This window comes from Pezoporus wallicus, unplaced genomic scaffold (assembly GCF_028554395.1).
Source record: "Pezoporus wallicus isolate ANWC-B61680 ecotype Strahan unplaced genomic scaffold, APGP_CSIRO_Pwel_v1 contig_2012, whole genome shotgun sequence".
Classification (NCBI taxonomy): domain Eukaryota; kingdom Metazoa; phylum Chordata; class Aves; order Psittaciformes; family Psittacidae; genus Pezoporus; species Pezoporus wallicus.
In genome coordinates this window covers 3,794,052-3,866,140 of record NW_026639840.1, presented here as the reverse complement: position 1 = coordinate 3,866,140, position 72,089 = coordinate 3,794,052, and the positions used below count along the sequence as shown (strand labels likewise).

Sequence of the window (72,089 nt, the reverse complement as noted above, 5' to 3'; positions counted from 1 at the left end):
TTTGGGCTTCAGACTCTAAGTGAAAAACTATGCAGCAGCTAGTATCAGGGACAACTGGACAATAGGGAAAGAAGCAAATAGAGCAGGATATACTAACTATTGCATAGTGGTGGCGCAAGCCTAAATAAATTCTGGAAAAATGACTATATTGGTAGTAAATTGCATTTAGGAGTATATAAAAAGATTTCATTGTTACTGTACTAACGAGAAGGTCTATGTAAAATAAAGTATTTAAAGAATGTTTGTATTACCAGGCTTGCTCTCTATTATTATAACACCTGTAGAGAATAATGCATTTAATTGTGTATAAACATTCTTTTGCAGGTATACCTTAAAGAATCTGCTGATTGAAGTTGTAAAAGATTAACCAATGTGTAAATATTCCAACACTGGTTAATTAAATTTCAGGTGATCATGAAACAAAGTACATGTTTAACAGAGATCACAATAGAAGAGTTGATTAATAAAAAAAACACAACTCTGAAAAAGCAAGTGTCAAATGGCTTCATCAGAGATCATGTTTATGTGGAACAAAACATAGTTTCAAGTACAGCGGTTATAATGAGCCAATAAGCTCTGCTGAAAAACTATACATACATCAAAATAAGTCTTCCTGTGAAAACACATCTATGTTATCAGATGGCATATTTTGTACTTTTTCAGAACAAAACTTTTTCAGAATCTGCAGCCTAAAGTACTAGAATAAGTGCATTAAACAGTTACTTCAGTGAAAATAATCTATAGCTCCCCATGTGAAAGAAATAAATTTAAATCATAATTAGGAAATCCATCCTAGAAAATGATAATAAACTGAGAAACAGAAACTTAATCACTGAATAGTTTTACTTCAAAAAAACGTAACTTTAAAAAGACACGCTAGCAGTAGTGATTTGTAAAATGCATGGCTTTTTAAATAATTACAAACAATGAATTCTTACATTAATGTGATTATCTATATTGAGGGCACAACTTGCCAATTTATTAACTAATGTATTTAACAATGACTTTTGTATCAAAAGGGAATTACTATGCCCTTTTAACACAGACAACAATCTCTACGTCCTGGCAAGACTGAGATCATTGCCAAAAGTTCCCGTTTTATTTTTTTAAATAAAACAACAAAAAAGCCTTGTTTATCAATATGATGATCCTTGTAACATGCTTGCATATGTAGACATTTTTCCAAGAGGGCAAGGTGATAGCTGTCATTCCTGCATTACACAAGGGGAGATTCACCATGACTTCAATGTAATTTAAACAACTCCTTTAAAGTTTACAGTAGAACAGAAGCAGCAGTCTGCCACATTTCACATATATTTTACATATTATTTGCACCTGCTAATCTAAGGTAATAAACAGCCTCTTGTGTTCCAAACAGGAGTTCGCAGATTGCAGCATGAGAACAGAGAGCTCCACTAGGTGACTGAGCATAGCGGGTACAACAGCAACTATTACTGCAATTAGGCTCCACAGCAGCTCTCAAAAATTGTTAGGAGCTACTGTCCTGGGAACCATTATCTAAAGTTACCCTGAAGCCTTCTTAGCATGCCAAATGAATATATAAACACATACACACACTCAGCTTAAACATTTTCAAGATGAAGAAAGAAAATGGCTCCCCAGTGCTCATGTTTTATATATACGTTACTCTGTTAATGACAACTTCATTCCTGCAATCAGGATACGATAAGAAATACAGCAGTACCTGGAAATTCGGAGAAACGTGCCTTTCAAATGCTTTTTAGATATAACACATGTTAATACTGGGATAATTTAAAATGGCAAAGCTGAATTAACAATAAAAGATAATTCTAGCTGCTTTTACTTCAACTTTTACAATCAGCCTGATCAGGTAGCAGGTAAGCACACTCGTTAAAGCAACATACTTCTTCATTTCAAGAAGAAATTGCCAGCATATTCTCTTCATCCATCAACTAAAGCTCTTCTTTTTTTCAGACTCAGTCACTGCAGTGAAATAGCACACAGGTGACAGCATTCAATTAAGTTCAGAATTAATGTACATGAAAGTACAGTCTTACTAAGAAGGCCAAGTGAAACTGAACAGGAGGATTGCAGGTATTTTCACCATATTTTACTACAAACAATCACTCATGTTTCCTACCACAGAACAGGTCAGTAGGGCAATAGTCAAAACAGAGTACCCTTGGATAACAAGTGGTTGCCTCAAACTCTTCAACATATTAATTCAGCTCTAATTCTTATATTCACCAATAACAGAGTTAATCTGTATACCTGTGGTGTTGTCAGGTTTTTCCTTCATTTTTCAACCAGCTCTGTGGGTTACTGCGTAGTACTCCAACTTGCTATGTAGGAATAGTTTCCATAAATTCAGCTATGTGGAATTAATCTCTTTCATTGCATGATGAGGTCTACTAGTAACTTACTGCGCATGTATACATACATATGAGCATGTTTATGGTATATGCATACTTGTGATTTTTTGGTTGGTTGGGTTTTTTTTTGTGGACCAGCTATCCAAGATGGCTTTGGACACTGATCTTACCAAATAACTAAAACATTGGGTCATAGGATTGGCTGAAAATTACACTTCCTGTCTCATGCAAACTGGAAGTGGGGGAGAGTATGCCTATGATCAACTCAGAACAGTTAAATTTTGAGAAATTGGAACTGAAAGGAAAGAAATTAAAACTGTTCTGGATCTTTTAGATTCAATCTGTCTAAACATATGTAGGAATAACTTATGTTTTGAAATAATTCAATATGAACCACCAAATATATGAATACATTTTATGAATACAGTTTTATAAAATGAGACACATTTAAAAGTACTTGAATATGAGAAAAATATTTCGCCTATTAGAAGTGTTTTGAAAAATCTGAATTTTGAAACAATCCTTTTCTTGTTAGAAGTTTTGTGTCTACCTATTCTTCCTCCCCTCCAAGCTCTCCAGCCCCACTTCAAAGAAAAACAAAAACAAAAAAGGCTTCATTCTTTCATTTTCAGTCAGCAAACGTGTCTAACAATGATCTGGCAACTCTGCAACCACACCAGACTTGATAGTCATTATTCCCCTACACACAGTTAAGTAGTAATTAGAATAACTAGAATTTCAATTAAAATTACACCCAATCCCCCTTGCTTTGAATGCACATATGAAAATTACAGAATTTGTTGACTAGCATGCTAGCGTCTCCAAAACCCATGAAAAACCTCTCCTTTTAGCCCATGGTGCGCTCTGCACAGTCAGTGTACCACTTGTGATTCAAAAGCACAGACCTTTCTCAGGCTTCTCAAACTCATAAGGAAAAGGCTAAAATCTTCTGAGGACCCTCTTAACACAGTGTTTTCAACCTTGTTTTCTTTAGCACCCTCTAGTTTTCTTAAAATATAGGGATGTTTGACATCCTATATCAGCTCTGTCATCTTCCAGAGGGCATTTATTTGAATTTCCAGTGGACCTGGAAACTTCTCTTGTTGAAATCTTTGCACCATCCCCTGCTTTTGTCTCCAGGGATATAAGGAAAAATCAGTGGTACCAAAAGCGAGTGCAATATTTAGAAGCCTTATTCTAATTTTTCAGACAGAAGCTTGTTTATCTTTACTAAAATTTCAGAGAGGGAAGGTAATTTGAAGTTCAGTGTGGTGAATCAGGGGCTGAGAGTTTAAAATAATTGAAAAGGAGCTCAAGTTTTCTTGTTAATTGCATGCTGCAGGAGAAATCCCATGCTGCAGCCTCATATCAAATCAGCACACAGAGACCCAATATTTACTATCAATCAACATTACAAGCATTTAATAAGTTTTCATAATGGAAAGGTTGATGGAGCTGAGACAGATAATTTCCATTAACCACCTCCTCTCCACAAATTGCAATTCCATCACCAGAAGCAGCAGTCCCTTGCTCTTTTAAAGTTCAGTTTTCTCCTAGAAAAAAACAGCATCTGCTGCATGTATGGAAAACAAACAAACAAAAAGGCAACTCCTTCTTACATAATCATTAAGGTACAAGAGGTGAATTTGGGACAAAAAAAAAAGGTTAGGGCTTTTTTTTTTTTGGTCTAACAGGGGAGCCCTGCAGAAGAACTGGAGAGGTACAAGGAAAAGGATGAAATGAAGCCCTTGACTCAGTCAAGCCAGTGTTACTGACAACAGGTTTTAAATTAACCCAAGTAGAACTACAGAACATAGAACTTATGTTCCTGTAAAAATCATTTGCTTGGCAGAAGAGCTTAACACTGGATTGTGTGCCTGGCAAAGACAGCAATAACAGATTCATCACTATATACTTGCTTGTTTTCTGAGTTAGGGATATCTTAAATTTGCAAATTTGCAAATGAAAAAAAAAGAGTGAGCCATACAACTGAATTCACCTCTTGGTAGAAACCCTTTAAACTCAAATGAGGATGTGCAGGAAAAGAGGAAACCTCCAAAGAAATCTAATGCACATCACAGTCTGGAACTATCAAGTACCTACTAACTTCAGCATTCAAAACAGTCTTTTAACATGAGGGTGAGTCTGCACTGTCCTATGTTCATATATATGAATCAGATATAGCCATATCTGGAAATTATCCATACCCACATGCTATGGATAACCTACACCCATGGTACGTATGTACACATCCATTGTACAGATCTCTTCTCCAGAAACTCACATTTTCCTACTCACATTCTCTGTTTATTCACAGATGTACTATATAAAAAAAGGATTAGTGAGTGTAAAGCAAGTGAAGATTGCTGGAAGGCAAGAACATAGTCTGGACTGGAGAAGAGTAAGGAGAAGGAAGGACGTATGTAAGCACTTACAGAAAGCCAAAACACAAGCAACAGCTCATGCCCCCAGACAAGATTAACTGTGCATTGGCTAGCCTGTCTGCATTACAAATTAAATGTGGGTCTTAGCTATCCAGATCACAGAAGTTTTTGAATTATTGTCATCATATATTTTCCAAATTTTTTGGCAGGAGACAAGAAACCTTTGAAGGACTCAGACTTGACTCAAGAGGCTGATACTGTCTGTTCTTGGCTACAGCTTAAGCAATAACATTAGAAAGGACTTTTAGAAACGTGTCTGGCATTAAGATGAATAATCAAGTGGTTAAGTAGACACATAAGATATTAGTCTGTATTTAATAATTATAATTTTACTAATACAGATATTTGAAACAAAACTAATGAAGGCTTATAGAGAATATATTAGCTAAAATCTCAACACTTAACTTGCATGTAGATTTTTAGGGACATCATCATCCCTGGAGTAATGTCAATGAAGCAAGGGAGCTACAAATTTATGAATGTGGGTCAGTCTTAACCAGGTATTTACTTTTCTTCTTTTATTACAGAAGGAAACACAAGTAGTTTCATCATGTCTATGATTGGTTTAGAAGAAAATAGAGAAAATGATTTTTCAAAATATAAATGCTTAGGCTATATTGTCTTTTCCATTAAATGCATTACTAGGGGAGTGAAAAGCAAGACAAATAAGCATTGTAGTAGTCCAGGAGTATCAAAGTGAAATAGACTATTAAGTGAAGGAAAATTATAATTTTAATCACTAGTCCAGTAAGTCTAAAAGTAGAACAATTAGTTAATTACCATCACTTTTTTAACAAAGCATTATTAATAATGCAGAAAGACAGCTAAATTCTATTTTATAAATTTTACTGGTATATTTATCTTCACTGTGTACAAATGTCAAGTATTAGAAATCGTTGCTTTTGTTAATTGCATCAAATACCTAATGAAAGTTAACATACTGAAAGAAGGGGGTAGGGAGGAAGGGAGAACACGACAGGGGGAAGACAAGCAAATCATGCCAGACATCTTTAGGAATCTGGATACCTGCTTGCAACTCTTGAGCAATCAATTTTGCTTATATCGCAGCTGTTCTGTGAGGATCCTGGGCATGCTGATGGGGCACATCACCTTACCTTCAGCCCTTCATTTCACTTGTTGGTAAAATTACTCTGATTAAAATACCATTATTTCACACACAGACCGAGTCTAACTTAGGCAACGATCTAACTCTTGTTCTGATGGAGCACCGCCTTTAGAACCAGAAAAAATACAACACGAAGATAGCAAGAACAATACAAAAATAAACACTAGGTGTCATTTGCATTGCTCTTCTGTCCTTTGAAGTCAAGATGACCAGGCAGATCCGACATAACCCTTCTGGGTGGGGGTTTCCCCTCTAATAGCCTCCACAGTGCATTTTCTACAGCAGCTTAATGAGTGCAGTAGATGACCTCAGTCTCAGGACAGTTACCACTTTTTCTGTAACAGCTGTAGCAGTTAGCAGCCAGCAGGCAGCTGCTGGAACAAAGTAAGTCTGTCTGAAGCTGCTTCTAGCTCTCTAGCGGTAGATGTGAAACACTGTAATACCTCTCTGTATATTTCTGGTTATTATTTTTTACTGGACTAATTATAGCTATGTCCCAAGAAAAACAGGGCTCATCCTCAGCCAGGTAAAAGCAATAACCATTTAAAGGTATCCCTGAGCATTAATCTTGACATTAATCAAGGTTTCATACTGAACTGGTACTTTTCCTTTAAGACAAGCATAGCAACATTTGTGAACATGAACACGCTCACACATGAACTGTGACTTTCCAAAGGAGATAATTCATATTGAAAGATGAAGAGGAGTGGCAATAACGAAAATAAGTATTCAAAAATCGTGGCTCCTTTGAAACACATTTGTTTTAAATACTTGGGGGGGGGGGGGGGGGGAGGAGTGAGATGGGGGCACAACTTTATCATGATTCTCCCTGGACGTGTTCCAGATCCAGTGTTATTATGTGCAGCCAGTCACAACACCTCTTAGAAACAAACAAAACCAAAAGATTCTACAATTTCCTCAGCTTTGCTTTGTTACAAAGCACATCTATTCCAGGTCAGGCATAGGCCACTCTGTTCCCAAGTACTGTGTGTCCTCAGCTTTAAAATGTGGTACTTTCTTAGGTTTCTATTAAAAAAAAAAAAAAAGTCTTTGGCAGCCAGGAATCCCTGAAGATTGTTTAAAAAAAAAAAAAAAGTGTACTTCTCTACACTAGGGAAGAAGGTTCCACAATTTATCCATCTTTATCACCATATGGTCAATTTCTCCAATGCATTCTAATTAAGACTACATCCTAATTAGATCTGTATCTTTAGCAGTGACTATTGTGCAGTGGGTCTGTTCACCGAGACAGCTCTTCCTAGTTTATTTCCAGAGGAAGCTCAAAATGCCAATGCCAAGAGGTATGTATTCCATCATCTGAAGATTTTCACCATTTTTCTACTCAATAGCCTGAAGAGAAGCCAGATGCAAATCAGGGTAAGATGATACTTGGCTTTCTGAGGGCTTAACACACTGCAGGGTGTGATTAGAAGTAATGCAGTAGAAACCAAGTTGTGTCTAGAGATTTCTTCTGAAGACATTGTCCTGTTCACATGAAGATTTGAGTTTTCACAGAAAAGTCTAAAATGAAGTCCAGACCTGACCTAAGGAAGCATACCCTTTCTGCTGGCTCATTGCTCCAAGTCTTGAACACATCCATGAGGCTGCTGGTTGGGAAGAGATGGAAATCAGGTGCAAAGAGAAAAAGCAAGCAAGAACAGATACACAGGAGAATTACAACACTTAAATATACTTTTCACTTCTGCCTAGCTGTGTTTATAATGTTAGTGTGACTGGAGTTAACAAATTCATGCAGAAAGACTATCTGCATAGCTGCTGAAGAAAAATTCAGACAATATGTGCTGGGAAACATCTTTGGCTATTCATACCAGGTTTTCTAGGAAGAATGCAATGCTCCTGCAACAACCCAGCAGTCTTAACCTAGTTCTGGAGTGCCACCAATACACAACAGAGCACATCAGTAAAGCCACAGTGCAGACATGCTGCTCAGTTTTCCATGGGTGGCTTCCAATACTGTAATAAGCCCAGAGTTGTCTCGCCATACACTCTTATATCGGCAGCAGCACAAGGAAATCATCAGTAAAGGAAATGAAATTACTAGGTGTTGTCAGAGATAAGAGAAGCAGGCTAGTGCTACCTTTACAAGCATCCTGAACTGCAGCCCAGCAGACTTTGTGAGTGACATTAGCTTGCCAAGGAAAACACTTCCTGTGGCTGTGCCTGGTTTTCTTTCGAGAGAGATATGGAAAATAGGTAAAAATACACGTGTATTTTTTGGCAGAACACTGTATAGAAGTACAATATTTGTAGCCCTACTAAATTTATTAGCATTATTAATTACTAGTATCATTACTGTTAGATTTCATTGGCAAACATACTTATCTAAAACTATGTTATAAATTATGGCATGTAGTACGATGCCCCATAAAACACACACACAAGTTTATTTCCTGGGGTTTTTCATTTTGTGCGAGTCTTACAACCAACCTTAAAATATTCATATTTTTGGGGTGGGAGGGAGGTTGGGTTTTTTGGTTGGAGTTTGGGGTTTTTCATGGTTTGGGTTTGTGGGGTTTTTTGTGTGCGTGTGTCCCAGTCTGCAATGTTTCTTTTATTTCCCACTCCCTGGATCTTTGCCTAAAGCTCTTAAGTGTTATAAAGAATATTTACATGCCTTTAAATGAACTACACACTGCAATATTTAATATCTCATGATATTGAGAAGATACACTCTTTGAAGGTAGCAGTACATCTTACATGTTATTACTAGAAAAGGTCATGAAAAGATCAATATATGCCTTGTGCTTACATATCTTACTATAGGAAATTGCCCTTGAGAAGCAATATAAGAACACTCCTTTGAAGGAAGCAAAATCATAAGGAATAAAAATGCTAATTAATAGATAGAAGATAGAATGCCTTGAACTTTCAAGGTTTGATCCTGTGTAGCCTAAGAGGAGGTAACATCCATAACAGACTCTTAACACCAAGCACACATATAAGCAGAGCTAACTAACTAGAAAAAGGGGTTGGAGGAAAAGGAGGCACTGCATGTTTACTTACTGAGAAGTGGATGAGAATATAATCAGTATGGTAATCAAAAATGCTTCCTCATGATGCCCCACACGTGCACTTTTTGTAACAATGGTGTAATTCCTTGCTCTTTTTAAGCACTGACTGCATCTCAGAGCCAGAAAATACTTAATTCAATAACTAATTCAGAGGAACCAGGTTACAAATATGATTTAAAGTTGTGGTGCAAGTCATGAATTGGCCCAAACTCCTTTTTTATATGTGGTTACTACTGCTGTTCTCTCACTTCATTTTCTGGTTTGGGGTAGGTGGGCATATCAGACAGTCAATCTTTCCCTATTGTATCAAAGGCCTTGCAAAGACTTGCTGTTACAGATTACAGTTTAAATCTGCTCCCTCCCATCCTTTAAGCATGAACAATTTGGCTGAAGAGCTTTATCACAGCTTCCTTCTTGCATGGCTGTGGCTATCAGCAAGTCTGCATACTAAATCATTCATGTCCTTTGTGGACACAGAAAAATGAGGTACAAAACACACCTAGTCCAAGATCCAAGGGGGATATATGAATTGAAACTTGGAGTTACTGGAATGTAGGAACCTAAACCAAAATTATGATCTTCAAAAACCATGTTCACTTACTGCCTAAATTCCTTTGGTATGTTAGTTTTCAACATTTCAAATTCCCCATCTGCCTAAAGCTTGGATTTTGCACATCCAAATCCGTCAGGTGAGGAAGGGTGAGAAATTCAGAACTTTGCATCTGTATCTTGTTACACACATAAAGCAAAATACTTCAGCATTTTAGCCGAGAGGTTGGTCTAGCAGGCATTCCCACAGTACACTGAACAATTTTAGCTCCATAATGAAAGTAAGGTTTAACTATCAACTTCAGACCCAGTGACATGCTTCATTCATTCTTTTTTATACTCTAGTGATGAAAGCACTCCTCCAGGAAAGTGAAAAACACCCTCTTGTTCTGAATACTTTATATTTAGAAGTGATTTTGCAAGAATCATACCACAAGAACAGATTTCCTCCTACTGCACATTACATTCCCCCATTCCTTTTCCATTTTCTCTATTTGAATCCCAAGAGTCCCATTTGAATCCCTAGGAAACAGACATAACTTCAGCTGGAGACATGGATAATAACTTCACACAAACCAGCCTCCAGTCAGACAACGCACAGCTCCAGTGAGGATGGAGGCCGAGCCATCACCAAACAGAAGGAAGGAGAATAACAGTGGTAACCCACTTACTGTGGACCATCTTGAGTCACTCCTGTTTCTCAAAAGAAAACTATTAAATAATTTATTGCTTTGTTTTAAAATAATAATAATAATAAGAGCAGTATCAGCAAAAGAATTCCCAGTTACAGAATCCAAACGGATTGGTCAGCTTCTGGGATGGAAATCGGGTTTTGTGTACACTTGTGCAGCTTATCTGGTTTACTAACTCCCTTCATAGAGTAGCTCAGTAGGCACCCATCTCCATCTGCTGGATATTGTGCATCCTGATGAGAAACCAAGTTCTCTAAATTTACACAGAAGGAAATACAGATGAGTTTTCCAAGTAGGAAAAGCAGGGCCAGGGCCAAAGCGATGTGCTATTGAATCCCCATCTCTTATTTGGTCTAGGTAACTTGTGTATCTCCACTCACAAAGGCACTGGGGCTGTGACCTGTATACCCACACCCAAGACAGAGACAACTTTTCAAAATGGATACTTGAACTCGCATACTGGCTTTTAGACATTTCCTCAGAGTACTATTATTCTGCTCCTTCTTCAGTAGACTCTTGTACATTTTGTCCCAATTAAGTGTATCCAGCTGGGCTGTCCAGGCAAGAGTCGCATAATACTTTGGGAACAAGTTAGTCATACCCAGCTGTGACAGTCCTACTTCTGCTCCTGATCCAGACACTTGTCCAAACAGACAGCATTAAAACAACTGCCTCCACCTGGAAGGATTTTCAGCATCTGGTTGCAGATCTGCAGTACTGCAGAAGAGCAGTAGAAGAGCCCAAAGTTAGGCTCATAAAGGTGGTAAATGCCCCTGATCAATGCTCTGTACCTTTCAGGAGTAAAGAGGACTTTTATCCTCTAATTGTTTCCAAAAGAAGGTCACTCCCCGTGCACTGTCTACAATAGATTGCTCTGCTTTTATTTTTCACGGCTCACAACATTTAACTAGGTGACTAATAGGGCATTTTTCCACAGGGTATTGTTCATATCCTATTACTACCAAGTAACCAATTGCCAGAATGTGGCCATTTTTACTTAAGTTGTAACCCAGAAACTACTATGTTTTTCCATTTGGAGCTCAGCTATATTGCAACATAGACAAACAATGAGATATAAAGCATGTCAGCAAATAAGCAGCAGCCTGCCTTTAGTATTTGCACCTATTATTTCATGTCCCTTAACAAGTGATTTTTATTATTGAAATAATTTTGGCCCAAGACATTCTGTAACACGACTAAAAAAATTAATAAAAATAAATAAATCTCCTTTTTTTTTTCCACAACTCTTGGAAAGCATTATATAACTTCTTTTGTCCCTTCTCTTGGAACCCATAATCCTGAACCATTTTGTTACAGGCTTGAAGTTCTGTTGTTCAAGTTTAAACCTAGAGACACTTGAACCAAGACTGTTTTTAAGATCAGTTACATCTGACAGTAGTGAGAATGGCAACAGAGTCAATTCTCATTTTCTGTTGTCCCTTTACTCTGGAAAAAATTCAAATGCCTCAAAATACAGGTTACATATTAACCTTTTTCTAATAATTAATTACACACATCAAATCATAAATTAATACCTATGGCATTACTAAATAGGCCTATTGTAACTCCTGCCCTTCACCTAAGGCTACCTAAAGCAAGCACCCAGCAAAAAGACTGATGGGAAAATTTAAAGTGAACAACCACTCCTGGTGAAGGATCAGTCCATTCACTTCAGTGGTACAGAGGAAGTTGGGGAATTTAAATTGAGCAAAATATTGATTTTTAACTTCCATTATTTCTTAATCTTGGTAGCAACTCAATGCACCTTAAATGCAGATTTTCTTAGGCACTGGACATGCACAAACAACAGCCTTTTTTGTGTTCCTCACAGCAGCATATCAGGCGCTGAAAACAATAGAGAAATCAGTAACAACTGCTGAACACAGGCAACCCTCCCACATGTGCCTGGGCTGAAAGTTCCATCTGATCCAAGTGTCAGGCTGAGACTTCCAGCTATGTAGAGATATGCAACTCCCCACCACTTGGAAAAGCAATTTTCCTACTAAATAGTAACGACAAAGAAGCCCAACAATTATGCCCAAGGCTTGGTTTACTTAGACTAACCTAGGTAGTCTCTGCTTTATTATGTATAGATATGGGTAGATAAAACTAGGCAATTTACTACTAAGCCTGATTAAACACATTATATTAAGGTTCCCTTGTCTTTCCTGGATGACAGACAGTAATCCAGAAAACACACAGTCTGGACTTCACACGCAATTTCAGGCTGCTAGTAGAGAAGATTCAGCAGCTTCAGCAGAGGTGAACGTTCCTTGAATCTGCATTCGGCCTCTCCAGTCACCCAGCAATTTTTCCATTTGCTTTCTTTACATAACCACTCCTGAAATAACATATGGATTTACTATAGAAATATAGTTGCTCACACTGACTGTGCCTGAAAGTGAGCACAACCATTGAACTTGAATTATCTCAACAATTCTATCCAATTCTCCAAGAGAGGAAAATAAATATTCCATCAAGAACTCAGATACCCAAGCATACATCTTTGCCAAGAGTTACGCTGCACGCCAACTTTACTTATGGTTTACATTGAAGACTTGTGCCTAAAATTAGTTCCTACTTATTATCACACTTTATACAGGTGCCTTAATCTATGTGAAAGTGACTTCTAGTGTGTAAATGAATTTGTCTTGTTCTCAGAGCAAGTTTATACTGTTAAACAAGCACATCTGGTCAAGATTTAACATAGAGCAGACAACAAAGCAGAGCAGACTGATTATTTCCCCAGTAGTTGTAGGCAAATTACATACAAGAGAGCACAGCATGAGGACAGTGAGAAATAAAAACATGAATATCAGCTCTTTAAAAATATATAGTTAAATTTCTTGCTCATCTAAGTTAACAAAAAAAAAAAATCAATAAATGCTAAGAAAAATGAGCAAATTGTGACATATCTCCATTCCTTGCTAAACATGTCTCCAGACATGCTAACTTGTATTACATCCAATTTGAAGTGTGTGGAGATCAAAATATTCTCTGTGAAAATATCATCTGAACAACTTCAGTTAAGGTACACAGAAGATATAGAATATTACTGAGCTAGTTTGGGGCTTGGGGGAGGTGAGGTGGTTTTTTGATTTTGTTTTTTCCGAAATAAATTCCAATTCTGTATATACCTGGGGAGGGTGGGAAAAAAAGTAATGGAGAAAAAAGATAAATTCATGTTGAATGTTCCTAGTATTCCATATGGATTAGTGAACAAGGCTAAGAATTAGCTGAAGTGCAGCATGATCGTGGCACTTTGAGGTAAAGTGCAACAAACATTAGCCAGTGTTTTAGCAATAATTTTACTAATGTCCAGGAAAACATGGCTTTTGAAATGTTGCATTGATATTCCTTGTAAACATGGAGCCAACCAAAGGTTTACCCATGAGCGTTCCTCTCTCATGCATACATGGTATTTACCCCCCTTGTTGTATGCTCATTCATTTTTCCCTCCAGGATAGTCTCCCTAATTTCTATTCATGTACATTCTTTCCCAGACATGCTTGCTCTCTCCATTGTCTGAGACATGAAAAGTAGCCTTCATATTGCCCAGGGATTATTATCTTACAGCTAATAAATTCTGACTGGTATAAAAGATTTCAATGTAAACCATTCTGTAGAGCAGGAGAGAGTATGATGATTAGTTCAAGGTTAAAAATACTTAAAGTTGGCCCACCAAAGAGATACAGAATAACAAAAATCCAGATTTTTCAACTTGCAAGGATTCTTCATCCTCCCATTGTCTTCCATTACACATTTTACAATCAAAACTTGTCAAGTTTAACATGCTCACCCCATCCCCAGCACGAGGCAACTTTACTCAAGAATCCAATTTGTCTGCCATTCATCAATGCCCTCCACATGAACCTCATGGCATCACAGAGAAATTTCTATCTCCTGCATTCACAGTGCTGGAGTCTCTTGAGCCAACAAACTGTCAAATTAGTGCCAACTCATGACAGCTTTATGATATGTAATCTTGTTCACCAGCAAATGGTCTGAGACCCCCTGCTTGCTACTGCTGTCAAACGAAAAGCGCTTTTTTGTGTCTCTCTGATAAATTTATATTTTGAAAGCGGATCCCAGCTGGAAAGTAGTGGGTCTGCCTCACAAAAATCTTGCATAAGCACACTTAACTGCTTTCTCCATGTGTTAAAGAAGCTTTTAGGTTTTTGCTTGAAAATAATAAGGAACAGTAAACTGGCTTAGATTGATTCAAAATGGACACTGTCCTGCTGATTCAAAATACTTATTCACCTAACAAGCAACAAATCCTTATTCCTTCAACATTCAATCACAATTGACTCAGTACTAAAAATATCTTGCCTGGTCTATGTGGGCTGTAAAGCATATGTGTCAAAAGACGAGGGCCAGATAAACCCAGTTTACTCAAACATATTCAGAAAGAGGCAAAGTTGAATTCACAAAGAAACACTTCTGAAGATTAAGACTGTAAACACTGGACAACAGAACAATGGGGAGAAGTCAGGAAAGTAACACACATACACACCCTTACATAAAGAGGTCTTTGAGGCAGGAAATTAGTCTTTCCTTCACATATCTTTATAATAACTTTGTTCTAGTCATTGCAATATAAAACAACAAGAGCATACTAGCTGAATTGTTATATGTATCCTGAAATAATCCGTTTTTACATGCCTCTTTGTATAAGTGATCTGATAGCAGCTGTCCGCATTTATTTTTTAATTGGTGGCAGATTAACCACAGGTAGCCAAAGGGAAAATTAGTGTGTGAGAAATGCTTAAAAGCAAGAATGCTATTTTCAATTTCCTTCATTTATAATTCAACAGATACAAAGGGTGCAATTCTGCAAAGTTCCCATGCAGATACCCTAGTGAAGTCAGTGGAAACACAAAGATTTACAGGAACAATCCCTGTAAACAGGGTAAAAAAAATCCCCAAACAACCCAAGGGGAGGGTGGGGGAAGGGAGGGAGTGGCTGGGAAAAATGTGACATTAGGAAACATCAGTGGTGACTTTCACTGTGAAAGATCAGTTATACAGTCTCCCCTTCAAAACCATCAAGCGTAACACAATTGTTCTAGAAAACAGCCTCTGTTTTTTTCCTACTGCTTGTTCCTCTGCTCTACAGAACACCAGAAAACATTTGGGCTTTCGCATAAGAAGATCTATTCATGGGTGCAATACACATATCTAGACCTGAGCCAATAGGTTTTAACTAATAGAGCACTCATAAATACCTCCATATAAAGTCAATCAAGTAATATCCCCAAAAAACTCACCTAAGCAGCAATGTGGACAATTAACAGACAAACCTTCCTCACCATCCCATTAATCTAGCAATGTTAGAAATTGAAGACTAAAAAGCCATGTGAAACAACATATTAAATGTGCTGGATCCCTGGCTGCATGGCCACTTGATGCTGAATTTGTGACTGGGTAGATCAGAGATACTACTCCAGGATTGTGAAGTGATCCAGATCTTAGGAACAAAGAGCTGCTGGAAGGGAGAGCATCCTCAGAGTCAAAAGCATTGCTACAGACAAGCAAATGGTGTTTCTGAGCATAGATGGCTTAGTATGAAGATAAAAGTCTACTCCTAATCAAAACCCCTGAAACTCATGCACAGTTCTTGGGGGAGGTTTAGCACACATGTACACCAACTAAGAGAAGAGGGGGTTGTTTTCTTGGAATCAATTCCCAAAAACCCATTTATGAACTTCTGAGTGAGGCTCATGAAAAGCCTAACTCTGGACCTCCAGCACCAGGGTAACCTGAGCAACACACCCTGCTACAAGACAGCCAATGACTATGAAAATCTGTAAGAAATCCATTCCTGCCACAAAGTCCTTTACCCTCCATAGCCTGGAGAGGAAAGCCCAGTCCCCCGGGAACTGTCCACCTCAGAAATACACTTCGGAAACCCGAGGAGTCAGGTGCTTTTCCCACCACAGCTACCCGGCTCCCGCCCAAGCGCTTCCCAGAGGAGGATGGTGGCCCCTGCTGGCGCACGCCACACCAGAAAGCCCAGCAGCAGCAGCTGGCGGGTCCTGTCTGAGATTACTCCAAAGCTATTCAATTTCCCGTCAGAAATTACTACAGATTGTCTCATGGACGAGGATTCTGTGCCCTTCAGAGAGAAAAAAAAAAGAAAAAAGTCATTGTACATATTCCAGTATTTTTTATAATTTTTTATAATTGAAGCTCAGAAACTTTCAGGGGGAGGGGGGAAAGTACTTTCTAACATGATGGTATTAAAGCCAAATAATTAATGGAGGAGAAGAATCTGCAGCTCGTGCCATTTCAGCGCCAGTTTATTTGGAAATGCTGCGCATCCCTGTACTCTGGCCACCTAGCGCTATGTTACTTAGACTGAAATAGGTTATCAGCAGAAAATTTGACAGCACAGGTAAGCATGTTTCCATGCAACATCTAGCCACGCAAACTAACAGATTCAAATGGACGAAGCCCAAAGTTCTTCCATCATTTACCTGTTTGGAAATGAAAATGTAAATGGCGATAGATTTTTTACAAAATAATTGATCCACTAGAGTTCCAAATAACAGAATAATTGCCAGATACTAGTTGGAATTAAGCACTGGAGAGATAGAACCTTAGAAGCTGCTGACAATCTTTTAAATTTGGTCCTTTAGGCTAGCATTTTTGTATTCAGATAACAATTTTCAGACTGTGAATGCAGTTATTATTTATGGCTTAAATTTATTTGCATGAATTTTCAGTAAAATCTCAAATTCACTTAGGTTCATATAGCCAGGGGCTTCAATGTAACTAAGAATTTACTGTGTTGCAAGTATCAGAAGCAATACACCTAAACCCAGGCAATCTAGCCAGTAGCTCTGTATATACAGCTGCCTGCCTACAAACAGCTATGATGTTCTGCTTGGTCTCCCCTGTCACACATCAACAGTCCATCTTTCCCACTTACCTGACATCTAATCAGAAACAGAGAGGTTACTTTTCCACTTGCAAGTTAACAAGTTAGAACTGCTGCTCACTTCACAGATGGACAGCCGGAAACTTGAGCAAAATGCATGCTCTACAAATGCATTTCAGTAACGCAAGGCATAAAGTCAAGCAGGAAGGTGCTTTTTCATTAGAATCATAGAATAGTTAGGGTTGGAAAGGACTTTAAGATCATCTAGTTCCAACCCCCCTGCCATGGGCAGGAACACCCCACACTAAACCATCTCACCCAAGGCTTTGTCCAACCTGGCCTTGAACAATGCCAGGGATGGAGCATTCACAACCTCCCTGGGCAACCCATTCCAGTGCCTCACCACCCTCACAGTAACAAATTTCTTCCTTACATCCAATCTAAATTAATTAAATTAAATTACATTTAATTAATTAAATTAATCAAATCTTCATTAGTTGTCTTTTTAGCAAAGACTTCTTATGTTGTAAGCCAGATAAATCCCTGCTTCTTCTTCCTTTGTATTAGTACACAGAAAGGTAGCTTTCCTCCTCAGTGCCAGTTTACAGTCTAAACAGAGCTGAGGAAGGGAGGCACAAAAGTTTCTTGACACAATAAGAGACGGAAGCTAGTCTGTAGCGTACACTGAGATGTACCCTTTCTCCCTCACTGCATGTCCAAAACAGATACAAATGCTAGAGGTGCTGCAATGTATTCAATACATTTATAAATAACACACATACTCAAGTATACTTATAAAATATGCTTAATCATTGTGGTCTATGATCCTTCCATGAAAGCTGCTGTTATAAAGTTGCATAAAGTACCATCTGCATACAGGCTGTAACAACTAACATCGCTGCAGTGAAGAGCTGAGCTTGAACCTTTCTGTGCATGATCTGTGCTGATAAACTTGTGTTTACAGCAGAGGGAAAACTACACAGACCTCAGTATAAAATGTACTCAACCTTTAGTGTTATAAACAGCAACATTCACAGCTGTCACTGTCAACTGTCAAGTAAGTCCTAACAAAAAAGAGGAATGGATTGTTACTGCAGATTTTGAAAGAAAGTATTCTAAATCCTTCAAATCCCAGTCTGCTACAGAAAAGCAGTAGTAACCAAAAAAAAAAAAAATTAAATTTTAGGGGGAGAGAAAAGTGGAGAGAGAGAGAGGCAGCACACACAGGAGATTATGGCGCATTTATTCTTTGGTGCCACCTGAGAAAGACTCCTGAGAACAATCTGTAGTTATCACAATTGCCAGACTCAATGAAACTTCAGAGTATATGCCTTTGGTCCTGAGAGCAGGTAGATTGCTTTCATGGAGAAATCAGTTCTGCAGGGAAATCAGATCAATAAAGCCCTCAGATGTGCCACAGTTTATGCTAATTTTCCATTGCTTACCACTCTGTAGATGAGCATTAGCCAGCCTGCCTTGCCTTGATCAAGCTTGCAGTTCAACTCCCGCTAAGAGAGGTGATCGGCTATGCCGCACCAGGCATGCTTTCCTCTAGGGGATCAGAAAGAGCCAGCATTCCAGGCATCGCTTCTCCACTGTGAACTGAATTTGTGTTCAGACTTCAGATAAAGCAAGAAATGACAACATTACTTCTAAATAAAGGAAACCATGACTCTTACACTCTTTTTCACAAAAAAGCATTAATTCTCACTACCACGCTAATGCTTCACATTTGTTTTCAAAAAGCACTGTTCAGTATTAATAACAGATGCTCCATCCAACTAATTCTTCACATATCCTGTCATTTGTCCTGGCTCTCAAGCTTGCTGCTCTTAATGGATTCTTCTTCCAAACAATGCACATTATCCTAGATGCTGTATCATTGCAATAGATGGATATGCCTATCCTCTCCTCTCCTCACCCACATTCTCTGACGCACCACTCCCAACCTATATACCAATGTTAAAAACCATGCACAAGATCTTACTTGAGCAACAATAAATTGTATCTGTAGGTGAACAATGAGTTAAAATAAGCATAGATTCATTGTTAAGACATTAGCACAGGACACACAAAACCTGCACTTAGTTCCAGACTCAGCCAAGATTCATAATCCTTCAGCTACAGCTTTCTTACCTATAAAATGAGAATAATTACATTGTCCATATAGTCATTTTTGAGCAATTTCAAAGTTTAGAGTATTCTGTATTTCCTGATATTCAGTATTTTACAACTCCAAATTCAGATTGATAGGGGCCTCTAAATATTTCAAGGAAGAAGAATAAGAAAAAAAAGAATCCCTGTAAGTCAACCCGTTTCTTTTTTTAATATGCATTTATAGAAAAGCTAATAGTTTGCATTTTTTCATTGACAGAAATTAAATAGGATACCAACTCTGACACAACAAGACAGGAGGAATCAAAGAGTGACTGACAGTTCTTTCATAAGATGATCAGAGCCATGGTTGGAGGCAGGATCATCTCACTTGCTCCTTTTCACTAACAATACTGTGCTACACTGCTATATAAATTTGTCTCTCTGCAACTAATTATATAGGTATTGTTTGATATATATCTGTATCTAAGTAGATATAGAGGTATACAAAAAAAAAAAATCGCACATAAGCAAAACACAGCAGCAGTATATATCTTGGCAGCCTACGTGAAGATGACCTTTAAAAAGAATATTATTTTGCAAAATAAAATGCCAAATCTCTGCTTTATGAGACAAATTTTAAAGGAAAAATAATGAAGCAGTTACTATAAAAATAACAGTTAATGTAGAAATGAAAACATATATATAAAATGTTCTGATACATATACCCATATTCTCATACACAGAGTATATATACACATACGTAGAGAAAAATGCATGTTTAGAAGTCCAGAGCAGGACATCTCAGGACTCCCATTCACTAGGTACTATCATTACTAAATTTGATCACTGACATCTTAAAACAAATTAGTACAATGGATGCACAAGAAAAGGAAATCTGTCCATCATCAGAAATTATAGTCAGTGCAACAATATAACAAGCATCCTACATGTATATCCCTCCCCTTATCGATTCCTTTGACTAACATTGTTCCAGGAAGGCAACATACGATCTTCATGTTACATTGCAATCAGTGAACTGACAGTTTTGTATATATTTATACATGCGTGTGCTCATAAGAAATTAGCATCATTCTTGTATGATTCCAGTTCAACATAAGCACAAAGCACATACTTTATTTAAATCCTATGCTTTGAAGTTAAACAGGGGTTTGTGCCCTTCATCTAGGCAGTTTAAGTAACTACTGAGGAGAAATAAGAGTTTTGCTTGATCCTGATTTGGCCTGCATTTCTGCAGGTTCTATACAGAGCCCATCACACACTGTGAACTCTGATACCCCCTTAAAAATTGGGTACAAGACATGAAGTTATAATTAGAAAAAAAAACAAACAACAAAACAAAACTAGCAAGGGCACACAGCAGGAAAGGGGGAAAAGGAGAGATAAAAGACACGAGTATCACTGGCAACTTGTGTACCATTTTCTACGCATCTCAGTGTCCAAGTTAAAGGCACCCAGATAAGACAGGCTTTAAGCTTTTGATCATTACCTTTAGCTGGTCTTTTACATCATTAACCATTGGCATTTTACATCATATAATAGGGAATGCCTTAAGGAAGAGAAGCAGCAGCAAGTGCACAAATACACATTGGGTAACCTAGAAATTGGATTGTTAGAGCAGAGTCCCTCAGTTCTGAGAAAGGCCTCCATTCTGCTGCTCTCTGAGGTAGATGAGACAAAGTTTAAGAGACACAGCACACTAATGAAGAGAGACATCTGTGACTGCCAAGTTCCCTGTTCCTGTGAGCATTGGCATTGCTCCTGGAACAGAGGGGAAGAACAGTCTGTTAAAGTACTATTGTCTCCATAGCTCAAACATCTGCAGGAATGAGGCGATTTACTCTTCTTTCCTCTTTCCTTTCTCCCACTTCTTGGCCACTTTCAACTACAAGCACTTGTGACATTTTATATATGCCCTACTGCAATACTGATTAAAACTTGACAGCAGAAAGCCTGTTATTACTTTAGTTTTAGCTCATAACACTTAAGTTTCTGCAGCAGTTTTTCAAAGCATTGCACTGATAACTCATAGAAAACAAAACATTTAAATACTTTAAAAAACAAACAAAACCCTCCACAAGCCAAAAAAAAAAAAACAAACAAAAAAAAACCACCACCACCAAAACAAAACACCACAACCAATTTAAACTATTTGACAACAAGGAACAAAGAAAGCATCCACATAAGACTGGCCTTTCTTCAGAGCTGAAATTAAAGCTTTGGAGAAGGCTACAGAATATAAAGCCTAAGCCATGGTTCCAAAGTGGTTTAAGATGAACCAGAGTCAGGCTAAATATGTGAATATATTCAACACCAATTTCCATTTTAAGTTTTGTTCTGTATAATTAAAAACACTAACAGAGTCTTTTCTGGAGTTGCATAGCTAATATGTTACACCAGGAAGAGGTCTGAAACCACTTTTTTTAAAACATGTAGGGCTTCATCAAGAAACATACAGGATTAATATTTTGCGACTGACAACGCACACTGAAACACCTCCTTAGTAGCCCCAACCCTCCCCCAAACTGACTTTTGAACCATTGCAAGCATAGAATTAAATTAACATCATGAAACTCAAATAGTTCTGAAGTGAGAAGTACGTATAATCCAGTTTGTTACCAAATGGCATGTTAGCTCACATTCTGAGCATCCTGGTTGTAGTGAAGCATGTCTGCTCTCTTCTGAAGGTATGTACATCTCCATTTCTTAGTCATTAGCATTAAAACTAAGCATGTGAAAAGGCTAGTCCTCATATGGGTCTAATTTAAACAGATTAAGAATGGATATGTACCCAAAAAGTACACTCAACCACACATTATAGGCTCAATGAAGAAATCACAGTATGAAATTCTGTATCACTGACTGCTGCAACAGATTAGACTACGGTGGTCTCTGCTGACTACAAAATCTATTAAATGGAAAAAATACAACACCAATACCACCACAAAAAACACACCAGCAGCACCCCAACCCCACCTGACTCATTTTCCCATTCTGTAGTTCCATTTAAGAGTTTGGTTGGCTTAGGAGATGACTGGGCATCTCCCTTGTTATGATAAATCAAGTTCTCATCTCCAAGAACTTTTAAAACACATCTGCAGCATTCAGACATGAAAAATGTCTAGCACACTGTATTGGGCACGCTTTCCAAGCTTAGATATAAGAGTTCAGTTCCCCTCTCATTTCTCAGGTCAGAAAGAGCTAACAGTACTTCAAAAGGTAGCACATAGTCTCAGCTGGGTAAGTTCTTTTACTGGGGGAGAATTACAGTCCCAAAGGAAGCTCCTTTCTTCTATTAAAAGGAGAATTTTTGGCTGCTGAGGAAGGCAGAGCTGTAGGAAAAGATTTTTAATGAACTCAAGTAGAAATTGAGTGAATTAACAGCTGTGTCACTGGACCAGGAGTCAAGACAGATGTGCTCCATTTCTGATTTCGCAACCTCAGGCAGATCAGTTTTACTTAATAATTACTGCATTAGAAGTAATTGGTGGCCAAAGGTCTCGTAATGCAATACACACATAGTACTGTTACTCATTTTATGTTGCTTTCATAAAATTGGTAAACAAGCAAACAAGACAGAACATGTCTCAGCCCTTCTGAAAGATAGAAAGGGAAGACAACATACAGGACCTGGTTCACTGGGCGCAACATGTGCATAGCAACGAGCAGAAAGCAAACAAACAAGCAAGAAAGAAATCCAAGAAGCAGAATTGCCCTGTCATACTGACCAAGCAAGGAATAGCATCCAGATCATCTTATTTTGAGGCATTTCCCCTTTCATTTGGCTCCAAAGACTTCTTCACCATGAGGCAGTCCCACTGGCCTCATGGTTGATGCCTGAGGTTGCTTGCTTTGTTAAATCCTTTACAAAGAGCAATGACAAGCAACAACTACCATCATCTTCTACTTAGTCTTTTCAAAAGACCCGAGATGCCTCTTTGCAACCCTGTTAAGATCGAAGCAACACAAAACACCCAATGGTCAGAACTGCAGAAGAAACTTAAAGTGTCTTTTTAAAAAAAAAATTTAAAATTTTAAAAGAACCTAGAAGTCATCAAGCATTTTAACACAAGTCCAATAAGTAAAGTCACAGAATTGTCTAGGACTTTGCTAGACACAACGTCAAGCATATGTAAAGAAACTAGTGAAGTACAGCAAATTGTACATGCAACAGGTCATATCTTGCCTTCCGAAAGCAACATGGATTGCTTCAAGTTTACAAGGGGAAAGGTTAATTAATCCTCTAGATTACTTTCTCACTATCAGACTATCAATCACTTTGTTATACATTATAAATGAGAGATTAAATCCCTAAAGCCTAATAAAATTCAGAAAAATATTCTGCATCCTCTTCCCTTCTGGTTTTGCAGTCTTTCCCCAGCCAGGTATTAACCCAGACAACTCGTCTCTTTGCATTAGCGTCAAGCTGCCTGTAAGCTCTCAGTGCACCCTAGGTGAGAGATTTCTGTTCTCATCCTGCACATTAACCAGTAAAGTTTATAGTTCTAATGTCAATATTTTCTCTAGGTCAGGTCAATATTTGATACCTTAGCTTTCATCATAAATTAAATTAATACTGCAGCAAGAAAAAGCCCTCTGAGTTTTATCGGTTTTGAAACATAAACTCAAAAAGGGAATCTCAGGCGTCTTTTGAAAATGGGAGGAAAATATCCTACCTGTGAACTTTAGACAATGACTAAAAGTTTTAGTATCTACCTATAATTACAATTCAAAAATTATTGTATCTAATATTTTTCAGAAAGCTGTCCCCAAGCATTAGATTATATTAGCTTCATTTTCTGCAAAGGGAGGGGTGTGAGGGGTTGGGGGTGGAAATCAGGAGAAACCAATGACCAGGTACTTCCTGTGCTGCACCATGGAACCAGAATCAGAGTAAGAACTGTAGGATATCTGCAATAATCTCCGTCATGGAGAATTCAACTGACTAGAAGTTTTTCTTTCCAATGAGTTTGCAAGTTGGCAGGCTAGATATCTCTGCTATCTTCTTCCTCCTTCTACGTATATTTATGGGGTTAAGAACTCAATAATCAAAAAGTCTGTTGCAGCATAAATTCTTCATCAAAACTACCTGATGCCAGCATCCTGTGTTGTGCCTGACATATAGATGAATTAGCCTGTGCTTACCATGTCTGCAGTGTCCATCCAGTTCACTATAGTGAAAATAAAAAGACAAAAAAAAAAAACCCCACACAGCATTCTTCAGCTATAACTTTGCTATGGACAAAAAGGTGAAATGTCCTGTTGTGGGGTAACAGAGGCATATAGCACATTCTCAGTGGACAGGAGTAGCCTGAGACAGTGATAAGCTGTGATGACATGGCAAGTACAACTCAAAGCAGGATGTCTCAGCACTGTGACAACACGCACACTCAGTATAGATTAGCTCTGTGCACCCTAAGATCAAAGGCAAAAAATTTGTGGTCTGAAGCCCTTTTCCCTAGAAATACATCATCAGCTTCAGCACCTACAAATCATTTATTTAAATCCAGCAGCATCTGAAGAGTACCTTTGTAAAAGGCTTTTCAGCTTCAGCCTGGTAAAACCGGACTGCTCAACTAAATAACAAGCCTTTTTCTTTTTCTTACCATTGAGGAACAATGATGTCTATCATGTATTCAAAATATGGATTTGTAGGAACCTTATATTTAGTTGACAGTATAAAACACATCTTTCTTCCATCCCTTTTATAACATTCATCACCAACATACAACTATGCTCCATGCAAAACTACTGAAAAACAATGAGAACAAAGAACACATTTAGAAGATACACTTGCTACTCGATTGCAGAAATAAAAATACAATGGAGTTTCTAGAGAATGAAATACTACATTTTTTTTCTTTTGTGGAAATGAGTTTCTAGTGTTTTATACTTTTCCTGCCCTTCCTGCCTATGGTTGCATGAACTTTGTTGAAAGAAATCAGTCTCTGCTTTTCTGACAAACCGGAAAGGTTATTTTATTGATCTCCTGTCTCAATAACGAAAGAAACAAATTAAGGGCCATGTGTGCTTTCTACTATCTTCAGTGTAAGCACATGTAAGCCGTGTAAGCATATTTCTGACAACGTAAATTCTCCAGTCTTATTTTACTTCAGTAGTATTTGCAAGAATTAAGTCAACCTCTGCCACTTCACCAGTAACATGATAAATATGAATCACGCCCCATAATCAGTAAAAAACATAGCACCCTGGTACAGAGATGGAAGCTAGCAGGAGCAAATGTCACAAGGTGGAAGCCAGGCACAGCCAGGAGAACCCCGCACCAGAGGGGCTTGCTCAGCTGCAATTCCTGCCTTTGGCCATTCTTCACATCTACCACATGTTCTTCTGTACCACAAGTTTCCTTCCCCAAGCACAGAATGAAAAGATTACTTCAGTCAGCCACCTTTGCACTTCAATTCAGCTGACCAGGGACACATGTCAGCAGGTAGATGCTCTGGTTTCACACTTCAGAAGTAAGCAAAACCAAGAGCATCAACAAGATCAATGTGTAAAGTTGCACATCACAGAATAAAAACACTCGGTTCACGTATCTGCTTAAGAAAACCCAGTATTAGCCCAAATATAAATTACTAGTATATATACCCCCTGCAAAGAGCATTTCTAGATCTATTTCTCAGTGCCCAGCAGGTCACAGGGCACTTTCATCTCACAGAAAGAGCTCACACACGCTGTGGACTGCAGAGCAGAAGGTAAGCTCTCTTGGAACTGCCTCATGTGCAGCAGAGTTCGAGGAGTCTCCAGGCATCCTGGGCTGCCAGTAGCTCCTGCTGTAGGATGGGCAGCAACTGCCAGACACCCACAAGCACCAGAGAGGGGAATGTCACACAACAACAGCATCTGGGGGAAAAAAGCCTGTTTAAGTGTGTATGAACCCAATTTTCTTCCTGATGTCCTCTCCTTTCAATAAGGCACCTCTTTACTGTTACTTGGCAAAGAGCAGCTTGTTCAACACAAAAGGAATTAGCTTAAATTTTTCTGGGTATGATCTTAAACCAGCATTTGTTATTGACTTCTAAAATTGAACCTGTGCTGACAGTATATTAGAGGTTGGGTGCAGTAACAAACAAAACACTGCTCCAGTAACCAGCCAGCCTACTGCTCCCACTTGCAGGGTAGCAGGCATTCGGGACTTCAGCTACCAATTCAAGACAAAGTCAAAAAATTGAAATACATCAACATAATTTCCCCTTTTCTTAACACAGAAGGGAGGAAGTGACTTAACTGAAGTAGCACACTTGCCTTCTCATAGCACTCCTCTGTCCTCAGAGGACAGTTTAAGAAAGCAGCCTGGGATTACAGTAGGACTGTAGCAATTACTTAACCACTGCTCTGAAAAATACAAGGCCTTTGCCTCTTGTGGCCCTTTTCCTGTGCTTCCAATAGGAGACTTCCTAACAGGACAGGAGACCTAACATCTTCAGTTGTTTTCATTAATTAAATACTGCTAAGGGTAAACACCTTTAACAGAAATTACGTGTTATCACCAGCATGACTATCAGATACAATGCCTAATAACGTCTTTTGTAAAAAGGAATGAATTTTAGCTGCATGACATTTATTTGTAATGAATACTTGTAATGGAAATAATTTAGGAAGATGGAGACTATTTGAAAGAGTTCACATAAAAATCTAGCAAAACAATGAACTTAATAAACCAGCTGCAATCCAGCATTCAAGCTGTTTTTAAGGAATGTGCAAAACTGATCAAGCCTTTCAGCCTGTTATGCAGAAAATAGCCTTCACAGGCAAGCCCAGCAGGCACCTTCCCAGAGCTTTGCTCAAAAGCTAGAGGGCAGAACAGGAGTTCACCAAAGCCTGGGACAAATGGAAGCAGACTGCTTCAATGTCCAAATTAGAAAGTAGCAATAGAGGCAGTGAAGGATGCTGAGGTTATAACAATGCTTTTTAACAGAGATATGTTAAAGAATTTTTTTAGCAAACCTGTATTGCCCAAGTGAATACATAAAGATATTCCTTCAAGCAGGGATAGCATGACTGGGCTCAGCAACATCAACCCACTCAGCCAAAACCCATCACTGAAGTCAGAGCTATTTCTCAAGCTATTTGGCAAACACATCTCTCTTCCACTCCATTGAGCGGGCAGCTCACTTTATAGAGTCCCTGACCTGATTTCATTTGTGGCTCTGTTCTCATGCTTCTTAACCCGCTCTGGAGCTGTTTGGTTGCAGACCCTGGTCACAGTGAGACATGTATATGTACATACATGGAAAGAAGGCGTGCTTCTTGCCAGTTAGGATGTGCAGCTTTGTAAGTACTACACCTTCTCTCACTGAATAGGGCTGAACTTCAACAAAATGCCAGATGAGTATACTTGTCTAAAACCGGGAAATGTAGCCATTACAATTAACCTTAAACTTCTCTTGAAGGAGAGGTTTGGGCTGATGGGGGGAGTCTCCAGGCCAGCCATCGCTCTGCAAACACCGTTTCCCCAGCAGCAACAGATGAGCGTACACTGGCTTGTTTCCACTTCAGATTTATTACTCTCTAGGGAGTATAAATCTTAATATCTAAAAAAAAAAAAAAATAAAATAAAAATAATCAATGTAAACTTCTTACAAATGCATGATTTATGAACTTATTTTAGAAGTTGTCAAAGTACCAGGGTTTTTTTCTTGGTTAACTTTTGTTTCCTTTTTTTCATGCCAAATAAGCTAGTGATTTGACTAACAGGAAATCAGAGAAGACAGTAAAAACTTAGTTGAAAGAGTACCTCCTTCCTGACGTAAAAGCTGTAGTAAAATAAAGTATTTCCTGAATATTAAAAAAAAAAAAACCCAAACAAACAAACAACCAAAACCCAACCACCCAAACACAAAAAAAAAAAAAAAAAAACCACAAGAGTTACATGTGCCTGCTATTTACTACTTATAATATTTAGAGACGCCAGCCACCCTGTGCTGTTGCTCAGAAATCACTACATATTTGGTTTGGGGAAGAGGACCTTAACCAGAGAAAGAAGAAAGGAGAAGAACATGGAGGTCTGAGGTCTGCCGGCCTGCTCTCCCATCTCCAAGTCTGCCAAGACACCTCATTTTTCCCATCTCTGAGCAGTCACTGCCCCTGCAACCATATTTCTAGATCTTCCTCCTAAAAGGCATCCATTTGCCATCCATTCATCTAAGATAAACGTAGCAACTTCTGCACCAGAAATTGCTTCAGAGCCACATCATATTTGTAAAACAAACATTCAGGAGGAACAAAAAAATACAAAAATACTCATTCTTGACTCTTACAGTTTATCTTACACTGTATTATTCCAAAACAACAGGCTTAGAAAGTGATGGGCAGAGGAGGGGGGAAGGTGCCATTCTTTTTGTACAGTTAATTTTATGCACTGCATAGCATTTTCTGCAGTTGCAGCACCATATTCTGCAGTAAAAAATGCAGTACAAGTATTCTTAACCTCTAAGGAAACTTAGGTTAAACAGTCCTCTACAAAGCCATGTGTTTTCTCACAAATCTGCTATACTTTATAACTTTTCCTCCTCTCCACATCTTAGTTGCACTGATTGTTCAAGCCATAATATCATAACCTCCCTCCATTGCTAATACTGTCACACAGTCAAATCCTAGAGATATTCACTGGTTTTATTAAAAATGGTTTCTCTTTCTGCTTGCAGTAACAGTATTTAGCAAGCCTGAACTCTTAATCACCCAATATAATCAGAGAACAATCTCCAAGGCCTACATTTAATTAACTAAACTTGCAAATCTGCATGCACCCAGGTATTCTTCAGACAAAACCAACCACTATACAGTTCCTCCTCCAAAGTTTTTCAATACATATCATTCCAATCAGTTCACTTAGGAGGAAAAAAAAAAAAAAGTTATGGAGTAGAAGAGTGTGGATGGTTCCAAATTTTACAGATTATTAACCCAAATGCTTTTCAGCACAAAACTGAATGTAGAAAAAGAGAAATACGAGACACAAAAAGGAAATTACATGTGAACTTTTCGCTCGTAGCCACTGAAGAATACAAGACAGTTATCTCACACAGAGAGGGTTAAGAGGACAAAAGAATGAATTGGGTGGACATGAAAAATTGAAGGAAAGACAAATTCGGAACTGATGTCAGGCTACACATTTTAATTGCGGAACTGCATGCCAGACATTAACACAGAGCTGGGGTCATTCAGAGAACAATCAAAGGGCACTTGGGGGACATTGGGCACTGGGGTGCAGCAACTTTCTACAGAAAACCGTACTAGTCTTTACTTACTTGTACTACTGCTGTGTTACTTGAAATACCTAGCATGAAATGTGGTGCTCTTTTAGGGAGTGAGGGGTAAAAAACAATAAGCACACAAAAACAGAATGAAAGAAAGAAAATATTCATATCATTGAGGTTATCAATCATAAGCAAGAAAAACTACAGGCATTCAAAACAAACTGCCCCTTCAGAGCTAAGGTCACCTTGTCAATATCAATCTTCTCATTTTGACGCACATTAAGAGCTACTGGAGTGTCTCCTTTCATCCTATGACTGTGAATTGACCTTACTGACACTACTGAATACAATATGGTCATTTAAGGATGTGGTAATTATTGGTAACTACACTAACTAAGTTAGTAGCACACAGGGCAACATTGCTCTGTCTTATATTGCCACCTGGCCTTTATTTTAAGGGATTTATTATAATTTCATATGCCTCAAACTATATTCACATCAGTTCCTTATTTTCCACTGGACTTCCATGAGAATTTACAGTAAAAAGTAGCACTTTTTGCCTGGGGAAAAAAAAAAAAAAAAAAAAAGAAGCTGTTGCTTTATAAGTTTTAATTAATCCTATAAAAACTCATACTACACAAACACCTTTAAACTTCCAACCTTATCAAGGCACCACAGCATAGTCTCGAAACATTGTATCAAGACACTGACGGAAAAATTGCCGCACTAGCATCATTTGCCTTATATTCTTTTATATAAAGAGCTTATTGGAGAGAAAGCATTATTGGCAGTGTAATCCACATGCCATTATGCCATGATGCAATGTGCTTGCTAAATTTCAGTCCTTTAGAAGAAACTTTGAGATCACCTGCATGTATGGTAGCACCAGTTTAATGACCTTAATGTCGTTAAAACAGCATGTGTAGGACCCGGTTTTTAGTGGAAATAAATTAATTCTATTCAACAACAACTTAAGATATGATCCAAGCACAAAACTATGACTTGAGTAAGACAGGCTTAAATGTGATTAAAAACCAACAAAACACTGTGACTGTGTGTTCCTTTGTATGGACGTTTTTTAGTATGAATGGCAGTTGTCAAAAGGGAATACTTTATGCGCACTACTACCTTCAGCATAGTATTAAAATGCTCTTTGTCATCTCACATTTACTCCTGCTGACAAAATCACTTGCAAATGAGTCAAACGAGACTTCTGTCAAAACAGAACAGAGGAACGACCACAGCTAGGCCAAGAATGAGACCTCCTGTGTGTATGTCACAGCCTGTCACTACACAGGTGACAACACACCCCAGTGCCTCCGATACGCACCATCAGAAGCAAAACCCACTTGAACTGCAGTGCCCTTTCTCCAGGACTGTACTTGCTTCCAAAGTGCATCAAGAAGTAATCCAGCCTGTCTCCAAAACTCAAGACCAGGAAGGGCACATGCCCAAGATACATGCTCCCTTCTGTATGACTTCCAAGCAGTTGCAGCCTTGTAAGCCCAAGATGTGGCCTTGCCGGGAGGACACCTGTGAACGTGGGCACACGCTGGTTGCTGCACTGCTGCCAAACACAAGACGCAGCACTTCCTCATGCGGCAGCTTCCTTCAGTCTCAAAAGGACTTTACTGATTTCCTGAAGAAGATATATAATGTGATCACCATAGAGATGACTTTTTGTTAAAAGGAAGAGAAATAATCAATAGTAGCTTAGGCTGGAAAGGGACCCTGGAATTGATTTGGAGATGACATGTTGGGCTGAGGCCCAAAGCAGAAATCATGGCCAAACAGAGTTTAATGCTTTTAGAGTTCATTTAAAGATGACCCCAAATTAAATTTCCAATTGTAGGGCCCTAATTCACCCCAGATTATTTAGAAACACTGCTAAGAAGAAAAAATAAAAAAAATAAAAAAAATAAAAAAAATCACAACACAAATATCCTTCTGAGGCTTCCGAGTTCAACTTAATACATTTTTAATCAGACCCTTTATAGTCTTCGATGTTTGTTCACTTCTGTTGCTATAGGTTGTCACATTCTGCTAACCCAGAAGATCAATAAGGAGGCAAGCATCTCCGACAGCTTGCAAACACCACTGTTTGCTTCACACTGTTTCTATTCAGCACTACTTCTGCCACAGATACACCCACATTTTTAAAGCTAGTTATTTTCAAAAAAAAATACATACAAAATGCTGTAGCAAGGAGAAGGCAAAATACTCCACCTATTTAAACTAAATACTCAAAAATATCTCACCTTGTTTTGCCATATCGCAAGCCAGACTTGAGAAGTCACCCTGCTTTAGAGACTGCCATACATTCATCCCTCCAGACTGCAGCAGTCCCATCACATCAGATTAATCTGCAGTGTAGTCTTACCTGCAAACTGTGCCAGCAGCTTTTCCTTCACAACTGTGTAAGAAGTGAGAATAAACCACACACTGATGACCCATCAAAAGGTTGCTGAACCTGTCCCTGCTGCAAAATACCACTACATACACCCAGGAAAAGATACAGAGCCCCAGAAATGCAGTGGTGATACACAAACCTGTCATCTGCTACTCAAGAGTATTTCAGCAGCTCTAGCACCTGAAACAGTACCTTTGCACAGTTCTCAAGGCCAAAGTCCTAGCGCTTACCTAAAGCATCATTCTACAGAGATAAGGGTGATGGAGTGAGCAGGAAAGGAGGAGAAGGAGAAATAAAGGTGAAAAATACTTCTTCTGTGAGTCATACTCACTTTTGACTGTGGCTTCTACTGTGTCTTGACAAACAATTAATGCTAGATTTTCACACTACCACTCATTTGGCAGAACATATTTAAGCCAATACAAAACATAGATTGGATTTCAAATTAGCAAGATCACCAATGAATTATATGACGAGAATGATAGCAAGTCTGTGCTGGCACCAGGCTTCAGCATGCCACCTGGTACTCCAGATTGCACTGATCCCAGCCTGTGCTGATCCCCACCACCTGGTGCATTGCAAAAGTGCCTCTTCTGCAATACTGCAAGGCTTTCTGAGCAGCCCTCTTGGAAGGACAGCCCTTCTGTCCCCAAGGTCACCCACGCTCCCAAGAAACAGCCTTGTAGAAAGGCTGCATGGCTGGATCAGACCTTTATTTGCATCTCAGCACTGCAAGAGCTGTACCCCATTCTAGCTTGCTGAATGACCAGTGCTACTGACAACAAACTCGTTCTCATGCCCATCCTGCTTGTTGAGAGCAGCTATACTCTTCTTGGAGACAATCCACATCAAACACCCCCATATCAAAACAGCATGCATGCTCCTGCCCAAATCGGCTTCTCCTTGCTGCTTCAGTGCTACCATAACTTCACTGCATACAGTATCAAGCATCAGTTGTCCACAAGAGAAGCAAAAGTGGCTGCTGTGCCTGCACAGCTCAATAGACCACTTTACAGACCATCTCCTTTTCTTGCCAGTTCACACAGCTTGTCCCTGTTCCCTGGTCACACCTGGAGCCAGGCTGGGAACTAAAGCATGCCCAGACATGCCCAGCACACACCTTAGGAAGCCCTGCTGTTTGCCAAGTTAAGGGTGACACTGAATTAAATTAATATTTCACTGTATAACTGATATCAAATTAAATTAGTATTTCACTGAATATAGAGACTTAGATAGGCTACAAGGATTCTTAAACTAGAATTTTACTGTGTACAGAAGGCAGAAATAAGGAATGCATGCAACAAGAGAAGGAGATGTCTTCTCTCAAATCAGTGCAGGCCTTCTTCCTGTTGATAAGGCCTGAGAAATAGGTAAACAGCTGCTGAAGAAAACAGCTTGAGGAACCTCTCAGGGTCATAAATGAGCCCAAACAAGACCACGTAGTTAATCGGAAAGACTAAACACACTCTAGCATCCTTAACTAAGGGATTTCCATAGAAGGGCAAAAGGAGTAAGGTATTTCTCTGCAAATGACCACAACAACCTCCAGAGACCACTCCTCAAAATTCACAGTGCCTGCACCAGGGCCTTATCTGCCCAAATTACCATGCGCATGAGTAACGAGAATTGGGTGAGCATTTAGTGGAATTATAATGAATATGCATATAATGAAGATACATGAGCTGTAAACTGCCTCTTCTTGAACAAAGGGGAACCATACAAGGGTCCAGCCCAGCTTCCCCACAGAAGCCTCACTTTTAGCAGGAGCAAATCATCACTATTGTGGCACACAGGCAGCTCTGCATTGCGGTTTATCTTCTTAAAAATTGACAGCTAAAAGCTTCAGGGAGGAGGGCTGAAGAAAAGTGAACAGAAGCTGCAAGCCTTGTCCAGAGCACCGCCAGGAGTGCTCACAGGGCACAGCACACAGTACCTGGTGCTCCATCCCCTGCCACCCCCCAGGGACACCCAGCCAGCTGGACCTCACACTAGAACACACTGTTCAGCAAGCAGCACCATCAACAAAATCAGCCCATCCACCTTATGGCGGTGCACGTAGCAAGTACCAGGACTGAAGCAAAATTCAGCAGAAAACACTTTTCCTACATTAGCCAGCAGCTCTGAAGGAGACTTCCAGCAGCACGAGGGAATCAGTAGTACAAAGAAGCCTTCTTAGCTGGATTCAACAGCATCCTCTAAGCACAGCAGTTTTCATGGCCATGCACAACCTTCAACCAGCCAACAGTGAAGAGCTTTGATGCTGAAAAAGTGCAGCAGATCAGTTACCACTCGCCTTAATCAGAAACACCTGTCTCTCATCTGTTCAACCACAGAACCCTAGCAGATCTTCTGGGGTCTAGCTAGCAAAAAAAAAAGCAGGAAGGGGAGCCAAAGGGCTACCAGAGACACACAGTGCTTACCTGCATGAGGTGTGGTCTGGTGCACCAGCTGAGCTCCTGGTGAAAAACAAGTACATGATGGCAAAAAGGGACTAGTAACTAGACTGGTGGAAGGGCTGGTTGTATACTGGAAAACAAAAAAGGTGCATTAATCTGAAAAAAACCCTGCCCAAATGAAGCTAAATCACTGTACTTTAAAAAATCCAACCACCACCACCAACAAAACCCCCACACTTTTTAACTGTTAGGATAAAGATATATGGAATTAGTGCTTTGTGTCTCACAGCTATGATGCTCTAAATCCAGTGCCAGGAACACTAAGGCACATTGTCATGACATTGCTCTGTTTCCCACCTTGGCAAAAGGAGGTAATTTATGATCTCCCTGCTATCAGAATAGCTTAGAGGCTTCTTACACTAACATGAGTAAAAACTGACAAGACTCTCAAATTGGAGGTAAATACACAACATACATTAACTCTTACATTAGTTATAGCTGGAAGTAAAAGAGGAGGCTCAGCAGACTTTTTGCTTTACTCCGTGTGGTAAATTATCCATTCCAAAAGGCAACTAATGCCATGAAAATAGTAAGTGAATATTAGGGGACATTAGCTGAGGTGCAAGAATACCCTACCATAAACAGTGCTAGTTTATGCTTTAAAGTTTACAGCAAAAAAGCCATACTTTTATAAAGCTAATAAATACTTCTCTCACTAGAAATTAAACCTTGAACCCTAAAATACTGGCATATCTGCTTGTTCACAATAACAAGCCTGAAACGTGATTAACTAATACTTTTTCTGTAGTGGTTAGGAAAAACACTGATTCAAATCATGCAACAGAAGCTGCTAATATATGCTCATTTGCTTCAATGAGGACATTAACATTCAAGAGCAACCAGATCTATTTCACCTGCTCCAATTTACCAGAGATGCTGCTTTGGAGTCACAGCTGAAGCTCCAGTCACACAGGCTGCCCTCAGTGGGACACACTATGCGTTTGTGGCCAGTATGTGCTGCAGCCCATAGCATGGATGTGATGCGTTCAGGAGCCCCACTCGTGCCAGCGAGGTGAAGGAGCACGGGGGACTCTCAGACAACTTGTTATGTTTTGAATGGAGTAAGATGATACTGTGAAACAGTTAAAGAGAAATCACTTCTGATCTGGTGGAGCAAGAGGCTGGGATGGGTTCCTTTTACATGGCTAGGCATAGTTAAACAAAGTTTTTTCATTTCACTAATGAGCACCTTTACTCATCCTAAACAACAGGATGAGTTATGTCCAATGTATATTCCAGTTCACTACTTGAGAAGATTAAAATGGCATCTTTTAGTTTTACAGAAGTGAAAGATTGGATCACTATCTTTCCCGCTTGCAAAGCCTCTGGGATTAATGGGCATTGCTCCATCTGGGAGACAAAAATCTGCCCTTCCAGCTGAGACCATAACCCATGAGCATTGATCAAACGTCCACCTCCCTTCTACATAATAGAATTTCCCGGTGAGCTAATTGTTTTTACTTCTTTCATCTCCATAAATGAGGTCAATGGCAAGGGCAAAGAAGAGAGAATTAGCTCTAAGTGTTCTTGGCTTCAAAGCAAGAGAAGACGGAGCTTCCAGATTTTGGAGAGTGCCGTACGGGGTTTAGAGAGCACCGTGGGACCTTCCAAATATCTGAATTTAGAATTAAGAATTACTTCAGCTTAGGAGAAGGCTTGTCTGCACTACCCAAGGATTTATGCTTTCTGCCTCTGCAGTTACAGTTTGGCAATGCCACTTGTGGGTCAGTGATGGTCCCTCCAACAGTGACCGGCTTTTGTCCACAGCTCCTACAGCACTTTGTGAAGACGCATGAAGCTTCACAACAGATGTGGAGGCAGGCAAGTACCACAGTGCGTATCAGTGCCTTGTCCTCGTTACCATCTGCCTGCAGTGACAGAGCTGAACAGCACTTCCTGCCCTGCAGCTCTGCATTATGAAACTGTGAGCCAGGCAAGGTGGAGTCGTAACAGTGCAGATTGGTGCACACAGATGTACACCAACATCAGGCGTACAGAAAGGAAAACTGAACCACCAGCAAAGATGCAAATGACAGAATTAAAGCCTGACTCTCAGCAGAAAAGTGGGCCCTTTGGCTTTCTGTCCCAAGCAGCAATGATTCTCCAAGGTTTGGCCTTTAGGCTGCCTCACTTCGCTCTACCCCCCAGGGGCACATATCCTAAATCAAGGCTTTCCCTTATGCAGTACAGCAGTTTTCTGCAGCATAAAAACCCTATAGGACCCACTAGTGTCTCTGCAAAATAGTATTTTATAGCAGAGTTATCACAGGCAGAACTAATAACAACGTTCAGGAATGATGGCCTGAGACAGGCACCTGCAGATTTCTAGAGGTGGGGAAGCAATTCATTTACTGCTGAACTCTTCACAGAGTTATTTCCCTTATTTTGGGAACAGCTAGAATCGTAAATAAATCATACTGCTGGTATAAACAGGAAGAGCAAAACTTCAGTTCTCCAACAGAAAGATTAAAATGAAATCCCAAGCACCTCAATTTCATATACAGCACAATGAGCATATCCCCTATATTTTTTTCTCTGAGTCATAGCCCTGTGAGACAGTGGCCTGAATGCTGGCTGTCTGCGGTGAAGCCTATGGCACACTCAGGGCTATTACAGCATCTGCTTTACAGCCCTCAGGTTATAACTGGCTCATAACCACACAAGACAAAGTGCTGGAGTCAGAGCAGGGCTGAGGCTTTGGGAGGTATCAGGTCATTTATGGTCTTAACCAGAACATGCTCATGCCAACCACCACCTCTGCAGGTCAGGCAGGAGGAGGGCTTTCATCTGTGTGGACAGCCAAATAGCTGAACAGTGGAAAACACTTCTACTCTCTCCCAGTCAGAGCATGGCAAAACTCAGTGCTGGAAGTCTCAGCAGTTTGCTGTTCCTCCCTAAACACTAATGCTGAAGCTGTACAAATCAGTTTTCCACTCTGGAAAGACGTCTTTTAAGCCAAGCTCTGATTTTTGTGGAGTTTGCAGAAACCACCTCTCAAGAGACAGAAAAGACCTAGCAGATGTTACTGCTCTCAAAACACATGTGATACCCTGTCCTCAGGGACCACCCCCCATTAACCAAGAGCTACAAAATACAAGTAATGTCAATAGTAGCACTATGTCCAACATTTGTAAATGGATTCTGCAAAGCAAAATTGTTATGGGAATCTTCCTGACACATCTACATATGTTTTCACCACACTACTGCCAGAATGGACACCTTATAGAATATAAAACTACCCAAAAACATATGAAAACATATGCAGCTCAACTCTGGGAGTAATTTTTGAGAGTCTGTTCCTTCGTGGATGCGTGCAAAGGTTATTATGTGTCTAGAATAGATATAGTCTAGACAGATGGAGCGTCATGGGGAGAGGACGACTGAACTCACGATCTGTTTGTTTCCTGAAGAGCCTTTTGTAATGAACTTTGTAAAAAGCCTTTTTGTAAATCCAAGTGAATTAAATTGCTTTATATAGTGCTGGGATAAACAACTTATTGACAATTAGATTTTTTAAATTACTTAAACAATGAATGTTGGAAACAGATGAACACGCAAGAAAATTTGGTTAAAATAATTAAAAATATGCACATTCCAGTAGGCTGGAAATTAATTCTCTTCCAAAAAAGTGTTCTTAATTTAAATCATACAAGCAATCCCATCAAAGTCAGGGGTTTAATATTTTCAGGAATAAAGATCTCAATCTTTCTCTTCAAGCTATGCCCAATGTCAGATCACAGAATCATTTATCAAGATCCTCAATAATCCCTGTGTTGATTACTGTCTGTAATGAACAATGTGCCCTAGAAGCTATTGCATGATCCGAAGACCTTTGAGTCTTTAACAGTCTGCAGCCTTGTAAGATTTGCAGCTTCTCTTGATAATTTTCCAAAAAGCATATGACACTATAAGCCTATGCAGAAAACTTGCACTTAAAGGAGAATTCCTGTAGCATAGCTGAACTTTTGTCTGGCATCATATATATACATATATATATATAAATATAAAAGAAAAAAAAAAAAAAACAAACAAAAAAATTAAACAAAACAAAACAAGGAACTTAGGACCTTACAGCCAAACCAGAAGAAGACAAGACCTGAGATAATCTTACTTAGCAGGCTTGATGAGACTGAAGTGGTTTTTAGATATAGCTAATGTTATTTTAACCTATTTTGTATTACTTAACCCTGTTGTGGCACAAAAGCCATGTTCTTCCTCATGCACTGAAATGCCAGGTTGGGTGCAAATCCCAGAGGGACAATATGTGCACGCTTCAGTTCAGTGCTAACTGTGATATGTCCACTTTACCAATCTGCTTCATCTCTCACACAGCAACATAGAGTAACAGGTTCATGATCACTCTTTTATCTCTTCCTGACAACATGGCGGTGGGACTTCAGTCTCAAGCTGAACTATCCTACCAACAGCTCTTCTCATGTGGAAACAAGAAAAACATTCATTCAGACAATTCAAAGTAAAAAACTACTGAAAAGAGGCAATTTGTCTTAGTTATCTTCTGAATTAGCCAGCATTTACCTTGGTTTGCTTACATTCAGGCTATAATCTTCTCCTGCATTAAAAAATCTTGGGAGCTCCTTCACAGATATTATCCACAGATAATTTAAAATGAGGCTTAAATGGCAACCTGTTTATACCACAAAAGGTGAAAATAGTAAATGGATGTAAATAATTCAACCAGCTTTTAATATTTAATTTCTACGGATCACAAGTTTGTTTCATAGTTCCCATGGAACCTGCCCTTAATAATAATAAAAAAAAAAATCATGATAGTGTTCTTCAAACATCTGTGTTTAGACGGTGATTGCACTGAGCATGAGCGGCTGCAGCCATGGTTTAATGAGATAGTAAAAGTAAAATCTGGCTCAATGAATTCGCCCTCTCCTGCTTCCCTGTGAGTTCCTGCCAAAGCAGATGACACACTGAGTTGTGCCACACGGCAAACTGGAGCAGAGAACTGATCCGAGTCAAAAGTACCTCCCCTGTTTTTTCCCTTAGACACCTCTGATAAATGACACTGGCAACATTCACTTGCGACTACTACGCAAATGCCCATGTCCTTAGGCTGTAGTCTGAAACCCTGATTTTGTACTTGGGGAACCTGGCATTTATCAACAGAAATTCAAAGCCAAACAGCCTGTGGCTCCAGACCACATCTTCACAGATGACCCATCTCAGGTTCACTGCTAGGTTTTCTTGGGCCAAGTAAGCTTTCAGTGCAACAGTTTTCCAGAGCAGAAATTTAAGAACCTCCAAATAGGAAAATTACCTGGGGATGGAGTGAGTGGGATAAAAATGTAAAGACAAAACAAATCTAACTATACCCAGCAATATCCTGGGGAAAAAGAAAAGAACGAAGGAAAAATTTGTGGCTAGCTCTTTATCTAATTTTGTACAATCAGCATAGAACTGCTTTATCAACCCCTACAATATAAGCAACCCAGTATTTTTTGGTACTGTATAGAAGGAAATATCTTTTTTGTACTAAAAAGAATTAATTTTAATCTATTTGTTTCCTCTGTTTCCTCCATTCAGGCAACTGCTTAATACATTGATCTTCCGTGCATTTCCATTTTCTCGACCAATACATTTCTTATAATTGGAATAAGCTGCTCTATTAAGCTTCTTAATAGATTCTATGTTCTCAAAACCTAATAACTTCAGGACAATACATTAAAATAGACAACAAATTAAGCTTGGTGTTTGTGAATGTGAGGCTCCATCAACAGTGACCTTTAAATCTATGGCAACGATGGTGTTTAAAATTGATTGCAGAGAAACCAATGTCTAATATGTCTAATTGCATTAGTTTGCATCAAGGAAGGCTACAGCACCCCGAGATTCTTTGCGAACAGTCTGTGGGTGGCCAGGAACAGATAACAGTCTTGATGTGAAGCGGCAATGGACATGTGCAGATGTCAATGAATTCACTCGGAGCTGTGGGACCATAGCGGCTGTGAAAAAACCCAGGAGCTCTGTATTTACCTGCATCACCTAGCACAGACACAACCTAGTTTGACCGCTAAAGTCAAGACTGGCCTTACCTTTTTATATGCAAGCGACACTGAGCGTTACACACAGCACATAAGTATTTTGACAGTCTAACATAGTTACTTTATCAATTGAATCCAGTAACTATGCCACAATTTCACATTAACTTAGCTTGAAATACAATGTGAATCAAAATTTTATTTGAAAACCATTACAAAGATGTAATTCCATTTTAAAATAGGGAATTACATAAAATAATTCTCTCAAAGCTAGCTAGCCCTGGTATGATTCCATATGACGGTACAGCCAGCTACCTTCATACGCAATTCATAACACCTCTTAAGCCAGTCAGAGAGGAGGTTTCCATCACAACGTCATCTGATGACATAAGGGGCGAAGTCTCAAACATACAATGCGCAACTGGAGTCAGGGAATGGGGACACCCCAAAAGACACTTTGCACACAACTGGAGGGCTATTTGCCACCAAATAGCTCACCCCCAAACCCAGCTTCTAGGACAAGGCACGAGACTGCACCTGCTCTAGTACATGTATCACCAATTTCAGCCTGAAATCACACTGAAGCAACACTAAGAATTAGGAGGACTAAAGTCTAATCCTTGCAAAATGAATCTAGGTAATTAATCCAAAGTAGAATGTATTCCTCATCTAGCTTTATGCTTCCCAGCAAAGGCTTTGTTTAAAAAGCTAGCTCCCAGCTGCTTTTACCTGGCATTAGCCTTTGCTAACCATTTGCACGGATAGCTTTGTGGGTAACAGAACCCCATCAGCAACACAGCTGCCCTCTTGTCCACACCCCATCACCACCTCTTATCTGATCTATTTTAAGTTCTGATTCAAAGCCACAGATGGCCTGTTTCTTTGCAATTTCAGTTTCTATCCTAAGTTACATTTCTGCAGCCTTGCAGGCTGAACCACTGTTGTTGAAAGCCCCTTGCTCACAGGCAATTAGCATCCTCTTCCAAGTGAAATACTTCAGAGTACAGTTCACTTTGCATTACCCCTACTGGAAGACCTGTATGGTGCCTTCTACCAGCAGATTACTTCTTTTTTTCCCTTTAACACTGAAAACATTTGACAGCAGACTTTGCCTTTGTTACAGGTTTTCATGTTTGCCTACGGCTTAATCACAAGCGAGACTGCTAATTATGTGTACCTCCCGCAGCACTGACTAGGTTTATCCAAGATAAGAACAGTTCAACCCCTTGTTCCACCACCTGCCAGTGCAAGAAGGTTGCCAGCAATCCCCTTTGATAACTCAGGATTTTTTTTGCAGCTGAGGAGGAGGAGTCAATATTGGTTTTGTTTTCCGAGCAGGCGGCTTTACATGATGGATGCAGTGAGGGACGCAGCCTGCAGGCTTTGGCCTCCTCTCTACCCAAGGATCAGATGGAAGGGGAGTGAAGCTGCATGCCTGGCCCAGTGGTTTAAGTAATTTTTGGGGGTTACTGCCCCTTCTTATCCCAGAGGGCAAACCTGAACCATTCAATGTTAAAAACAGGCCAAAAGCACTATTACAGGCCACTGTTGCTACTAAAACCAAAGGTTTATTTAGTCTTTCTGGACAACAGAAATACCTTTGTTACCAGGGGTCAGGTAGCTCTCCTTACATGCACTATTAACATCAAACCCAGCTATACAAAAGCTATAGCACACATTTTCAGACAAATACATCAACAAATTCAACCTACGTGTATTGCAGCGCTCCCCTCCTGCTGGAGCAAAGGAATTGCAGTGGCCTTTCCCACAGCACTGTAAATCTACAACTATTTGTCACACAAGAACACAAGGAAGACACAAACAACAGCACGAGATGGAAGTTTGCTCACAACAGCATAAAAGGATTAATAGGGAACACTTCCTTGATGGTTTAGATTAGACCTAGCCTAGCACAGTATGACAGTAGAAACAACCCTGCAGAACAATGGTCATGGTGGACAACCCTGCACCATGCAGTGGGGCAAAAAAAAGCCAACAGCCTTGCTGTAAATCTCTGAAGGCAGAGGTTGTCTATTCAGCAGAGAATCTTGAATCATTAAAGCATAAATCATGTTTTTATATTCACACGCCCTCAGCCCAGTCTCATGGTGGGGGGGGGGAAGTTACTGACAAATTCATTTCAGTCAGGCTTCAGCCTAATATAGAGCAAAGATGGATGCATTAGAATTTCAGCATCAGTACACAGAACGAGATTAATTAAGAAAATCCTGAAATGCTAAATGTTCACAAAATCTACAAACCTATTCAGTAGAGAGCTTTTGTGCTAAGAAGCCTGATCCCACACGGGATCTCTCATCTGAGATAGCAAACATTACTACAGTGTAATGATAATAATGAATTTTGGCTTGATGATAAAGAAGTAAACTAATTGAGGAAGGAGACCAAGAAATTACTGATGTTATCTGACCCTGCTGTTTGATGAAGTATTAAAAATACATATATTACAGTAACTATTTGATGCCTTATATGGAATGAAGAGATTGCCCTACTCTTTGAACAGAATGATCGTTCAAAGCATCCTATAATGCAGAGGAAGACTTCAACACTCTGTTAACAGGATAGAAACCATCTACTACTTCACCTTAAGAAAGTCTAACTGAGCTGGCTGGACAAAGGAACATATTCCCAAAGGAAGCAAGTAACCCCATCTGTGCCTACCTCACAGAAAATAACAAAGTAGTTACACACATCTGTGAAGAGTCTGATACTGCTTGCACAGAAAGCTGCAGGCATCGAGGTACCTACTGACAGTGCCAGAGTGCCAAATCTGGTCAAGTTAATAGATCTGGATGGAACACTGTTTCAAAGATCTGCTTAACATCTAGTGAGAAGTGTTAAAAATTGAAATGCTTTCATGCAGGACCAGATGATCTAAACACTGCAAGCTCCTTTGGTGGCATCTGCTAGCACATCAAAGCTAGAGAATCCAACACTCATGCGCAGTAACAGCTGATCTTCACACCTTTTAATGGAAGATTTGCCAAAAGCAAAATTTAGGCTGTGGCTCAAAGTACTGCCAACACAGAAACACATTCAGAGACATCCTGAGGACTTCTCTTTCTCCCACAGAAGTCTGCAAGTACCAACACAAAACACAAACAAACAACATCCTGTAATTGACATTAAAATACTTTTATTGGCTAGATAGAATGTGCAGTATGGATACAAATATACTGAAATACAAAGTCCTCCAGAATATCAGGTAGAAAATACACAATCCATACTTCTACATCTTGTTTATATACACTGCTAAATGCATTCAAGAGTATGAATAACATATTTGCATTTTTTTTTGTTCTCTTGAGATCACATCTAGTGTAGTCCAAGGCCTTTTTGTTTCTTCAACAGTAAATTGCACAGCTACCCTAGTTCCTCATTTAGTCTGAAACCTGGTATTTTATGTACTCTTCTCTTCCTTACTAGATCCTTTCAAGCTTGACTTCTGCCTCTTTTTCTCCCTTTGTCCTAGTATGCGATAAATCTTTTTCTTAGCCTCCTTTTGCCTCTTGAATTTCTGTTCATCCTCCTTCTGCTTAACTTTGAGATATTCTTTAAGATGTTCCCGATGTTTTACTTTGGCTTTCTTTATCTTGTAATTATTCACTGTACTCAAAGCACTGAGCAGAGCTGATATCTAAAATAGAAAATGGAGAATCAATATACAACCAGTTCAGTTTTGGCCAGCAAGAAACAGTCTGATCTCTGCAGAGAGATATATAATGAATCAGAGATTCAAGGCAAATTCCAAATTACTTGTGCATCTATTACTCAATTTCTAAAATGGTCTGTTTATCTTAGGAAGTTAAGCAAAGGTTTGATTTTTGCAAACACAGATTTTAGTGAGGTACTATTTAAAAGGCTAACTGCTACTACAGAACACTTTAACTGCAGTTTGAATCTTGTTGCTTTTGCAAACACTCTAAATCTTGATTTTTGAAGCACACTATTCACTTCAAGTCCTGTCTGTGTCAATAATGCATAGCAATGACAGGTCAAACAGAGGACCACAGTTGCCAATTTTAAATCATCCATAATGTGACAGCACTACATCCAATTGAAATACCTTGCAAGTGCTGTGAAAAGAACAAAAATCACATTTAAGCTTAAGGTAACCTAACATTTTAAAAGATAAGTCACCATCCAGTCAGTGACAGTTCCATATACATTCTATGTGACAAAACAGGAATAAAACAAATTGCAGGTGATCATTTTTCACTAGAAGGATATACACCTTCATCACTAGCAGTAGAGTCAAGTGCTAAAATAAGTTAGAAATGGTCTAAGCAATACATTTACACTTCCTAAGCCCTTGTTTCAGAGCAAGTGATAATTACCTTCTTTTCATGAGGCTCCCTGATAACAGCTGGTCTCCACTGGTCTTTTGGAGTCTTGCCTTTCTTCTCGAGATTCTTAGGCTTGTTCTTAAAAGGCAGTGCCTTCTGCAGTGCTTTAGGAATGTGGAGCTTATTGAAATGCCGTTTCTCCCTCACAATAGGCTAAAAGAATTGATATAACACACATGTAAAATCATTAAAAGCTTTTATTTTCCATCTTTCAGGGGAAGAAACACAAAATACCACAATCCAACACACCAGCACCCTCCCCTCCATGCTCTCTCCTCCTCCCCACCTTCACAAAAAAAAAAAAAAAAAAAAAAAAAAAAAAAACAAGCCCAAAAAAGTTCACAGACGTCCTTGCATCAAATTGTGAATGGTACATTCACCCCAATTTTACTATGACAGAAGCCTCAGTAAGCCACTGGGTAAGACTTCTACCCTGCAGATTACTTTACAAACTTCCACTGATCCACGACAATTTACTTTCCACTGCTTTATTCCCATCTCATGCAAGGAAAGACTGTGCCTTGTGGATAAAAATATGAAGTCAGGCATGCACATGTATGAGCATGTATTTACACTGCTCTCAGTTTGCAGAGCCTGAGGCAGAGTGCAAACCTGACTGTGAAAACTGGCTTAAAAGAAAGAAAAGAAAAAAAGTAGTCGTATGAAATATACCTTATAGAGAGAATCTTTGTTTTGTTTCAGTTTGATGCCTCGCTCATGCCTCAGCTGGCCTGTTGTCTTCATTCCACTCCAACTATCTTTCTCACCTGCTGGCTTCAGCAAGGATGTTACAGGGTTATAAAATGTTGGGATAGAAACAGGATACCAAGTCCTCACAAAGACAATATCTGAAAGAAAATGAAATGTTACTTGTCTCTATTAACACCAAAACTCATTACATCGACACTCTAAGCAAAGACTGCCTGAATAGAATAGGTAACTAATACCTAGATCACATGCTAGTACTGTTTGGTATATATACCAAATCTTTTCAACATTAGGCAAAAGGCAAATTAACCACTGCCTTTGGTTACTCAGATTCTGCAAAACCCCATGAAGCCATAAACAGTACATATTCCTGAAGAGCAGCCAGGTGAACACACCCTATTCATTATTCATATTAAAGAACTAGCAACAGAGTTCATATATTTCAAGCCCAGGTTGGACAGAGCCTTGGGTGACATGGTTTAGTGCGAGGTGTCCCTGCCCATGGCAAGGAGTTTGGAACTAGATGATCTTAAGGTCCTTTCCAACCCTAACTATCCTATGATCCTAGGTATCTGTGCCTCTGCTATTACTGAAAAAGATATTTTGCTCTTCCTCCACCTCTTTCTATAAAAGAACTAACTGGCATTTATTTTGCACTACACATACTTTAAATAGGTTTAAGAAAACAGAGGTCATTAAACCCAAACAAGCATAAACTCATGTTCTCAACATCACAGGGACGCTCAGCAAACATAGAAAATCACTCACCCCTACCTCTTGCATAATTTCTCCAAAAGGTTAAAGAAAAAAGTTAAATAGAATTACAGTGCAACTCCGGATTTCTCAGAAAAATGTTCTTCTATTACCACTAAATACAATTCATCTTTGCGTTCAAGGAGAAAAGAATACCATGCTGTGTAAAACACCTGAAAACAGTCAGAGAAACAGGTCTCCAAGGCAGACCTTTTCATCTGCATACTATATTACTTCTAATTGAAAAAAATACAACATAAAATGTACTTTCTTCTTTTTTTTTTAAATTTAATTCTGCATCTCACCAGGCATTTCATGCTCTTTGAATTCAGATCTCAATTATCAGATTCCAGAGATTCTGAGACATGTCTTTTCAATCTGTGAAGCAGGATGAAAGTTGTGTGATAACTTACATGGAAAGTGCAACTTACCACTCATCAGCAATTTGTCTTCAAATGTTGCTCTGAAAGCACCTACTGGAGTTCGGAGGGCCTTTTTGATCTGTCCGCGGATACCACTCACAGTACGAATTGCTGCACCTTCAAATTTAGCCACTTCCAACTGAGAGTTAAACATTCCCTGGAAGTGTGAATTAGCCACCATCATTCAAGATGCTAAGTCTCTCTGTGACCTGTGTAGGCCTTAAAAACTTATGTAACTCCCAGAAACCTATCTTATAAAGAAATAGGAAGAATATAACATTGTGTTTATACTAAGAGTCCTGATCATACCAAACCTACTGAGCTAACTTCAGGGTAAGCTACTAGAAGTAATCTAGCTTCTTAACATTAAACACATACATTTAAAATTCTAAAACTAAACATATTTACAAGAATCTGTCCAGTTCTCTTTTAAAAGTCATCTGGTAGAATACAACATACCTTAAAAGCAAGTAAGCCGCTTTTAAGTTGCTACCTATGAAACTAAAACAAGGCTTGTGCTTCTTTCATAAATCACAGGGAAGACAGGAAAAAAATCTGTATATGCTTAGTGTGAATACTTGAGCGCTTCAGTTCTGGGATCAGTGCTAGTTGATTACTGCCCCAAACACAGAAAAAAACAAACCTCTTCCTGAGCTTGAAAGGTGGTCTGAGGACACCTGGAAGGTCAGTGAAAATTCACTTCTGCAATACTTCCTGTCCTAAAGATTTTTTGTAATTGTAATTACAAAATACTGTAAGCACTGCTAGAAGTTATCTTTGATCCCAAAGCTAAAATTCAGTAGGATCAACCTGAACCAAACTTCAGAAACCTCACTGAAGAGAGCTCAAAAAAAAGCCAAGCAACTACTGAGAGCCAGAACAGTATGCAACAACTAAAGGGAACTTCTGCCTCAGGAAAGAGAGATGGATAGAGTCCCAGGTTGCATTCTTTCCTACATGTGGTTTTACAGTATTCATACCTTCATACTTACCTTAATAAAAGAAGTGTTCTTAAAAATTTTGAATGGAAAACCAGTTAGCTTTAATTTCTTTACAATAGTTATGGATTTATCCAAATCAAGCACAACTCCTGTTGCAGCAATCCGAAAATCAGGCTGAAACATAGAGATGAAAGACACTGCTGAATGTGTATTTACCAGTGAAGAAACCATTTCACTGATACAATTTCACCACTTTTTAGAGCTTGAGTTCAAAATTTATAACCTCTGCAGGAGTACAGCAGCATGACAAATGCAAATTGACTTTGTACCAACTAGCTGAGGTGCTGCTGACATAACATTCCTACCATTCACTAATGAGATTTTCAGGACTGCCATTCTAATGACCTTGGAAGCAATCTAAAGAGTCCTTGTTATCTACCTTGCTGTGTTCTCTTTACGAAACACAATCTTATTCAGACAGAAAGTCTCAAAGGAGAAGTGCTTTGTGCACTGCTGTAAGTCAGTTTTATGCTAGAGACATTTTCAACAGCATCTCATCCTGTGAAAAGATTTTAAAGTTATCTAAATACTTAATAACTGAAAATCAAATAGGTATAATTCCTTCCACAGAAAACAGTAAAGCAGTATTAGTCATTTTCAGTGTAGCCGATGAAAGTTGCTAAAAAACCATCCACCCAGTTTCCTATCTCATCATCATACACCTTTCAAAAGTTTGAGTCTACCTACTTTTTCAGTTCCTACAACATCACTGCTTTCCCACACATACACCTCCTTCCCAAATCTGCATGTCCAAAGACATGTGGAAAATAGCAAACAACCTTTTGTGGTAACAAACCTACCGTTGTGCCACTGACAGACTGCACGGCCAAAAATCCTGTCCCCTGAGGAGTGATGGGCCCTACAAGAACATTAAAGAATTTATGAAAAGCTTTACTACACAACATCTAGCTTCCATTTAAAGTCAGTGTAGAAATACATGCCAAATATTCTCAATTAATAAAACCAAATAAAAGTTTAAAGCATTCAACCCATACTCACATGTATAGCTCCACGAAAGTTAAAGCAGTAGTCAGCAAGAAGTTACTCATGTTCAGGAGCATTTGCAGCGCTGGGCCCATAACATATTCAAGCGCCTCTTTGCACACAGCCAACATATCACATTCTTCTTTTATGTGATATAACACAGCTGAATGCTCAGAATTTGATTAAAAACCAAATGATTCACAAGCCATTTAAATAATTCACCAATTAGAGGGAATTGCCTATTTCCCATAGTCTTTGGTGTTACCTGGTATTTCACAAGGAACATAAATTTTTAAAGACTTCCCATTCTAAAAGCTATTGGCTGTACTTCCTGATATATCCTGTAAAGCCAGAGAAATTTATAATGATTAAGTGATATAGGATAGTAACTCCAGAATGCCCTTACCCCAGAAAGTTGCACCACAATGCATATGTTGTGGTGTGTACTTCAGAAGCCTATGACGCCCATTGTGATCTTCAATGTAGAACATGGGGATAGTCTGAAATCGCCTCCACCCTAATGAGAAGATTAAAGGATCACGTGTCTTAAGTATCTTCTTATACCATCGGTGCTTCTTCAGGCGCAACTAATTAGAAGAAAAGATGAACAATGCTATTACAGGATAGCAACGTTAATTCTGAAAACCAAGCCTTAATTTCAGGAATAACTGAAAGCACCATCTACACTAGAATTTTTTACTCAGTACCCTTGTATCTTTGATTAACACTAGGCTGACTGCACAGATCAAGCTGATCAGTATTTCACTCACTTTGAAGTCATGCTAGTACGCATAACAGTATTATTTTAAAATATATATATATATGTGCTAGTAACTTTTCTATAGCCACTTCACCACAGACCATGAACCTCAGAGCACAATCTACATTTGCAATTTAGCAACTGCAACATCAGACCTTAGTCCTAAGACATCTCTGTAGATGAGTATTAAACAACAGTAACTACTTTTTCCAGTTATCCAGTCAGGCCTGTAAAAATCCAGCATCTGCTACTGTAGTTAATAGTGTCAAAAGCAAATCCCCGATTAAAGAGACAAAGACTTCTCTCTGTGCTCATTGTATCTTTAATAAATAGAAAATAAGTAACTCCAGACACTCTGAAGCATACCTGTGCCAATATAAAGTGCACTCACAGCTCTGGTTACATACCTGTACATATCCGACATTTCCTTCAATGTTGCCTAGACCACCCAGGATAATAGGATAATGAGGGTCAAAATTCAGGACAAATTCACATGGGACGTTCTCAATTTCTATTCGAACATACATCCCAGGCCGGAAGCCCTCATACTGCACTCTGGTCTCATCATCTTGATCTTCAAATTCTTCCCGATTAAGCTATGTGACAAAAAGACAGCCACCATGTGTTTTACAAAATTCAAGTACTAACAACTTGTTCACGAGGTGCCAGTTCTATTTAAAACATGCTAACATTTATATAAATCTTTTGGGAAAGATCTATAGGTTCTGTGGCTTTTTATTCACAGCAAGATCTCTGCCACCATGAATTCCTTCCAATTTGAAATCCCAAGTCGGCCTGTTAGTCTAGTTGAAAGACAGTACCCAAAAGAAGCAAATGACTGAGTGACTTTGATATATCTTTCATAATAGAGACTTTGGATTTTAAAGATACAACTGTCAGAAGTACATTTTTATTTAGGAGCCCAAGTACCTTTTAAAGTTATCCTGATCTTTAAGGTGTCACTTTATGAGGAGGCTGGGCTCATATCTTACTCAGCAGCTTAAAAATATTTCTGCACAACCTCATACTGTGTATCATCAAAAGGGTCTTTTAAAGCTCTTCTGTACCATTTGAATGTAGATATTACGTAAATATTTAACAAGATATACTTATGAATAACAGAAGCCTCACCCTCCTGTTCTAGCTCCTGATGTTCAGCTACCTTTAGAATGCCATGTTTAAGCAAACTAATTATTAATTTCATTTCTCATGGTATTGACTGAGATATAATAAAAATTTTCTGGTCCAAGTAAATTATTCTAGAAGCCTTTACACACCCCTAATTTGAGATCCTTACCCTTCCATCCTGCAGTAGGAGTACTGCTGCTACCTATTTCTGGAACAGACCTCATGTGAAACAGTTGCAAATTGTATTTCTTTACTGGAACGCCAATCTTTATGCTTGAAGTGCTCTTAGTAAGTACATCATATCAGAGCTCATACAATCACTTATGACAGAGGCTAATGTAAGAAGGTAATGATTAATTTAATGACTATTTAGTACAACATGTTGTCAGAAGACAGTGAAGTTAATAGCAATATAAGGCAATGTTCTCCCAAGTCAGCCAAAGAAAGAATCTACTTTCTGGATACAGTTACCCTGAAGACTTCTACCACATGTAGAGAGCAATGGCCATCAATTATTTATTCCTTAAAATAACTTGCTGGTTTGATGAAAAGGCTTACAGAACTTACTTATCCGTTAATAACATTTTCACCTTCCTACAGATAAAAAGGTGCCTGCCTTCCCCCCCACACCTCCTGGAAGGCAACTTTTTCCTTTCAGGTTTTGGTTTTTTTTCAGACCTGCCATACTAGCTCCACCACTGTGGGACAAATGGAAAGCTTAAAAAAACTTTTAGGCAGATGAAGCTTAGATGACACAACCTGACTTATTCAGTGATCTACAGTATGGTTAACTGAATTCCATTTAAATTAATCTTTGGTTTGATTGCTTTTCTTTACAGTTATGGAAGCAAAAAGTTAATCATAAAAAAATTGCAAGCATGTATTTTTTTGTGTATATTTTCTGAACTATCTCCAGGAAAAAACCTTAAGGCAAACTCTGTATTTTTAAAGACATACAGCCAGACACATAGCTAAATTAACAGCTTGTACCTGTGCTTGTTTATGCATTTCTTCTTTAAGATCATCAAAGTACGTGGCATCCCCTTCATCATACTCTGCATCAAACATTTCTTTCAGCTTCCGTTTCTTGTCCATGCGCTCCTTTTTCTTTTCCTCATCCTCTGGTTCTGGTTTGGACATTTTTTCATCTTCCTCCTCTTCTTCACTTCCAGACTAATCAACAGCAAGTTATCAAACATGTAAAACTGGTAACTGAAAAACAACCCATTCTGCTTAACAGTTTAATATATATTAAGTAATATTCTGTCATAATGCAAATTCTTAGATGCTTTAAAAATATTTCAGTTTTAGACAGAAATTAGTAAGTTATTCATACAGGAAGATGTTTCAGTCATTTTAGAAGTTATGTTTTATAATATAATCATATCCCTTTTCACTGAGAAAACTACTTAACATTTATTTCAATGCCAGAGAACAGTCCCTGGAACTGATTATCTGTTACTATACAGCTTAAATAAACATAAGGAAAAAAAAAGTAATGGTTGATGGAACTGAGTAATACTGCGCTGGAAGGCAGCACTCTAGAGGGCAAAGAGTAGGAAGTCTGCTCACAGACCATTTGAAAACTCTCAGAATTATGCCATTACCCTGAATTTTATAATGAAATGCAAAGCAATCAAGCTGCTCAGTCTGAAGGAAAACCCTGATTTTTCAATCTGTATCATCACAGACAACTACAGCGCTGCTCTTGGAAGATATCCAAGCCACAGCACAAAAATGCTTCCATCAGCCTCTTTTATGCAGATATGAGGAACTAGGAAACTGTGTTTAAACAGAGCTCTACAATCTTCCGCATCAGATTGAAATTACATAGTACAATTACGATCACATTTGAGCTTGAAACACTTTTTTTCATACCACGAGATCCTCCAGCTCTTGATTAAGCCTGACACCTACTGTTAAATAAGTGAGGTAACTTCCTCACTTATTTATGTTATTATTACGTTAATTATGTAACTTACATAATTAACTTTAAACAACAATTCAGTTTGAGAATGAAACATGCCATTCTAGATATGTGTAAGCATCAAAGTCCATAATGCAGGTATCTTTTCTTCCTTGTTCCCACTGAATTCTTTCCTATCAATTCATAAAAAATAGGTTTATTACATAGGAAGCCTATTATTTGATCAGAAACCTACATACATGTATGTTGCTAAAGAACATAAAAATACAGGTCAGACCTCATCTCCTTCAGCAGCATGCTTCCCTTTGTACACAACACCCGTTTCAAGATCTTCAAAATCTCCATACAGTTCTTCTGCAACCATAAGCATCCAAGATATCTGACAGTTAAACATTCTGTTGTGCTGCTCCATACAATTTATCATACTTTCAGTATTGTACATTTCTCAGTACTGCTTTGTGGAGTAGTCTCAGCACAAATATTTTTTCTTTCCATCAACAGTTTTATATGGCTGTTCTGCCCTCTCTGGTTTTAGCTGAAAATTCTCAGCTCAACTTCAGTGGCTCCTCCTCTTCCCTTTCAATACTTTTACGGTTTCAAAAATGTAAATAAAGTTTAGATCATTCTAAAGGACCGCACATAAGTTAGCACTCTAATGACACAAGACACGAGCAGAGCAATGGAGTTCCTATTTTTAATTAAAAAAATTAAAAAATAAATATAGCAGATATTTTTTAAGTTAAATGCTCATAGAAGCCTGTCAAACCACAATCATTTTGCATGCAAGATACAGCCATACTATTAAAATTTTATATTTAATTAAAAATAAATAAAAAACCTGAAACATCTGAAGATAGTTTTCACTTTTTAGCCAAATGTGAATGACCACTTTATCTTCCCATTAAAAAAGAATTTCTGCTTATTTCTACTGAAACTATCCAAAAGAATAAACCATTCATAGAGGACAAACAGCTAAACTCAGATACATAACTCAAAGTTGGCATAGCCAAGCACGGACCAAGGACTAAATTTCCTAATTTAAATTATAAACTATTTTTCAGGGAGTACATTTTCAGAATGTGCTAATTTGCCTACTGTTTGTACAGAGATTTACAGCAATGTTTAATTGCACTGGTATCTGCATAATAAATTATGTGACTGTTTGAAAATATTACAAGTAGATAGCTAGTGCAAAACATTCTACATATGTAACCATGAAGTCATACTTTTCTGAAAAATGCTTTATACATTAATCATTTTCAGAAGTCTTACACATACCATCCTCCTCCAACAGCTTTGCTGCATCTTTATCATCTTCCCATTTTCCTGTAACAAAGCAGTCTCGAATACTGCTCATAACCTGCAAGATAATGTCATTGCCTTGTACAGTCACAGCTTGTCATCAACAAACATTCTGCAATGCGTTCCCCACTCCTCCATTAGCGATACCAGCTAAATCTGCTATTCTCATTCATACCTCCATATTAAGATATCATTACCAAAAGTACACAATGCCTCAGCAAAAGCAGAAATGTGAAACCAACTCAATTCTTGCCTAGAGGTCTTTACATTAACAAGGTCTCTACCTTCTTACATTATGTTTTCACTTAGGATTGCTATTTATTTGTCAAAAAGTAAAAAGCAGGGGAAACTATGATCCACCAAAGAGTCAAGACAGCCAAGCATTAAACTGACTAACTTTTCATTTCTGTAAGAACAGGTCTTGGAATCTGTTAGCTAGCAACTACTTTTAACAACAGCAAGTAGGAGAAAATACAACAATCTGGCTGTACCTCCCATAGGTCTGTTTCAATGACAAGTCAGTAGTACTTTATGACAGCAGGATACAACCAGTATAAGATGTGCTGAAGCAATTACCCAATGGTATTACCTCTTCTAAATCCCAATCTTGCGGCTTTTCTATCAGAAATTTGGAGCAGTCAAGAGCATTAGCCTTCTGCTTGGATTCTTTGTCTGGACGGCTGACATGAAACAAACCTCCAAGCTCATCACCTGCATCCTCACCCTCAGGGTCTTCATCCTCAACAGCTAAATGAAACATACAAAGTGTGATTATTTCCCCCACAGCACATGGATTACATTCATTAATAACTTCTCTTCCACCTTATGTTTCATAATACCTGCAGTATTACAAAAGTAGTTTAAGAAAAAAAAAAAGATTTGTATTTAAAACTAGTTTTAGTTTGCAAGCCTGAAGAAAAAGCTACACTGACCCAGTGTTAAAGAGTTAAATTAATTACCTCAGAATAACAAAATAAGGTGAGCAGCAACCAGGGACATACTATGCACTGCGATCATAGTGAACTTCAGTTGTACAGTTCTTTATAGAAACATGTAATTCATTTCACAAATTCTACAGCTCAAATTTCTCAGAACAACCTGAAATCTGCTTCTATTTGCATAACTGGAATTATTAGGAAAAAAAATACTGCCCAGTAAGTAAACACAGGATGTTCATTCAATGTTATAACCAGAAACAATACCAAAATGATCTGTGTATAAAAGAACATGAAATTAGTCTGTAGATCAAAAACACCAGAAGACTTGAGAATCCGTCAGCAAATCTTACTCCTGCACTGTGGTCAGTTTACAAACACCAAATTCTAATTGTTTTCTACAGAGGTTCTGCGTGATGAGGTCTGTACATGCAGACAACTACTGGAAAACTTGTCAATTAAACAGGACAAATCACAGAAATAGTAATTTTCTCTTCCTTTTAAGCCAGCTAGCTTTTTTTCTTCTTGACAAGCACACTTACTACAGACATGATAATACTAAGTCATATCTAAGAGAATATTCCACTCTCAGTCACTGACAGGAATTCCTGAGAATAACCAACAAGCGACAGCCCTTTATAAAACACATCAATTACCACAATGGGTTTGTGTAGTATCTACCAGATAATTATATAAATGACTGAACTTTAAATGCCTGGGGGGAAATAGTTGTACCAGAAAATATGAGCAACAACAGAGTAGTCTGGAAAATGACCTCAAAATGCTTTTTGTTGGAAAAGTAAAAGCTGTCTTTATTACAATTATTAGTGAAAATGACTATCAGCAACGAAAAAAAACCTAAAAGTCAATTAACTCTTCTCAAGCCTCCCACCAGAAGACAGAGCTCAGATTCAGACTTGCAAACTTGGTCACAGCTAAAAAGCTACCCTATATTAAGACAGTACAAGTTTCCAAACATATTTATACCTGTTCCATACACAAGTTTACGAAGATTGGGGGTTGAACGTTGCTGTCTTAGAAAGGCCTGTGCTGCCTTCTGTGCAAGGTCCTCTTTCCACTTAAGTGCACCTGAAAAGGGAAAAAACTCGCGTTCCACCTCAAAGAAGGAACAAGAATTATGAGCTACACAAATAATTTAAGTAAGGACATTATAATAAAAGGCCTAAGAAATGTAGGCAGAACCTACAAGTTGTTTGTTTTTTTTTTTTACATACTCCATATATACACAAACTGTGGCTAACAAATTATATCACTGATTTTTTTTTTATGAGCCGTAATTACAGAAAAAAAAATTGAGATTATTAGGAACAGCAACAGATTCTATGATTTTCACGATGACACATGTCTTCCTCACAGATGTGCACAATAGTTGAGGTAGGAAACCTGTAAAGCCCCATTGCTTTACAAGTATGGTCACTTAGAAGAGGTTGCTCACCACCATGTTCAGACAGCTTTTGCATTTTTCCAAGGATGGAGATTCCACAGCCCCTCTGGGCAACCTGTTCCAATGCTCAGTGAACAGGTAATACATTTTAGTAATGCTCCCATAAGAGTGTTTTATTCCTTCTAAACGTAAAACGATTAAAAGGTAAATGTATGAACCCAATTAAAAACTGTTTTAACATTCATAGTCTACCTGTTGTGTCAGCAGAAAAATCTATTTTTTCTTCATACTCATCTTCCTCTCTCAGTAGATTCTCCACATCATCATCCTCAGCTTTAAATTTAGACTGTCTATCAGGTTTTTTTGCCTGAGTGTGCCGAAATCCTTTCGTACTTGACTCCTCAGCTTCCAATTCATCATGTGATCCTTCATCATCACCCTCATCAAGGGAAGAGTTTTCAACCTCAGATTCTGATGCCTCTTCTGCTGTACAGTTGCCCGAATCTGTAGTCAGCACTGCTTTTCTTTTAAGACTGTGATCTGAGATTTGTGATCTCATTTCTGGATCTTCACTCTTTATTTCATACTGCCTAGACTCAGATACTCTTTTGCCTGCAGCCTCAAATTCAGGATGCGAGCTTTCATTTTTGTGAGTCCTTTGCTCTTCTTCCTCCTCCTCATCTTCCTCCACCTCACTCTCTTCAGGGTCAGTTTTTCCTTCTCCTTCAGAACTCATCTCAAGATCGTCATCACTGTCTGCAAATGCTAGCAGTTCATTTACAGTTTCTTCTTTAGCCATCTCTGTTTTCAGACGTTTGGCTCTCCCAACAGCCATTTCTTCCCCTAATAGCTCTCTGTCACTTTCTTCCTCAACATCATCTTCATCGTCACCATCACTTCCATCCTCAGACATTGCTTCTTCTTCTTCTTCTTGGTTGTCCTCCTCATCACTTTCTGCATCATCATTTTCTTTCTCCTCTTCTTCAAATAATGCCTTCCGACGTACTCTTCCAGTCTTTAAATCAATCTGTCTCTCTTCTTTTGGCATCACAAACCTGTTTTCCCAAAGATCACAATCAGGGTAAGATGGTAAAATACAAGGAAATTCTATTGAAACAATGAAGCTTCATGGTAATATGGTGGATTTTTTTGTTTTGTTTTTGTTTTTTTTTAACAAGTGAGGTTATGGAGAGCATTAAAAAGGCAATGGGTTCTTTAAGTATGGAACGCCTCTTAATTGAATAAGACACCCTATGTTACAGCCATAAACAATTCCAAGAAATTTCTTCATTTTCCATGGAATGAAAATAGGTTATACAATGAATTTTACTGAAGATTATAACTGATGCTCTCCAAAACTCTGAAGTAAAACATACACGTTACTTAGGGCTATATCAGCAAGCAATTCCTGTAAGGCAGGACTATACTGCCTACAAAACTTTTCTAATACTATTAGTCCTATCTCAAAATACATGTGGCATATGAGTAGTCTCAGAACAGGAAGAATTAAACAATAAGCCATTCTAGCTGTGCTCTATAGAGAATTTTTCCTACATTAGAGCCTGAAATAAGACATTCACTCATAACTTACTCTTGTCCCATATCTTCTGAACCTATGGGTCTAGAGTCCATGAAGAGAGAGACCTTGCTGGATGCCATCTTAACATCAATGGCTGAATGTGTGGAGATGAGGCTCTGAACTAGTTCATGATTTGGTCTCACTTCTTCCTGGAAAGCCAACATATTTTAGTTTTCAATTTAAATGAACAAATGTCTAATGGACAGCTAACACAGTCATTAATCTGCCTAAAACAGTATAAACATGCACATGCAAGAAGAAAACCCAAAGCACTTTATATAAACATTTTCTCAGAATAGCAATGTCTTCCCTTCCATCTTCACATTTCACGAATGCATGTAATGTTAACCCAAGAAAACTTAGAGGGTCTCCTTCACAGTATGCACTACAGTAAATGTATATAACATTTAGCACAACAGAGGGAAAACAGCTGAATTCAATCTGTTTGTACACAATCTGTTTTCCACCTCTCTCTGACCAGTCACATCCTGTGTTTTCCCACAATGACCCTGCCCTGCAAAACAAAAGAGTGACAGTATCCCAGTACCAGGAATTTTTCTAAATCTTAAGTCCACAATTGGAAAGTTACTGAAACTACCTTAGGTACTTATTAAGTGAGCCTTCCAATGTGCTGCATGATATTTTATGTAGAAATAATAAAAATATCTCTCCTCTGAAATTGCTAGAGGACAAAAAGAAATCACCCACTATGGATATATAAGGATTGTTTATTCTAAAGAATTTATTTTTTAAACACTTGTTTTGACTCCAAGGATAAAAAAATACATTTTGCAAGAGAATTAAAATCACCAACAGTTTCCATTACCTCTTCTTTTTCATGAGCATGGCTTCCACCAAGGTCAATATAAACAGCATCTTTATCATATACGATGCCCCCAACTCCTGATAAAGGGGCATAGACTAGTTTCTCTTTCTCATTTAAAGAACGCTTCTTCTGCTGTTCAGGTAGAGCACAGGGGTCTGGTAGGAAACTCACGTCACTCACAGTAAAGTCTCCTACACCTGGGGTAACAGACAAAGGGAAACAATAAGGTTCTCATGAAGTTCTGATTCTCAAAAATCAACCATAAAAAGATTAAAAAATCCAAACACATTGTAACATTCTGTGATTCATCAACAGCAAGCTCTGTACCAAACATCCAATTCTTCTGCCACTGAACTTGCTTGTTTTTAAATAAGAAAACTAACAACTCACTTTTCTGAGTAGGTCTGTAAATTTATTAAGAAATTTCTGATATTAAGTTTTTAAAACATTTATTTAAAATATGAAACTTATTCAATGAATATGAGAAATTTACATAAGCCAAATTTACTTTTCATTATTACGGCTGGTATGTTTTGCACTTCAGACACCTTTTAAAGCAAAAACACTTCTGAAAAACTTCAGACGCTGCCAATATTGTATTTAAACACTGCTACATAGCTGAACAAATAAAATCAAAACTATTTACAATTATTTTTACAGAAAATGTGTATTATGAAAAATAATTTCCAAAAGCATTAACATGTATTTAGAAAGATGAAAAATATATTTCACAATTTCAACAATAAAAATAGCAACAGCTACGTTGTTATTCATAGATCAGTACAAAAAACAGTTATAAGAATATGATAAATTACCTGGCATATGAATTTGACTTTTGTTTTTCAGGTGCGCTCCTCTCACATATCCATAAAGTGATATCTTCCTGTCACATTTGGGATTGATTCGAACATCTTCTGGATTTGTCAACTCTTCCATTCTACCCAACATTAAAAAAGTTAGAACATCCATCAGTTAATTGCTGTCACTACATGCTCTGCACTCTTAATAATTGAAACAGAATGATCATTAGAGAAAAAAAAAACAAACCTAGACAAAAAGATCTTTCAAAAACATTTTAAAATCCATAAAAACATGTTCAACAATGTATTTCCAGAAGAACTATTGACATTTTCACTAAACATGTACTGTTTTCTTAGCACATTTTAATTACTGTTTATATACGTGCTATACACAGCCCTCCTCAAATCAATTTTACCATTAGAAGGAAAACAGCTGAAAGCTGCATCCTGTGCAACCACATATTACCCTCTTTTCCCTGATAATGGCAGTGAGCAATGGAAAAACTACCACAGGAAAGGGGAGAGGGAAAGACTGGCTGTTCTCAAGCAGATGAAGGGTAAACTTCCAGAGCTCCTTCCTACACTGCACAAGGGAGACAACACAAACACACAACAAAGGAAGATGATGACTGCATTCTGACTGCAGATCTGAAGATGATGACTACATTCTGACTGCAGACCAGTTTAGAACTTCCTCAACAACCAAAATATTTGTAACAGTTACAGCAAATTAAAATAATGTTACTGAAAGACTACAGATGTTTTTCTTTTCCCTCCTTTGGCGTTGTGTATTTCACAGGACTTTGCATGATGCTTCTTTTTTTTTTCTGAAGAATTAAGAGCTTCACAAGAGACCTGTGGGAGTTCAGCCATAAACGTAAGTAATCTAGCAATAAAATATGGCAAGTGATCTAAGTACTCAGGTAGGCAAAGCCACCATCAAGATTACTTTCATGCTCCAAAGAGATTGTGAATCAAATGCTATACGTGGAGATGGAGCAGAAGGAATGTTGCAGGGAACTCTGAAGACTAAATTCACCAGTTGTTAAATTGCTGGAATACTGTTTCTTGTCCACAAAAATTCAATATAATCATCAATAAGCAGGATTATTTTCATTTTTACTTATTTTTTCTGTGTTTCTAAAGTATTTACAATATGCCAAAGGCCTGATACAATGACAATGAAAACTGAACGGCTAGCTATTGGCACAAACCGGAAAAGTATGCTTTTATTTCCCAAAACCACCTGGATAAAACTAAATACCCATTCACACATAGAGCTGACTGGCTCTAATATTATAGGGTTTTGGGGTTTTTTTAAACAGCAAGGTGCTATCTACACTGAGGCTGAAGAACAGAGAGAAAAGTACATACCTGTCTGCAAGAACATACGGGTGAGATGTTTGCCAAGTAAGAGGTCTGAATTTCATAACTGAGATAAAACGCCCCAAATTGTGAATTTCCTGCTTTTGGTACTCTCCATGAACCATCCCAGACAGATAAAACAGCTTAGCACCCTAAACACATTAAAAAGACAAATATTAAGTATAAATTTAATACTAAACCAAAAAAAAAAGGTAATGACATTCAAATTTATAAATGATAATCAGAAACTGAAGGTTAAAACTGGTTCCAAAAGATCAAACTAACAACTTTTCTTCAGCATGAAAATTCTCCCCCACCTCTTAGAGGAAAATAACTCGCATCCATAAAACCTCATACAAAGTTTAACCTGTGTCTCAGACCTACAAGCAGATCCTCCCTGCACAGCATCTATGTAACAGACTTTTCTGCTAGTATCACACCTTTAGAAACTAGTCACATTGTGATAGAGAATTATGCAAGTATTTTAGCAAATAGCAGAAATACTGCATAATCTGGTACATCAGCACTGTCCACTTATAGTGCCATTTAAAAGATGCAGAGAATAATAACACCTAAGTATATTCCCATATTTAATTTAGCTTCCATAATGCAAATATATGGGAAAATGATTGTTGAATGTCATACCGGATACACTTCAGTCCAGAATCTGTGCTTTAACTTCTTCTTTGTCTTCTTTAATTGTTTGTTGTTCTTGAATGTATCCAGGTGGGTAAGAACTCCCATTATTTTGGGAAAGCCATGTACTTGACAAATGTTCAGGAATTCAAATGTTTCCATCTCAAATCCAAAGCTGGCATCAATAAGCATTAGAACCTGAAAATACAACATCAGCATCTCACTATAACAATACCATAGTACACACATGAGCCAATTTGAAAGACTGCACCTTTAAGCTTCATGGGAAGCAAAACCTTGCAAAAAGTTTTGTTATTTTCATATAACTCAAAAATCAACCTTGTCTTTTTAACTGAATCTTATGGATCTTAGCTGTTTTAGAAGTTAGTGGGGCTTAGGAAATCAAATATCCTTTATACAGATTTGATTTGCTTGTAGTCTCTAAGAAAACTATAAAAGAATAAGGCTGCTCTATGAATGTAATAACATACAGTATCATCATAAGGTCTGAACTGGTGTTTACTTGGTGAATTTAAAATATCCAAAATCAAGTATTTACCAATATTGGCAAGAATGTCTGACCAAATGAGTAAAATTTTATTATCTATCTTGGATAAACTAATGACTATCAGGCCAAGACTTTTGGTAAAACGAGACAAGCTTAATTCACATCTGTGATTACCATTATGCCTCACTAAAAAGCACTGACACAGGAAAAGAGCACCCAACAGCAACATGAAAATGAAAGCAAAGTTGTATTAGGGCCTCAGCAATTAAGAACTTAAAACACATGAGAACTAAGACATCTACAATCAGCTATGTAATCTCAGCCTCCTAACAATAACGCCAAACAGATTCTCAGCATCATCATGTGTATGCAGAATCTCAAATATCAATCACACCTACCAACAGGAAATAGTTCTAATTTTTAATACTTCTCCCTTCCCCAAGTAGAAAACATGGATGTAGAACAATATCCAGATTAGTACAATCAGGTATTTGGACATTTATAGTTAATATCTAGATTAAAATCCCAAGCTGTAATCAGCTATTAATAATATACCCCAAATCCACAAGTAATGTGAAATTCTGAACAGACAAATGGATATGCACTGGGTCCCCAAGATCAATTGACATAATCCACTGAACCAAAAGTTATAAGTCAATTACAGTGGTGACCATACTCCACTGAAATCAACTTTATTACTACACAGCAGTCCTCAAAAGACTGAGACAGAGTGTATCAAATTAGTAAATTAATATCTATTTCTACTGTCTACATTAGTTAAAAACTTCTTGACTAAAAGACATTTTCAGATTTCACATGGTTTGACCAAATCCTTTAAGGAAAAGTAACTTTATCACCTTGGCTTGCTATGAGATTTCTCATTAAATGTTGACTCACTGTACTAGCAATGAAGTTCAGTTACATTTCCCCTCTTCCACATCCTCCCAATGAGTAAAGAAATCAGACAATTGGTGCACTCCAATCCAAAGTAGTATTTTCAATATAAATTACAGCAGAAATCACATGCCACTGTTAACTCACCAAATCAGCAACTTTCGCCAGGTCAATCATTGTGTTAATGTCACATCCACATTCAATAATAGTTAGCCTGCGTTTTTTACCTAAAAACAGAATTAAGAATGAAAGACTGAAACAGAAGGATCAAGCTAATCAGCCCATCTTTCTTTTTCAGGTCACATTCCTGTAGTCAGCCACTGTCAGCTCAGCTTGACTAACCTGAGATAGCTAACTGAACTTTAGACACAGAATACCTAGAAACGGCAACTTTATACATATAGTTGTGACATGATAACAGCTATGATTTTTTCTTCAGGCAATCAATTGCAAAATTCAACCCTTGAGTCCCAGTAGACCAATCAGGAAAATCAACTGAACATGTCATTTTTTCTTTCCATTTTTTCTTTCCTGTATTTGCCACTTATTCCCTGCGAAAAGGAAATTTACTAGTTAAAGTCACTGAAGAACCTATCTGCACCAAACATACAGTTGTCCAAGCAAGATCTCCCTTACAAATGGGTTTCTTGAACTGCTGCGGGCTGTGCACCCCTAGAACCTCAATGATCCCCCCAGGTAATATTGAGGAAAAAGCAAGAAAGGAAAAGACCAAGACAACTGGAAACTGAGCATGAAAACTTAACAAAAAGGAAAAGGAACTCATGAGGGAGTGAGGTGGAGAAATGTTACCAGAAATGACCAGGCAAATTAGTTCTTGGCTTAAGGAAGAAAGGGACACAAAGATAGGATTACAGAACAGGAATATGAAAGAACATGAAACACATGTAGAGGTTAAGATGAAGCCAGAGAATAACGGTTCAAAAGTGAAAAGAGAACCCAGTGGAAAATGAGAACTTGGGAAGAGTTTTGGGAATGGAAGAAACTGGGAAAAAGCCAGAAAGAAGAAAAACAAAAAACAACAAACAAACAAAACCAAAAAATGACACTGAATTGGGATACCAACAGGGTGGAAAGTAAGTTCAGAGGCAGAAGTTCCCTAAAGGCCTAAATCTAGTTATTCTTTTACTGTTAATAGGTATGCCTAATAACATATCCAAAGGATTTCTTTAAAGTTACCTAAATTTACAATAACATGAACACATCCTAGCTCTCAAAGCAAGATAAATAAGGAGTGCAAAGTACACGTTTCAATTTCTCCTATCCTTGTTCTCACCTGAAACAATTGTAACAGGACCCCGGATTTCAACTAGCTTTTGCCTTGTGAAGTTCTTAATGAGACATTTTATTAAGGTGCTTTTCCCAACCTTGGGAGGGCCAACTACAACCACCACCACAGGAGGTGGCTCCAAAGGAGTACGGTCAACCACAGGAATGTGATGTTTTTTAGTCTTCAAATCCTGAGTTCTGAAAAAAAAAAAAATTTGTAAGAAGTAAATACATGAACTTAAAAAAGGTAGCATTTATTATTTAAAAGTCTTCAGTATTTGCAAAAGCTTGGACACAAAGGTTCAACAAGAGCCCAAATACTAGTATGTATGTGGAGCTCCAAGTCTAAGGAGCTACATACTTTTTTTTTTCCATTAACTAACACAGCTGTACTATGTAACAACAAAAAGCATCATGCTTCTGACATGTGCATTAACTACAACATGACCTGGTGAATGATGAGAGTTACGTGAGTGCACCAGCAAAAAAATACACTACGGATATTTCTACACAGTAACAAAGAACCCCAGGCAACATCTATACATCCAGCCAACCCTGCATGCCCTATACCCAATTCCCATTTCTTACCTATGGAAAGTTCTGGCCATCCGCACAGCGGACTGGACTGTAAAGGCTTTGGGGTTCCTCTTCCGCGCATTCTCCTCATCTCCTATTCCAAGATCATTGAGGTAACGTTTCCTTTTCTTCTCTGCCTTTGGTCCACTGTGCTTTGCACGATGCTTCTTCTTCTCTTTTTCTTCCATCTTATTCTTTCAAAGAAAGTTCACAACCAGTATGATGCAGACTGTTTCTGTGTGATACTGCGCACTCCTGACACAGGAAGAAAATGCAGTTAGCACACACCGCACACGGATGCGGCACACCTGTGAGAGAACAGCAGCACTATGCAAACATTACTGAACCATCTCGGTAAAGCCACTGCTAATCTGTGTCCTGCTGGCACGCAGAGGAAAGCACCGAAGTCCTCCCTGAGCAAAGCAGTATTCCTGACAGGCCTCAGACCCTGCGCGCCGGGCACCGCGTTCTCGCCACCACGGCCGCTTGGCTCGGCCCAGGCCGGTCTCCGCGCCCGGCAGGACGCGGGTCTCTGGACAGGCCGGCAGGACCCGGGTCTCTGGACAGGCCGGCAGGACCCGGGTCTCTGGACAGGCCGGCAGGACCCGGGTCTCTGGACAGGCCGGCAGGACCCGGGTCTCTGGACAGGCCGGCAGGACCCGGGTCTCTGGACAGGCCGGCAGGACCCGGGTCTCTGGACAGGCCGGCAGGACCCGGGTCTCTGGACAGGCCGGCAGGACCCGGGTCTCTGGACAGGCCGGCAGGACCCGGGTCTCTGGACAGGCCGGCAGCCCGCTCCAGGACGTGAGGGCCGCCGCAGAGGAAGGGCCACTACTTTACCGTGGGAAAACCGAGACCCCCCCGCCACCGCAGCAGGGAGCTGCCGGCCCTGCGGCCCCTGAGGAGCGGGAGAGCTACCCCCCACAGACAGCGGCCACCGCTCACCGGGCAGTCCAGACCGCGTGGGCCCGCACCGACCGTGCCTCTCTGGAGATCCCCCGGAAACAGAGGCTGCACCCGGAGTTCCGGGAGGCGCGGCTGCGACGGAACCTTATTACCGGTACACACGGCCGCAGGCCGACGGGGGTTGGGCCCGTGAGCCCCTTTAGCGGGGCTAAGCGACCCGCGGTGGGTGAGGAATCGGGAGTTAGTTCGTGGTTGTGTTAGGTGTGTATATAACTAGCTCCCCGCAAATGCCGTGAAGGGTCGCGGTAGCTGGCCGGGGGTGCTGGCCCCGCAGCACCGCGGGCGGCAGCTGCGCCGCGCCGCCTGCTGCCGCACAGTTTTGGGGGCCGTTCCCGTAGTAACTGGCTGCGGCGGCCTCAGAAATCAATGTGAGAAAGATCTGTTTTAAAGAAAAATCCTTACAAAGGAGTACGGGAGGACAAGCAAAAGTCACAGGGTAAAAACCTGTGAAGGGCAGTGCTAGGAACTTGGACGAAACTTAGATGGGGCTTTTTTCAGGTATTAAGGCCACCACCACAGGAGGACAAGACTAAGCATGTAGGAGGCAGGGTACTCTAGGTGCAAAGTGAGTAGTTGTTTATCTCACATGCAGGCCTGTGCCTGCGCCTTAAGGCAAGTCCTCACGAAGTTGCAGGTAGAGGCCCTGCTTAATTAAGAGAATAGCCCTCTTTTCTGGTGTAATTTGCCTTATGCCAAGAAATGGGGAGGAGCAGAGCTGCTAAAGAGGTGTCCAGGTCATGAACTGCTGTCTCTGTGGTGCTTATCAGATCATGCCTCTCGGGTGGCTTCCAGCAAGGACTCACAGCTGCAGAGGCTGTGGATGTCACTGGTCCTGCTGCTGGAGGAGATGGCTGAGAAGAAAGGAATGCACTTTGCAGTCTTCCACGAATGAACAGCTCAAGGTGCCTAGCAGTGGAGGGGGACCAGGCTGACTGTAAACCACATGGCTTTGTTGTGTCCTCACTTTATCTTTGACAAGTTACATGGAAGAAAATACAGTTTTCAACATTCAGCATGCAAAATCCTCATATCTTCTATAAATGGGCATTTTACAGGCAGTATAAGAGTAGTCCAATACTGAACACACTTGGTTCCTGCCCCACCTTTTCCTCAGCATCGTCTACTTGTATGACGGCAGAGATGCTTTTGGCATGCGAGGTCCTGGGGAAGCTACTAATATCTCTGTGACTGTACCTCCTACATGTTGAATAAGCACTTAATTTGTCTTCTAGCATTCTCCACCTCTTAGTAAGGAATGAAAGTTTATGGAAGCATCGTGACATAGTGTTGTATCTGGCTGCTCTGCACAGATTTGTCTTTGTGTTTATTGTGAAATATATGCTAGGTAGGTCTGTTAAAAGCAACTTGTAACAAAATAAACTCACAACTTACAGAAGAGCTCTACCATGATCAGTAGGTAGCTCTGTGGTGAGAGAATGATTTTTCTTGGACTTGCTCAAGAAGGATTTGGAGCGTATTCCACTTCAGTGCTGGAAACATGGGTTTAATATTAAGGGACGTGTGTGCCCTAGGCCGAATGAAGGGTTTGTAATGCCCAGTATAACCAGAGCAGCCGGGATGACAGCTCAAAACCAGTCACCTAACACAGTTGCCTTGGTGCAGCATTGTGAGCTTTGACAGAATAGAATGCCTTAGTGTGATGGCTGCATGCATTGTAGAGATGAGGCTCACTCAAAAGAATCTGCAACAGTGACCCACCAACTCTTTACCTCAGCCCCATGAGATAAGAGGGTGCTGGTTACCATGCACTTACATCACCAGGGAGGATACAATGGGAAGACCAGATGCTACCTGCCAGGTGGCCCCTAACCCCAGGAAGGAACCAAAACCCCACATCTTTGTTTGGTTTACTGGTCATACTATTTTTTCAGACATCTTTTTTCCTCTTGCTCTTTAACTCACTCTTTATGAAGCAAAGTTGATTTGATACACTTATGAACACCAGTTTCTTGTCTTTTTCACAGGTAAAACTATTCTTGTTCTGTCTGTGTCTAAGAACAAGGCTCACTTCTCATGAGGAAGTTAATATGAGAGAAAGTGTAAATAAATGAATAAGTCTTAAAAGTTTACTAAAGAATCATATATGCAAGATAAATAAAATCATAAACTTGGACTTAGCTCTAATATACAAACGTTTTTGTGTTTAAAGTGCCTTGCAGCTATTGTCTGAAGCTATGATTCTTCCACAAGACATGAGTATGTTCCAAATTCTTCAGATCAAAGTAGAAAGTTTAAATGACTTCTTCACAGCCACAGCTAAAAATTACAAAAGTCAGGGGTAACTTTCTGGAGCTCTTGTGTACACAGCTCAACATACAGCTTCTTGACAGAGATCTTTGTTAATAAAGTAATGGTCTGTGTTTAAGTTATACTTTTATTATGTTTATTTTGTTCTATAAACAAAGTAATTAAGTTAATAACGTGTATATTAAAATCTTCACATACTTAAAATATTCCAGAGCCACATTTTAAACAAGAAACAATTTGTATAGAGAATTTTCAGCATCCTAGGCCCGATAATGCTTGGATACACAACCATGGCAGCGCTCCAGGAAGAAAACCCTTCCATGATTACAGGGGTCTTCCAGATGGCCATGGATCTTGAGGAATATAAAAATAGGCTCCATGTGCGAATGCAAAGCTGGAACATATTTTTATTTTTCCTTTGCATGCAGTTCTGTAAGTTCATTATCACCCAGGTAAAAAACCCTTCATTTGGCAAATGGAAAATTACAATTTCAAAACAAAGACAATAAAAAATATACAGAAGGAAACCACAAAAATATTGCCTTTTAAAAGGCTACAAATGTGGTCATTTTAAGTGAAAACACTATACATCAAGTATCTAGGAAAAGACCAGCAGTGTTCTGTATCAGGAACACACCTAAAATGCAAACACACCCAGTGAGCTGTCCCCTGCCACCACCAAGGCTGTTTTTCCCATGCTAGTACCCCTCTCATGTTAACGCTTTCTCCACTAAAAGCTATAAATACATGTTTTCTGCAGATTTAAGTTAAAGTGAATTCTGACCAGAATAGAAAGAGAACTCTGCAGTAAGGCCACAAAAACAATGCCATAGCCCCAGGCCTCAGGGCAGAATTAATCCAGCATCATTTGAAAAACAGTCTGTATGTGCAAGTAAATGCGACACTGCCAATAACCAGATGCATGCAGGAATACTGCAAACAGCTTTGTTACAGCTCCCAAAGGATGAGGCAGCACACATTCAGCAGGCTACTCTCCAGTAGCTCTTGTTAAATTTGCCTATCTTTGCTCTCCTTCCAGACAGTGCACAAAATTTAGAACAAGCACTCCACACTCAGACCTGCAAAACCTCTAGCTGCTTTGGAGAACACTGCCAATCCAACAAAAACACATTAGTTTTTCATCAGTCAAGCAGACCCACTGTCAGGTTCATGTGTGACCCAGATGACAGGTTGTGTTCTGGCCACCAAAAGCAAAAATGTAACTTTTTGGCCCACCTTGCCCCCAGTTTTGCTCATTCTCAAACAGCGAGTCTAACCCAGTTCCCAAAATTTCATTTCTCATGCCCAGCCAGTGAGGGTCATAGTCACTTACTGTCTCCAGCAGCTGCTGCCCATACGATGGGGCTGGAGCAGAAAGTGTTCCTTGACACCCCTCTTCAGCTAGAACCAGAGGGGGACTGTGCCCCACCTGCTCGACCTCAAGCTTAGATTCCCCTTCAACATAATTGAAAGTGGAGCCCTTCCCAAAAGGAGAAATGTTTGACTTTATATACAAATAGTTCTCATCGCCCAGGCCATGGTTAGCATTTAAGTAGTTTAAGACAGGCCTCCTACACACATTCTCTTTAGCTGCCAGGTACTGATGATCTTCTATACGATACTGGAAAACATCTGCATCTGAGTAGTAGGTTTCAGGGAAAGACTTCTTCAGGTATGGATATTCCTGTGCCTGCTGCACAGGAAACGAGACCTGGGGGGTACTCCCCACACTTCCTGCACCGAGTGGGACCCCTTTCCCCATGCAGTCCAAACCGCAGTGAGCTGGGGTCTGATCCGGCGCTCCAGAAGTGTTATCCAAGCTCCTGAAATGAGTATCGAGCCTTGAGTAAAGCTGCCCCGAGTAAGGGAGAGGCTGACCAGCGAAACTCTGGCTTCCTCCTGGTAGGCCTGGCTGTGGATGGAGGAGGCTCCCATTTGGCCCAAACCCCTCCGTCGTCCGGCTCCTCTCCTGGCAGCCGCCACCGCAGCGGGTCGGTTTTTGCTTGGCACTGGCCGGCTTAGGGTAGGCAGCGGCTTCGCTCTTCTTGTGGTTCAGCTGCCGGGCTCTCCTGTTCTGGAACCACACCTGCGAGAGCAGCAGAGACTGAGCGTCTGCTCCGCCTCGGCCCTGCCGAGGGAAGCCGCCCTCCCGCCCTTCTCACCTGGATCCTGGACTCGGGGATGTCGGTGAGGTCCGAGAGCTGCTCCCGCAGCGCGATGCCAGGGTAGGGCTCCTTCTCGAAGGCGCGAACCAGCAGCTCCAGCTGGGCCTTGCTGAAGGTGGTCCGCTTCCGCCGGCCACCCTCCCGCCCCGCGCTGGGGGCGGCGGGACGCGCCCGGGCCTCGCCTGCGTGGAGAGGGGACGGCAGTCAGCGGTGCCGCGTCCAGCCGCGCTCCTGGAACCCGCTTCTCCTGCCCCATCGCCGCCCTGACCCCCCTCCCTGGCCGCACAAATGCCGAGAACCTTACCGGTGGGTTCGGGGCTTCGGGGCAGGCTGGCGAGCTCCATGTGGGCTGAGGTCTGCGGGCTGTGGGGTGTCATAGGCTGCTCCGTGCCTTATGAGCCCTCCGCCCTGGCCGTGAGCGACCCCCCCGCCAAGGGGGCCGGAGCCGCCGGGCCTGCGAGGGTGACTCACAGCCGTCTCCCACACCTCCATTGTCATCCCATCACCAAAATACACATAATGAGGGCTCGGCCCATCGAAGGAGCCAAAGCGTCTCCCAGTGAAGCCCCCACTGCCGCCACAAACCCATCCACCTTTCTTTAATTCACATGGAGAGTGGATAATTTAATGAAATTATCTTTCACCTCTGCTGGAGCCCTCAGAGAAGTCTCCCCTTCTCTGTGCACCACAGGCCCGGGGCTCTGCTGGAAACGTGGGGCTCCTCCAGCTGCGGGGAGGCCTCCACACCAACCTTCTGAATGGAAACCATCTCAGCACTCGGTTACAAGCCATTGTCTACCCCACTGTGTTTCTATCCACGGCAAATTCTCTTAAATTGAATCATCTTCACTGCAGTAATGAAAACGCTGGTGGCTCCACTAGACGTTGCATCAAAGCCCACAATTCACAGTAAAGGACAAAGCTTCCCCCAGTACAATCTTCAGGCATCTGCAGCCTCCTGCCTGAGCAGTGCTGAAGAGTTCACCACAAGCTTTTCCTGCTGCTGCTTCTTCTTCCCTCCAGACAGCTCTATTCATTCAAGACATGTACAGAACAAGCAAGGTCTATACTTTCAGTCCAAGGTGAAATCATGACCAAAAGAGAGACCACAAATATTATTTAAGGGCCAAGAGTGACATAAGTACTTACAGGGAGCGACAGTTGCGATGTGGGAAAGGATTAGATGTTAGAACAGGATTAGAACAGAAGCAAATCAATTAGTCAATGTAATAATTTGTCAAATGAGACCATTAATAGCTATCACTGAAGGTGTTCAAGAACAGCAGCATCATTACTTCATGTGTTTTTCATCACAATGTGTCCCCATTAATTTTTCAGGTCTGGGACCTGCTCCAGCTTGCTCTGAAACTAAAGGGTACGGGGACAAAGTCTGAAAGCTGTCACATACCATTTGCATTTTGCAGGGACCAGTACATCCAACATCCATGCAGACAGTTTTGAGTTGAGCTGGGCAAGGGTTTTAATATTGCACACACCACTGCAGTGGCTCACAACAAAAACAAATGTCCTTCCAGACAAGGGCAACAGTCAGCCCCTGTGAATCTAGTACTCCACAGGCTGGATTCTTTAGCAGTTCTGCCCATACAGCAAGATAAACACCTTTAGAAACCACTTTACCTAGATACTGCTTTCAAGCAGAAGTTCATATGAAGGCAGAATGTTGGAGGGATGACAGCAGCACATAGTCCAGAACATCTGGATGCAACAGCTCAAACCAATTTCTCAGTACTCCTCCCTTTTATTCTACCTCAGCATTCCCATAAGCTTGAGCTGCCATAGCACAGACATCCCACAAGATTTCTTTTCTCCCCCAGAGCTTCAGGATAGTTTGGAGTTTTTTTCCTGTTCATGCAAAAAAATAAAATATGTGTTTAAGCAAGAACTGTCATGTGGAGAATAGAAAAAAGCAGCCAGCTGGCAAGTGGTTCAGCAATTGTAGATACAGTCAAGGCATGCTACTAGTCCTTCAGTTTTAGTTCACTTTCCACATTCAGATACATCTGTATCTGGGGGGGTGGATGAAGGCTTAGACATATAAAGCTTGATGGTACAGTTTTATTAACAGTTTTATTAACAGTTTTCTCTATGGCAAATCCAGCTTCAGCTATTCCTTCACGCTGTAAGCATGCAGGGTACAATCTTGCCTGCCTTTAAGCCCTGGCTTTGCATGCGGTCCTGCACAAGGCACCTCAGTGCACACTTGGCTAGCAAATGACCTGACTCACA

General features: G+C 39.5%; 2 protein-coding genes across 2 annotated transcripts; both read right to left on the bottom strand.

Moving 5' to 3' along the window:
* Positions 1-43,420: 43,420 nt before the first annotated feature.
* Positions 43,421-64,734, bottom strand: BMS1 (BMS1 ribosome biogenesis factor). Its single transcript, XM_057416352.1, has 22 exons — positions 64,456-64,734; positions 63,875-64,065; positions 62,728-62,807; positions 61,188-61,376; positions 60,552-60,694; positions 59,193-59,314; positions 58,378-58,574; positions 57,564-57,700; positions 56,225-57,027; positions 55,555-55,656; positions 54,222-54,379; positions 53,609-53,690; positions 52,608-52,684; positions 51,394-51,576; positions 49,683-49,871; positions 48,922-49,102; positions 48,332-48,390; positions 47,523-47,645; positions 46,540-46,687; positions 45,320-45,495; positions 44,639-44,800; positions 43,421-43,938 (listed from the first exon to the last, which is right to left on the bottom strand). The coding sequence occupies exons 1-22, from the start codon at positions 64,629-64,631 to the stop codon at positions 43,702-43,704; spliced, it is 3,915 nt and encodes a 1,304-aa protein (XP_057272335.1). The 5' UTR covers positions 64,632-64,734; the 3' UTR covers positions 43,421-43,701.
* A 4,111-nt stretch (positions 64,735-68,845) lies between these two features.
* On the bottom strand, positions 68,846-70,614 carry LOC130602976 (retinal homeobox protein Rx-like). The gene is made up of 3 exons (XM_057416364.1): positions 70,147-70,614; positions 69,840-70,024; positions 68,846-69,763 (listed from the first exon to the last, which is right to left on the bottom strand). The coding sequence occupies exons 1-3, from the start codon at positions 70,217-70,219 to the stop codon at positions 68,846-68,848; spliced, it is 1,176 nt and encodes a 391-aa protein (XP_057272347.1). The 5' UTR covers positions 70,220-70,614.
* Positions 70,615-72,089: the final 1,475 nt, after the last annotated feature.

What these genes read in the sequence shown, in the direction of transcription:
- BMS1 (XM_057416352.1), bottom strand. Translation starts at nt 64,631, where the DNA reads ATGGAAGAAAAAGAGAAGAAGAAGCATCGTGCAAAGCACAGTGGACCA. An exon ending in AAAGCTGTTGGAGGAGGATG is followed by an intron (nt 52,685 to 53,608) that starts GTATGTGTAAGA and finishes TTATGGTTGCAG; the next exon opens with AAGAACTGTATGGAGATTTT. An exon ending in AGAACACTTCTTTTATTAAG is followed by an intron (nt 46,688 to 47,522) that starts GTAAGTATGAAG and finishes TCACACTTCCAG; the next exon opens with GGAATGTTTAACTCTCAGTT.
- LOC130602976 (XM_057416364.1), bottom strand. Translation starts at nt 70,219, where the DNA reads ATGACACCCCACAGCCCGCAGACCTCAGCCCACATGGAGCTCGCCAGC. An exon ending in CCGAAGCCCCGAACCCACCG is followed by an intron (nt 70,025 to 70,146) that starts GTAAGGTTCTCG and finishes CTCTCCACGCAG; the next exon opens with GCGAGGCCCGGGCGCGTCCC. An exon ending in TCCCCGAGTCCAGGATCCAG is followed by an intron (nt 69,764 to 69,839) that starts GTGAGAAGGGCG and finishes CTGCTCTCGCAG; the next exon opens with GTGTGGTTCCAGAACAGGAG.